This window comes from Amborella trichopoda, chromosome 7 (assembly GCF_054954075.1).
Source record: "Amborella trichopoda isolate Santa Cruz 75 chromosome 7, AtrichopodaSantaCruz75HAP2 v2.0, whole genome shotgun sequence".
NCBI lineage: Eukaryota > Viridiplantae > Streptophyta > Magnoliopsida > Amborellales > Amborellaceae > Amborella > Amborella trichopoda.
In genome coordinates this window covers 14335235-14407323 of record NC_142342.1, presented here as the reverse complement: position 1 = coordinate 14407323, position 72089 = coordinate 14335235, and the positions used below count along the sequence as shown (strand labels likewise).

General features: G+C 37.8%; 1 protein-coding gene and 1 long non-coding RNA gene across 12 annotated transcripts; both read right to left on the bottom strand.

Moving 5' to 3' along the window:
• Positions 1-25542: 25542 nt before the first annotated feature.
• Positions 25543-26011, bottom strand: LOC148781273 (uncharacterized). The gene is made up of 2 exons (XR_016059819.1): positions 25948-26011; positions 25543-25824 (listed from the first exon to the last, which is right to left on the bottom strand). It is a non-coding gene; the product is annotated as an uncharacterized LOC148781273 (long non-coding RNA).
• A 10061-nt stretch (positions 26012-36072) lies between these two features.
• LOC18428562 (soluble inorganic pyrophosphatase 1) lies at positions 36073-71432 on the bottom strand. 11 transcript variants are annotated; one of them, XM_088872218.1, is made up of 10 exons: positions 70877-71432; positions 67988-68237; positions 67787-67818; positions 66853-66918; positions 66597-66704; positions 65040-65105; positions 64796-64916; positions 64434-64515; positions 48050-48115; positions 36073-36300 (listed from the first exon to the last, which is right to left on the bottom strand). In XM_088872218.1, the coding sequence occupies exons 2-9, from the start codon at positions 68121-68123 to the stop codon at positions 48073-48075; spliced, it is 654 nt and encodes a 217-aa protein (XP_088728344.1). In that variant the 5' UTR covers positions 68124-68237; positions 70877-71432; the 3' UTR covers positions 36073-36300; positions 48050-48072. The 11 variants fall into 11 exon arrangements, with proteins under 11 accessions (XP_088728344.1, XP_088728350.1, XP_088728346.1 ...); XM_088872224.1 differs by having other exon boundaries at positions 67787-67815; XM_088872219.1 differs by lacking the exon at positions 36073-36300 and adding an exon at positions 47849-47926.
• Positions 71433-72089: the final 657 nt, after the last annotated feature.

Here is a 72089-nt window from a genome sequence, read left to right as displayed (position 1 = left end):
TTTTTTTTTTAAGAAGAAGAAGAAGGAAACACGGACAAAGGAAGAGGCGGATGAGGAAGAAGTGTCAAACATGCCCTCTTTTTTTTCGCAATTTGCCTTAAAATCATGTAAGAATTCGATCATCTTTCCCTCCTCCAAATAGCAGGGAGGTTCTAATAATGGTTTTCCTCTGATTTCCCTTGACCCAGGTTGGCATCCAAAATCTCTTGGACAATGGTTGTTGAATCTACATTGAACTTTTCCTTTAAGCAGCTCCACTTGAACCTTGATTTTGGGACTAATAAACACTCTCAGTTTCACAATCCCTCAGTCTTCTGTATGGACGAATAGGCTCATCAGGGTTTTTCTGTTAATGGAGTACTTGAAGTGTGAGGCATGAATGCCTCATTCGGTTATTTGTAAAAAGACGAGTGATCACCTAACTCCTTTTCTACAATCCTTTTCATTGCAAATCTTGAATTGCTTTTCAAAGGTTAACTCCTTGGTAGGCTCCTTTTTAGTGCTCGAGCTTAGGGGAGACTCTCGCACAAGAAGAGTGATTGAGTTGGTATTAGATGGCCTTACTACATGTTGGGAGTCAATGAAGAAGGGTTCAATCTCGTTAGTTGCCCCTGTTGTATTAAACGGCCTTATGACGAGTTGGGAACCAACAAATAAGAGTTCAATCTCATTACTTGCCCCTATTGTATCCTCTTCATGAGAGGAGTTTGCCCCTATTGAATATTTTGATGAGGTTGCCCCTGCAGGGCTTTCTATTCCATTGGGAACTTGTTCTTCACAGGATGAATTCTCTTGCTATGGTGGTGCTCCGGTTATCGGAGTTGTGCTCATGTCGTTAATGACTTTTAGAGAGCCGGCCTCTTGAGGAGGTAACAAGATCAAATTTTTAATATCCAATTCTTAATCTCAGATTGTTGGATTATTCAAGAAATCTTGTGAAGGTGGCCCAGGTGGGCCCCTTAGAATTTCCAAAGGTTCGATCTCTATCAACTCTAGTGAAGATGCCAAAGTTTTTGGAATAGTCAAATTTGGGCTCTTTGCTTCTCCATCATCTATAATTGGCTTCACCTCGAGAGGTGACTCGGTTAAATCTTCTAAGCTTGGCTCCTCATCCCATATACGTGTGTAGGCGAAGAAGTCTGGTGAAGGTGGCCCAGGTAGGCCCCTTAGAATTTTCAAAGGTTCGACTTCTTTTGATATTTGAGGTGTTTGCCTCTTGTTTAGAAGAGTAATGGGAGACTTTGGGGTGTTGACCCCTTTTCAGAAGATGATCCTTTCTCGTTGATCTGGATCACATCAATATCTAACACGTCGTCCTCATCATATTGATCCCACTTAGGTAGGTTGTCAAGGTTTTGAGTGAAGAGCTTCCATTTAAGACTTGCTCATTTGCCCCCTCACGAGTTATTGTCCCAGAATTAAGGTTTTTCTTGTCGTCATGTGCTTGAGAATCCATAGCTTCAAAACCTTAGTTGAGCTTATGCTTGAGTCCATATTGCTCTTGATAGTTTGATTCGCTGTCACACACATATGAAGCATTTATTGTGTTAACTTGAAAGTACAGTTTGAAGGGTTCATATGCGTTAGTGTGACTCTTGATGATGGGAATTTCTTGTGCCACTTTTGGGAGTGCATCTTGAAGTGAAATTTCATATGCGATACCCCTTTCTTTTCCCCTTTCTTCGGTTATGGGCTTGGAGCTAAGATCATCCTCACTGCTTGCAACTTGAGTATCCTTAATCATTATCTCCTGGGTGAGGTTATTCTCATTTGGTTCTTGATCTACTGGACTTTCCAGTTGATTTCGTGTTGTGCTTCAAGTCCTCTGTCGATGCTCTTCAAATTTGGGCATAGATTGTGATTCTCCTGAGTTAATCAGGCTGACATTAGTATTCTTTGTCAAGACATCTAGAGTTTCTTATTCTTCTTTGCCGTCAACGTCTTCCTTTTTGACACCTATCATGTCGTTATCGATAAGATCTTGAACTCTAAGTCTTAAAGCTCGACATTCCTCAGTGCTATGGGCATAGTTTTGATTCCAAACACGCCATCGAGATGTATCGCCTTCATGGAAAAGATCAATCTTGGCTTATATCGGTACTTCAATGAACCTTGCCTTAAGCAGCTTCTTCATGACATTGGTCATAGGCTCATCAATGGTAGTGAATTCCCTTTGTGTGAAAGTCTGCATTCTCCGTGTGGTAGAATAAATTTTAATCTTTCCTTGTGAATGGTTTGCAAAAAGGTTGCTTTTCTTGATCATGTTCACCTCTCCTTCTTGAGAGGACTCTCCACCAATTGAATTATCAAAGACTACGGTCTCATCTTCCTTGGCTCGCTCATATTGCGATACTCTTTCAAGCATAACACCAAATGAGAAGGGACTGCACCCATACGGAAGAACGTGACATATTCTGAGTCATGTTCTCTAATGTCACTCTTACCTTCGCGGCTTCAGGGAGTGGAGTTTTACTGACTCGTATAGTGGCCTCTCTGAATCTGGTTATAAACAAGGATGGAGACTCACCCGACTTCTGTTTGATGGAACTTAACTCACAAAGGGTGGCGGGTCTTAGCCTTCCTCCACTGTAGAGGGAGGTAAATTACCTGAACATTTCGTCAGGAGTTCCGTGTGGGTCATCCTTCATGAATCTTTGGTGCCACATCAAAGGTTCTTTTGATAAGCTTGCGAGAACATGACCTTAAGTTGGTTGGGTCGGTCTCGCAGTGTGTGGACCATCAATAAGTAGGCTTTGATGTGTGCCTCAGGATGCTCTTTCTCTCAAAATCGTTTTCTGAACTGTGGTATGAAAAACCTCACTGGAAAATCTTCTAGATGTCCTAGAATTTCTTATACATAAGCTTTAGGAGCTGAGAAATCCCATATTCCTATTTTCTCTAGAGAGTCTTGAAGGTGTTTCATGCTAAGAAATTGAGTCGTCATTATAGTTGTGAGCTGGCTCGATTGTATGGTTTGTTGAACCTGACTTTCTAGTATGTGGCTCATATAAACTGGCTGTTGGGCCCATGTAGCAACTTGCCCCAAGGACAGAGCCTAAGGAATGTGTTGAACTTGAAGTGCTGGTTATCGGCTTGTTTACTCACCCGAGTTGAATTGGGTCAGAGCATACCCATTACTTGGAGGTCTCACAACTTAGCCATATAAGGAGGCCTGCAGGATAGGACCACCACTTAACTGGGATGGACGACTCAAGCTACTGTGAGGACTAGACCTCTGACCTTGGGTGGCTAAGTCTACCTGACCCTGACCTTGATTGATCGATATGTCCCTAAGGATAGGTTATTCTTGTGCCCTAGCATTGGACTGAAAGAGTGAAGGAAGGTCATAACTACTGCCAGAGGGAGTCTTCCCTCTAGGTAGTCTTGGGCTCGAGTGATGATTAAAAATAGACCCCTGGCCCGTTGTCGCCTGGATTGGTAGGCTAACAGCCATTATTCTGGTTTGAGCCGAAATGTTGAACTTGGCCCATGGCTTGAACTTCCGACCTGACTTTCCCTGATTGAGTACGCTGGATGGTGTATACTCTATTGACCAGGTCTTGAAAGTAAGCATGCACCTTAGCATTGTCTTTATATCAAGTAAGGTCAAAACCCTGATCTTTACTGGTGATGGGTTGCATCGGTAGACTTTCCCTAGTTGTATATGAACCCACTCGCCCACTAACTGGTTGATTGTCAAGACTGGAATGTTGGACTGTTAATTGACCATCGAGGTTCACACGGCTGAGATAGGCTGACTCAAAGATTTGTACCGGGGCCTTATTCTTGTTGTGCCAACTGGATTTGAGGTTAACCCCTATGTCTTGGAGGATTGCCCCCGGCCTGACCTTTGACTATTCAAAGTGTAACGAAGCTTATTAACCTGTTGACTCGCGACTTCCAAATGATGGCCCTAAAGGCGGCTTGGACGATTAGGTTTGGCTCCATGCAGGTCGAGAGTCGGCTCACTGACACAAGTGCTATGGATGATTTGTGAGGGTCTGGATCTAGACTGAGCTGGGGCCATAGGGTTGGATCTTGCATTGATATGATTCTGGGTCACGATTCTTAGACTCGGTGAGATCTAGACTCGATGCCTCAGGGTAGATCTAGTCTGACTCTTGGGGAGAAACCCTGAATAAGATCTAAGGTAGGACTAGACTGGATGTAACCTGCGAGACTCAATGGGTTTTTGTTCAGACCTTAAACTTGGGTAAGCCTACTTTAGCTCTAGAGGCAACTCTATGCTTAAACCTATGCTAGAACCTAGACTAAGATCTAAACTAGATGGGGACGAGTCTCGGCTCAGACAAAGAGTGGGTCTAGGTCGGACCTAGGTGTGATCTTGGTTCGGACCAGGACTGAGCCGGGTGCAAGCTTGGGACTTGACCAAGAGAATTTTGAAGATCAGATCGGGTGTGAACCGGGACTGGATCAAGGTTAGGCATGGTACGAGCCCTAGGCTCTGATCAAAAGGCCTAGGTTCGGACCTGGGTGCGAACCTGGTTCTCTGACGACCCCTCGTTCGACCGCCTTACCGTACATGACGGAGTGTGACCGAATGCGGGTTCGTGATCCCGAAGTAGCATTTGTCAATTAGGTCAGGGGAATTCAAAGCCATTATTTGGTCAAGTAAACCATGGAAAGATAAATACATCGATAATATTAAAATATTGGGCAACCAATTGATTAAAGCTCCATACAATAACAAAAGGGCTTTACATAACATTCTTCCAAAATATTAGATTGGAGTCTAAGGCAACTGGGCCCAAATTTAACAAATTCATACAATAAACAAAATCCAAGGCTAGACCTCCCGATCACATACAACATTTAGATCCTGCCTCCCAAAAAGTCGGGCTTCAATCTCCTTTAGTAATGCTCGTTGTTCCAACCTTTGACTTGTAGTAATCAGTCTGCAAGAGGGAAGGGAGAAATGGAATGAGCTATACAGCCCAATAGGTAGGTCTAGGCGAATCAATAAAGGGCCTACTCAAGAATCATAAACAATCTATTTAACTCTAAAGAATTTCAATGCAGCAGTCATGAAAATTTGTGATCAAATCAATACTTCAATTATAAGCATTCTATCCATATAGCAATTATCATTCAATAGATTCAATCATCAGTATTCACAATCAATAATCAATCATTACCCACTCACTCCCTAGTTCACCTACTCTTGCAATAGAGGCCCTATCCATCAAGCTAAGCCAATCCCATTACTTATGACCTCTACCAACACCCAGGAGGGAGGGCAATGACATGTAGGGAAATCCTCTTCGTAATGCCTCGTACTCACATACCAGGCCCCCAGCGTGCATTAGGGGTTCGATAGGCACTTACCTTGCATGGCGTCACTCGTTAGTAACAGCTTAGTAAATTTCGGGGGATGCGACCCTCCCATTTCACCTTACTCCTAACTGCATTCTATCATCCAGCAAGCTAAGGGATATAGCCTGCATCACTCTCCTCAGTATAACAATCCTCACTACCAATGGGTGCCCCATTGCGAGGAGAGCAGTCCCAGCACAACAGTATCCACTACCGATGGGTGCCCCATCACGTAGTGGCCAGTACCACGGTATCATATCATGCTCAATTATTTAACTCATTCATGCTAAATCAGTATGTTATGACAGATAATTTCCATTTTCATCATGCAAAGTCTGAGTCTCGTTCAGGAGTATACAACTTTCATGTACACTATGCCACTAAGCACGAAACATCCATCATAAGAGGGTTATCACAAGGCACGTACGCTTACCAAGAAGTATTCGTAACACTTTATCACGTTCTCACTACGGCACTCAACACGTGGCAATCATTTTATGAAAACTATCACATGACTGAATTTCCAGATGACGAGTGACAGTAACGTACCCTTCTTTTCAGAGGTAAAACACCCAATCTAGGGAGAGTTTCGATATGGTTTAAACATGCAACCAGAAGCTAACACATAGAACGTAAAAACGGCAATAGTTTGAAGGTGTTCAGGCATCGTTTGATAGGCCAAAAGTGCGGCACAAAAAGAGTCATAGTTGCTGGAATTCTTGATACAGTGATCAACGACAGGCCCCCACATTTTGGGGTGTAACTCACAATTCATTGGAAATTTCAAAATCCTCAAAACATGTAACTCCAAGCTCGCTCAGAGATCTTCCAAACTTCGGAGATTTGGAAACATTTGCACATCATTTAGTGGGCCAAAATCTCGACGTAAAATGGGTAACAGTTGCCGTGATTCCTGCAACTGTGGCAATGACATACCCTTATATTTTGGGGAATAACTCTCAGTCCATGCAGAATTTTGAAATGGTATAAATAGTACGATTAAATAAGACAAGCATATCTTTTATTCGAAACCCATTTCAGCTCGTTTGTAAATCGTTTGGATATTAAAAAGTGCAGTAAAATAAAAATCACAGTTCTGGAAATTCACAACCTCAAGTTTCACATATATTCAAGAGCATTCAATACATCATAAGTCAAAGAAAATCTTGTTGCAAAACCAAGTTCATATAAAACTAATCCCACAAGAGAACTACTTCGCACACTTCCACCACAAATAAAACCATATACAGGGTTCGTTGATCATGGCATTTGAGATTTGAAACTCTTCACAATGCATTCTCACACACACATCTCATTCTGTTATCTTCCTTTTCATACCTACAAAATTTAAATCTTTATGTGGTTGAGTGACGCATGCCACTAGACCCACTTCCCTGGCTTCTCCCACCTTCACCTGTTGGCTGTCTTCAAGGGGCGGCAGTGGGTTTCCAAGAGAGAGAGAGACTTTAAGGTGGAAGAAAGAGGGAAAAATGGGTTGCCTAAAGAGGGCAGGCTATAAAAAAACACGGAAGGGTGGTTGGAAAATATTGTGGCTAACGGCACTCACACGCAGCTCTAACATGTACGGAGCAAAACTGACACGTACGGTGACCGTACGTTTGACCGACACACTCACGGCATTGCTCTTAGTTCACAAATGGCGCTGCTCTATTCATTTCATAGATGGCGCTGGGTCACAGCCGGCGCAACGTGTTCTTATACAACTGGCGTTGGATCTCTTACACAATCGGTTCTACTTCTTCTTACACAGCTGACAATGGTTTACAGGTGCCGCTACGCCCTTCGCTTCACATCCAGCGCTAGGCTTGAATTCAAAGACTGCAATGGGTCACTTTACACAGCCGGCACTGCGTCTTCTTCCTGTCTCCGCTGCTGCTTCACCATAGACGACGCTAAGCTCTTCTCCACTGCTTCTTCATCATTGACGGCCCTAAGCCCTTATGCATGCGCGGCGGTGCTCCAACCGACACTAGGCCTTTGCATCTCCCTCCATCACTGTGCGTGTCGCTGAATTATGGTCCTTACAGGTTCGAACCTGGGCTAAGCTGGGTATAAGCTGAACTTTGACCCAGAGAGTCTTGATGATCAGACTAGGTATGGACCCGGACTGGATCAAAGATGAACTAGGAACGAGCCTTCAACTCGAACCGAGAGGGGGCCTAAGTTCGGACCACGGCAAAACCTGGTTCGGACCTGGGCTAAGCTTGGTATAATCCTGAACTTGGGCACAGAGAATTTTGATGATATGACCAGATATGGACCCAACTTGGATTAAAGATGAGCTAGGAACGAGCCTTAGGCTCAGACCGAGAGGGGGCCTAAGATCGAATCAAGGAGAAACCTGGTTCAGACCTAGGCTAAGCTGGGTACAAGCCTAGACTTGGACGCAAAAGGTTGAGCTCAGACCAAAAGCGGGTTTGAACTGAGTTCTAAAATTAACCAACAAAAATAAGAAACCACAACACATGAAAAATTTTGACCTGGATTATAGATAGGCTTGGCTTAGGAGTGGGTTCCTAACTATTGAAATGCAGCTAGGCTGATATAGGTCCCCACATAGGTCCTGGCCTCCTGTTTTAGAACTTTCAATAAGTCCTAGCGGGTTCGAACTGAGTTCTAAAATTAACCAACAAAAATAAGAAACCACAGCACATGAAAAATTTTGACCTGGATTATAGATAGGCTTGGCTTAGGACTGGGTTCCTAACTATTGAAATGCGGCTAGGCTGATATAGGTCCCTACATAGGTCCTGGCCTCCTGTTTTAGGACTTTCACTAGGTCCTAGTATACGGGGAGTTGCTTTGAGGCAAAGGATTATGGGGGGGCGCTCACATTTAACGTTACAGGAATCCCAACTGCCTCGACTCTCAAAGCTAGGTTCCTCTCACGCCGTTAACACGGATTTTGGGAGTTTTCGAAATATTTTTTTTTTTAGTTTCACGGGCATTGCCGGTCCAGTGTGTGCTGAAGTGTGTAAAGAAGCATGCAATCAAAAAATAATTGTCAAGCACACAATGCAATGCAGAAATAAAGTGAGCACTTACCACTAGTTAAGACGAGAGATGCGCACTTCGAGGTAAAGCTCGCTCAAAGCACAGTATAGATGGAGGGTTAAGCAACCCCTAAGAAGGTACAGTCAAAACAGTGAGACCAAGCACAGTCCGTGCTAAGTCGAGCACGGCCCGAGTCGAGGGTGACTCGAATGGGACACGGTTCATGGAGGGTGCAACCAACGCTCAATGTTTTTTTTTTTTTTGTTATCATTTTAAATTTAAGGAAATATAGTTAAACTAAGCATGGTGAAAGTAGGGAAAACATGTTTTCAATTAAAATTAACAAATGAAAATATAGTCAGAAAGGCAAGAACATAACAGACCTATTTTAAGCAAAAAAAATTTTATATTTTTTAAAATTTTATTTTTATCCAAAAATTGGTGCACAGGAAGCCAACAGCCCCTGGAAGAGGCCTGTGGAGTCCCAGGAGTTTCTGGGACCTTTGAAACTAGGCGACACGAGTCGTGTGGTGTCGCCCATACATTCGGGCAACATGGGTTTTGTCACCCAAAAAAAAAAAATTATGTTTTTTCATTTTTATTTCGTATGATGACATAAGGTTACAGTAAACATTCAGAAGCAACGAAAAAGATATTTCTGATAAATAAATTAAAATAAAGTGAATTATAAAAGTGCAGAAATAACTGACCAACTTTAAGAAAAATATTTTTTTGTACTTTTAAAAACTTTATTTTGATATAAAACTTTTTGAGCAGCCACAAGAGAGTCCTTGGAACAAGACTGCAAAGTTTCAAAACAATCTCAGATATTTTGATTTGGGCGACAGGGGGGAAATGTCGCTCAGGACCAGGGCAGCACTAGTGGTGTTACCTACGAAAGACAGGGTTTCGCAACACCAAAACCCTGGGTCCTGGTCACAACCAATTTTTGAGAGCTTTTTGTAAAAAAAAATAGTAAAAACAGTGAATAAAACTTCGTGTTTAGGAGCTCGGATCAAGCTCGAAATGCCCCATGGTAGGCGCCAAACTGTTTACGATGAAAATCAGATAGATCTTCTGACAAAGATCTCTTGGATCTTGACACCTTAAACTGATGAAAATATTGTGGTAGAGAAAGTGGGACATATCGAATTCAAATCTAAGGCAAGATCTGTCAAAAAATGAGAAGATCCACTCTCAGATCCGTGGCACTAGTATGATCCAAAATACTAAAACACGATATAAAGAAATGAACAAATCAAAATAATCAAAATAAGATCAAAACAGTAAGAAAGGGAAAGAAAATAATACCAAACTGGACCGGATGGCCCGGGACTACTAAGCCTTCAAGGGCTCGCTTGTATTAGAACCGGCGTCCTCATTGCCTCTCTAATTCATATGTTGACCAGACAATCTGTGGTTGAAAAGATTTGTTGTGCCCTAGAGATGACAGAAAATGGTCAGGATTTCTTGGGATTAGGGTTGTTGTGCCCTAGAGATCTAAGGTTTTCAGACTTAGGGTTAGGGTTTTCAAATTAGGGTCCCTTTTCTCTCTAAAGAAGTTATCTCTCTAAATGGCCACAAAAAAGGGTTTATAAAGGCCATGGATATGTAGTGAAGGGCATCTTTCCATAACCAACAGATCCTTCAACCAAAACTATCCTTTTTGAGGATTTAGATCTTGGTGTCGTGGTGTCGCCGGGGCGACAAGCTTAGAGTCGCCCACATAAAAAAGGGTCAAAATTGCACAAAAAGAAAGGAAATCAACCCCGGAAGAAAATTTCTATTTTGGGCCACAAAGGGTTGGGTGACACTAGTGGTGTCGTCCTAACCCAAGTCTGGGCGACACCACTCGTGTCGTCCTGTCGAGGCTGAGCGACACTCCTAGTGTCGCCCAAACCAAAAATAGTCCAAGTTCAAAGTTCCACTTCATGTTAGTTCCTCCGCCTCTTGTGAAGTTCTCAGAGACACATTGGGTCAAAAAGAATTTTTCTACTTTTTTTAATGATTTTTATGGTCAAATAGAGAATCTGCAAGATTCTGGGTCAAAACAAAGTATCTGTAAGGTTCTGGGTTGGCAAATTGGTTCTGGGTCACAGGGTAGGCTGTGTCGACTATGGATTTGGGTTTACTAAAATAGGTGTGGTCTTAAAGATTCAGGAGACCACAAAATTTGCCAAATTTAAAATGGGGTGTCTACAACGGTGGCATTTCAATCCCTATGTGGTTTTATTTCACAGTTTCTAATTGTTCCATGCATGACCTTTGTATTTTGGGGACCATTTTATATTGGTCCAAAAATTTTGCATGGAACTTTATATACATGTATGATTAATCCGAATGATTAGTATCAAACCTTCTATTTTTCTTATATATGTTTAGTCCAAACATTCTGCACTGAACATTTTGATACATATATGAATTTTGCATCGAACATTTTGATACATTTATGTTCACTAATTTGGATTTTTCACCTTATTTCAATTCTTCTGAATCTTGATTACTGAGTTCAATCTCTCTCTCTCTCTCTCTCTCTCTCTCTCTCTCTCTCTCTCTCTCTCTCTCTCTCTCTCTCTCTCTCTCTCTCTCTCTCTCTCTCTCTCTCTCTCTCTCTCTCTCTCTCTCTCTCTCTCTCTCTTTCTCTCTCTCTCTCTCTCACTCTATATATATATATATATATATGGAAGATTATTGTTATAGTGATAGTGACTTTTGTCGGCAGCGGTGGCTCTTTTGTCAGTAGTGGTAATGGCTGGGACACGTGTCCAAGATAGTTTGGAGTCATTCTGTTAAAAAATGTTGGCTTAGTAGTTTTAGAGAGGAAAATAAATCTATGCCAGACAAAAATTAGATTTTTAGGGCACAATAATTTCCAAGGAAGAATTATCTCCATCGATAGAGCAATAGAATTTGCAACCAAATTTCCAGATATAATCACAGGAAAAACAGAATTACAAAGGTTCTTTGCTTGTTTAAATTATATTTCGGATTTTTATAAAGATTTGACTTTAGAAGCAAAGCCCCTATTCCGAAGGTTAAAAAAGAATCCTCCATAATGGATTGAAGGACATACCAAGGCAATCAGAAAAATTAAAACAAAAACTAAGGAATTGCCATGCCTAGCTCTATCAAGTGCAGCAGCATTTAGAATAGTAGAAACAGATGCCTCAGAACTAGGACTTGGTGCTGTGTTGAATCAAAAGGTAAATGATCAAGAGCAATTGGTCCGTTCTACTTTCTTCAGAGTATAAATCTTTTCTGATCCATTCTTTGTCAATTTTAAATTCTTCTTTTTGAATAACATTTACATCAAAGTCTAGATCAGAGGGTGTTGGTTCTTGTTCTTCTATTTCCGAGGATCCTGGAGTATCTACTCTATAGACTGGTTGTTGAACCTGATTTGGAGTTCTATTAAGTCTTTCGATAATAGTTCTCCTATGTGTAGATAATCTTTCATATTCTGACTGTGGGATTGAAGAGGTAGAGCTTCTGGGAGGATCCCTAATGCTAGGTTCAACAATTCTTAATGTAGTCCTTCTAGAGGATAGAAATCTGATTTCTATTTTGTCGATAAGGTCTATGATCAAGTCTTCTTCTTTTGTGAAAGTATTGATGCTTAACCCATTCATATCCATTATTGCCTTGTAAAAATCACATTGGCAATTTTCTTTTTCTTTCTTTGGACTATTTTCATTATCGGAGTCTGAATCAGAACTACTGATATGATATCCTCATCATTTCTTTCCCCAATCAGTATTTCCTCTTCTGTTTCCGAGGAATCAGAGGTTTTATTCTCAATTTGGAGTATTTCAAATAATGGCTTCTTAATATTATCATCTATCTCTAAAGAGTTAATTTTTCTTTGAACCCTACATTTGTTTTTGTAATGGCCGACTTTGCCACAATTATAACAGACAAAGATTATCCTTTTTCCCCTATGTTTAAAAGATGGTTTATCTTGTAAGAATTTTTTGGAAAATTTTTCTTTTGCCTTTGAATAATGTTTAAATTTTTTTTTTCTGAATTTTTCATGTTTTCTTTTATAAAAAAGCTTTGAAGGGGGTAGAGTATTGGATCCAAATTGCTCGCAGAAGTCATGTAATTCCTTCCTCCCCATTATTCTCTATTTTTCTAATTGCCTTCGAAGTTTCAAGTCTATACGTAAAGCCAGACCCTCAGCACAAATCTCCACTGATAATTCTCCTAATGTATACAAAGAATAAGGACTAATTCCATCATGCTTATTTTTAAGCCTTTGTTTTACCTTTTCTGCAAAAAGGTGTGGTAGACCAGATATGAATTCTTATTTCCAATGGTCTGACTTACTATCTTCTCTTGATAGTAGTCTTGAGAAAAACACAACTTTGTACCATCTTTATATATATATGGAAGATACTACAAAACGCCTATAGGACAAAATGAAAAATGATTTTGCTTACGCTCATCACCATCCAAAGTTCATCATACGGTCACGATTATCCGATAGTGTTTTATTTTTAATTTGTTTTCTACAAATCGAAAAGACCTGAAATTTGGAGAGTATGTTCATAAAAAATATACAAATCTACGAAAAATTTTCAGATGAATTTTGATAAATTATTTTTTGGGAATTATTTGTTTTATATTTTCCTTAAGTACGCCTCACTAAGATGTATACACATGCCAAATTTTAGGTTATTTCAATTTGTAGAAAAAGAAATGAAAAAATGAAACACTACCGAACAATCGTGACAGTGCGATGAACTTTGGACGGTGATGAGGTTAAGCGAAATCACTTTTCATTTTCGCCTATAGGTGTTTGGAAGACTTTTTCATATATATATATATATATATATATATATGCGTTGGAGATTATATTTGTTGAGGAAATCTATTAATTGATATGAATTCATTTTGTTTACACAGTTAGTTGCTTGTGTTTTTGTGTTTTTTTTTTTTTTTTTTTTTTGCAAACTATTTTTAATGAGTAATGACCCTATGAGACCCTCTCCTACCCAAGTGTATGAGACCCCACATCACTCACACACAGCTCTGACATGTACGGAGCGACGCTAAAACGTACGGTGACCGTACGTTTGACCGACACACTCTCCCCATTGCTCTCAATTCACACATGGCGCTGCTCTTTTCGTTTCGCCAATGGCATTGGGTCACAACCGGCGGTACGTGTTCTTACACAACCGACGTTGAGTCTCTTACACAACCGGTTCTACCTCTTCTTTCACAGCCGGCAATGATTTACAGGTGCCGCTACACCCTTCGCTTCACATTTGGCGCTAGGCTAGAATTCACATATTGCAATGGGTCACTTTACACAACCGGCGTTGCGTCTTCTTCCTCTTTCCGCTGCTGCTTCACCATAGACGACGCTACGCTCTTCTCCATTGCTTCTTCACCATAGACGGCACTAAGCTCTTATGCATGCGTGGCGGTGCTCCAACCGTCGTTAGGCCTCTACCTCTCCCTCCATTTTTGTGCGTGTCGCTGAATTATGGTCCTTATAGGTTCGAACCTGGGCTAAGCTGGGTATAAACCTGAACTTGGACCCAGAGAGTTTTGATGATCAGACTACGTATGGACCCGGACCGGATCAAAGATGAACTAGAAACGAGCCTTTAGCTCGATCCGAGAGGGGGTCTAAGTTTGGACCAAGGCAAAATTTGGTTCGGACCTCGGTTAAGCTGAGTATAAGCCTGAACTTGGGCCCATAGAATTTTGATGATATGACCAGGTATGGACCCGAACTGGATCAAAGATGAGCTAGGAATGAGCCTTCGGCTCGGATCGAAAGGGGGCCTAAGATCGAACCATGAAGAAACCTGGTTCGAACCTAGGCTAAGCTGGGTACAAGCTTGGACTTGGACCTTGGACCCAAAGGGTTGACCTCGGACCAAAAGCGGGTTCGGATTGAGATCTAAGATTAACCAACAGAAATAAGCAAGCACAGCACACGAAAAATTTTGACCAGGATTATAGATAGGCTTGGCCTAGGAGTGGGTTCCTAACTATTGAAATGCGGCTAGGCTGATATTGGTCCCCACATAGGTCCTGGCCTCTTGTTATAGGATTTTCACTAGGTTCGACTCTCAAAGCTAGGTTCCTCTCATGTCGTTAACAAGGATTTTGGGGGTTTTCGAAATATTTGTTTTTTTGGTTTCTCGGGCATTGCCGGTCCGGTGTGTGCTGGAGTGTGAAAAGAAGCATGCAATCAAAACATAATTGTCATACACACAATGCAATGCAGAAATAAAGCGAGCGCTTGGCACTAGTTAAGTCTAGTGATGTGCACTTCGAGGCAATGCTCACTCAAAGCACAGTATAGATGGAGGTTTAAGCAACCCATAAAAACGTATAGTCAAAATAGTGAGATCAAGCACAGTCCGTGCTAAGTTGAGCACGGCCTGAGTCGAGAGTGACTCGAATAGGACACGGTTCATGGAGGGTGCAAGCAACCCTCAATGTTTTTTTTTTTTTTTTTTTTTTTCATTTTAAATTGAAGGAAACACAGTTAAACTAAGCAAGGTTAAAGCAAGGAAAACATTATTTCCATAAAAATTGACAAACTAAAATAAAGTCAGAAAGGCAAGAACATAATAGACCTATTTGAAGCAAAACATTTTTTTATATTTTTTAAAATTTAATTTTTACTCAAAAATTGGTGCACTGGAAGCCAACAGCCCCTGGAAGAGGTCTGTGGGGTCCAAGGAGTTTCTGGGACCTTTGAAACTGGGCGACACAGGTCGTGTGTGGTCGCCCAAACATTTTGGCGACATGGGTTTGTCACCCAAAAAAAAAAATTAAGTTTTTTCCTTTTTTATTAGTTATGATGAAATAAGGTTACAGTAAAATTTCAGAACCAGGGAAAAAGATATTTCGTATGAAATAAATTAAAATAATGTGAAATAGAAAAGTACAGATATAACTGACCAACATCAAGAAAAATATTTTTTTGTACTTTTAAAAACTTTATTTTGATCTAAAATTTTTTGAGCAGCCACAAGAAAGTTCTTGGAACAAGGTTGCGAAGCTTCACAAAAATCTTAGATATTTTGATTTGGGCGACAAGGGGACGTGTCGCCCTGGACCTGGGCTGCACTAGTGGTGTCGCCCAGGAAAGACAGATTTTTGTAGCACCGAAACCCTAAGTCCTGGTCCCAGTCAATTTTTGGGACATTTTTTGGAATAAAACTTCGTGTTTAGGAGCTCGGATCAATCTTGAAATGCCCCATGGTAGGTGTCAAACTATTTACGATGAAATCGGATAGATCTTCTGACAAAGATCTCTTGGATCTTGACACCTTTACAGATGAAAATATTGTGGTAGAGAAAGTGGGACATATCGAATTCAGATCTAAGGCAAGATCTGTCAAAAAATAAGCAGACCCGCTCTCAGATCTGTGGCAGAACCAGTATGATCCAAAATACTAAAACAGGATTTAAAGAAATGAACAGATCAAAATAATCAAAATAAGATCAAAACAGTAAGAAGAAGAATCAAGAAAGGGAAAGAAAATAATACCAAACTGGACCGGATGGCCGGGGACTCCTAAGTCTTCAAGGGCTAGCTTGTATTAGAACCGGCATCCTCTTTGCCTCTCTAATTCATATGTTAACCATACAATCAGTGGTTAAAAAGATTTTTTGGGCCCTAGAGATGATAAAAAATGGTCTGGATTTCTTAGGATTAGGGTTGTTGTGCCCTAAAGAGCTAAGGTTTTCAAGCTTAGGGTTACGGTTTTCAAATTAGGGTCCCTTTTCTCTTTAAAGAAGTCATCTCTCTAAATGGCCACAAAAAGGGTTTATAACTGCCAAGGATCTATTGTGAAGGGCATCTTTCCATAACCAACAGATCCTTCAACCAAAACTACCTTTTTTGGGGATTCGGATCTAGGTGTCGTGGTGTAGCTCGGGCGACACGCCTAGAGCCGCCCACATAAAACAGGGTCGAAATTGTACAACAAGGAAGGAAATCAATCCCGGAAGAAAATTTCTGTTTTGGGCCACAAAGGGTTGGGTGACACTAGTGGTGTCGTCCGAGCCCAAGTCTAGGCGACACCACTCGTGTCGCCCAGTGGAGGCTGGGCGACACTCCTAGTGTCGCCGAAACCAAAAATAGTCCGAATTCAAAAGTTCCATTTCATATTAGTTCTTCAGCCTCTTGTGAAGCTCTTAGAGAAACTTTGGGTGAAGAAGAATTTTTCTACTTTTTTTAATGATTTTTTAGGTAAAATAGGGCGTCTGCAAGATTCTAGGTCAAAACAGAGTATCTACAAGGTTCTGGGTAGGCAGATTGGTTCTGGGTCATAGGGTAGGCTGTGTAGACTATGGATTTGGTTTTACTAGGATACGTATGGTCCTAAGGGTTCAAAAAACCACAGAATTTGCCAAATTTAAAATGGGGTGTCTACAATGGTGGCCTTTCAATCCCTATGTGGTTTTAATTCACAGTTTCTAATTGTTCCATGCATGAACTTTGTATTTTGGGGACCATTTTATATTGGACAAAAATTTTTGCATTGAACTTTTTAAACATATATGATTAATCTGAATGATTAGTATCAAACCTTCTTTTTTTCTTATATATGTTTAGTCCAAACATTCTGCACTGAACATTTTGATGCATATATGAATTTTGCAATGAACATTTTCATACATTTATGTTCACTAATTTTGATTTTTCACCGTATTTCAATTCTTCTGACTCTTGATTACTGGGTTCAATCTCTCTCTCTCTCTCTCTCTCACTCTCTCTCTCTCTCTCTCTCTCTCTATATATATATATATATATATATATATATATATATATATATATATATATATATATATATATATATATATATATATATGGAAGATAATGGTTATAGTGATTGTGACTTTTGTCGACAGTGGTGGCTCTTTTGCAGGAAGTATTAATGGCTGGGACACGTGTCCTAGATAGTTTGGAGTCGTTCTGTTAAAAAATGCTGGCTTAGTAGTTTTGGTGAGGAAAATAAATCCATGCCAGAAAAAAATTAGATTTTTAGGGCACAATATTTTCCAAGGAAGAATTATTCCCATTGATAGAGCAATAGAATTTTCATCCAAATTTCCAGATATAATCACAAGAAAATAAGAATTACAAAGGTTCCTTGGTTGTTTAAATTATATTTCGGATTTTTATAAAGATTTGGCTTTAGATGCAAAGCCCCAATTTCAAAGATTAAAAAAGAATCCTCCAGAATGGATTGAAAAACACACCAAGGCAGTCAGAAAAATTAAAATAAAAGCTAAGGAATTGCCATGCCTAGCTCTATCAAGTCCTGCAGCATTTAAAATGGTAGAAACAGATGCCTCAGAACTATGACTTGGTGCTGTGTTGAAACAAAAGGTAAATGATCAAGAGAAATTGGTCCGTTCTTTTTTCTTCAGAGTAGAAATCTTTTCTGATCCATTCTCTGTCTATTTTAAATTCTTCTTTTTGAATAACATTTACATCAAAGTCTATATCAGAGGGTGTTGGTTCTTGTTCTTCTATTTCCGAGGATCCTTGAGTATCTACTCTATAGACCGGTAGTTGAACCTGATTTGGAGTTATATTAAGTCTTTCGATAATAGTTCTCCTATGAGTGGATAATCTTTCATATTCTAACTGTGGGATTGAAGAGGTAGAGCTTTTGGGAGGATCCCTAAGCCTAGGTTCAGCAATTCTTAATGTAGTTCTTCTGGAGGATGGAAATCTGATTTCTATTTTGTCGATGAGGTCTATGATCAAGTCTTCTTCTTTTGTGAGGGTATTGATGCTTAAGCCATTCATATCCATTATTGCCTTATAAAAATCACGTTGGCAATTTTCTTTTTTTTTCTCTGGACTACTTTCATTATCAGAGTTTGAATCAGAACTACTGATAATGATATCCTCATCATATATTTCGCCAATCAGCATTTCCTCTTCTGTTTCAGAGAAATCAGAAGTTTCATCCTCAATTTGGAGAATTTCGAATAATGCCTTTATAATATTATCATCTATCTCCAAAGAGTTTATTTTTCTTTGAACCCTACATTCGTTTTTGTAATGGCCAACTTTGCCACAATTATAACAGACAGAGATTTTCCTTTTTCCCCTATGTTTAAAAGATGGTTTATCTCATAAGAATTTTTTGGAAAATTTATCTTTTGCCTTTGATTAATGTTTAAATTTCCTTTTTTTGAATTTTTCATGTTTTCTTTTATGGAAAGGCTTTGAAAGGGGGTAGAGTATTGAATCCAAATTACTCGCAAAAGTCCTCTAATCCCTTCCTGTACATAAAGCAAGACCCTCAGCACAAATCTCAGCTGATAATTCTCCTAATGTATACAGCGAATAAGGACTAATTCCACCATGCTTATTTTTAAGCCTTGCTTTTACCTTTTCTGTAAAAAGGTGTGCTAGACCAGCTATGAATTTTTCTTTCCAATGGTCTGACTTACTATCTTCGCTTTATAGTAGTCTTGAGAAAAATACATCGTTGTACCATTTATATATATATATGGAAGATACTACAAAACACATATAGGCTAAAATAAACAATGATTTCGCTTAACCTCATCACCATCCAAAGTTCATCGTATGGTCACGATTATCCGATAGTGTTTTATTTTTAATTTGTCTTCAACAAATCCAAAAGACCTGATATTTGGCAAGTATGTTCATAAAAAATATACGAATCTACGAAAAATGTCAAAAAATATTTTAAATGAAAAAAGACGAAAATACTCCCAAAACTTTTAGGGCGTATTTTGATCAATTGTTTTCAGGGAATTAGTTGTTTTATATTTTCCTTAAGTGCACCTCACTAAGATGTACACACACTCCAAATTTTAGGTTATTTCAAATTGTAGAAAAAGAAATGAAAAAATGAAACACTACCGGACAATCGTGAACGTGCGATGAACTTTGGACGGTGATGAGCGTAAGCGAAATCACTGTTCATTTTCGCCTATAGGCGTTGGAGATTATAATTGTTGACATAATCTATTGATTGATATGAATTCATTTTGTTGACACAGTGAGTTGCTTGTGTTTTTGTGTTTGTTTGTTTTTTTTTTTTTTTTGCAAACTATTTTTAATGAGTAATGACCCTATGAGACCCTCTCCTACCCAAGTGCATGAGACCTCACCTCATGACTGTAAGATCCACATCCACATCTCAAGAAAATAAGATGGCAGTAATCACCCGGTTAACCCACGGAGAGAAGCTTTCTCTTGAAGGAGGCGCATAGTTTTTTAACCAGATAGTAGCCCTCCTTCTCTCTTGCTAAACCCTTTCCTTTCTAAACCTATTCAACTTTCCATCCTTGTCTTTGGTTTTCTTTCTACATCCCCTCGAATCTCTCGCTCAATCTTATCTGTAGACTGATTTCGCTTTCTAAAAAACCCACCAAAACAAAATCCTATATGTTTTAGAGAGAGAAACTACGATAAAGACAACAGTGACAGTGTTCCATGGCCCAAAATCTTGACAAGGAGCAAGAATACGAGGCACCCCTTCTAAAATAAACAGAAAAATCCCAAAACTTCAATAAAGCTTCATTTTTAGTTGCCCTTTTCAATCGCTCAACAAGTGCAAATAGTGTTGGAATCATGTTCATTCCTACAATTCTGAAGGAATTTTCTTGGTGATTTTGGTTGCGATTTTGACGAATATTTCAGAGCAATTCGTGCTGAAATTTATGAGTGCAGTATTTCTATGACTTGTAGTGGATTAATGGGGAATCATTTAAAAATATTGGGTCAGTTCTTTTACAAAGTTGTATGATAATCAGTAAATTGGGGCTGAGATGGTATACATGATCATCATAGGTACTTCGTTTTCGTAAATTTCCTGGTCAAATATAGAGGCTCTCTCTCTCGCAGCTGCCTCTCTCCCCCATTCTCTCTCTAAGAGTGATTCCATGACAACTTCAGTTTCTTCTCAAACATTTGACATACCCAAATTGTTTTACATCTGACACCATTTGGATCTCTCTCATCATCATCTTCTTTTTACTGTTTGTGCTGCCCTTCCAATTTTTATATTTTTTCTCATTTTGCTAAAGAAGCTGATACCATTTGGATCTCTCTCACACCATTTGGATCTCTCTCAAGCGGACACCATTTGGATCTCTCCCTCTCTTTCATCATCTGCTTACCATTTGTGCAACTCTATTTTATTACATCTAGTCTCATATTGCCGCTCTAAAATCCATTCAAAATTTCAGTTCTCCCCCCCTCTCTCTCTAAAACCTTATATTATATGGGTAAGGTGCACCCATAAAACCCACTAGTGAAGGTTCTTCCTATGCTAAAAAACTCTCAAATAAACCATCTCGACATCAAGATTCATAGAGATGAAAAAATAAGAGATTGAGTACTCCTAAAAATAGTTCATCTTCTAACGCATTATCTGGACCGTCCATTTTCAAGATTTTAGAGTTTTTATAAATTTTCCCGTTCATCACCATTTCTAGAACTTTGAATTTTATAATTGATGGAATTTTATAGTGAATAGGATATAGAATCCTAAAAATTAGAGCGAGATCCCAAAAAGATGGGAACAGGTTCCAGTCAAGATCCCGGCTCCGGAACCCCGGAGTGAGATTTCGGAGCGGGAGCTCCCAGTAACTATGATTGAAACACTAAATCACACAGTAAAACCCATACATCAAATTGATTATCTGAATTACATAATGAATCTCAAAGTAAAGAGTACATAACCAATTAATTCACATAAATAAGAAAAACCATCCATCAATCTACAGTGAAATAAAGTCGAAAGAAATTTTTCATCGATTACGTAAAGACCATGTTACCACAATCGATTGATCTAACCATCAAAAAATCGATAAAACAGGCCTCTTTTCGAGACGCTTTATCTCCCTATTCATCTGATTAGTGAGTTGTATGTTATGAAATACAGTTTTCCCTTAATTGATATTTTTTGTCTCTTATTTAGGGAAAGGGTTTATATAGAGTCGAGGCTCTAAAAAATCAAATTAGATCCTACCTCAAAATTCTCACTAAGAGAGGTTGTTTTGATGCCCAAATATCCTCAAATTGATCATCTCGACATCAAGATGCATGGACATGAGAAAAAAATGGATTTCAAGTTTTGAAAATAGTGTATTTTGTAATACGTTTATGGACCTTCAATTTTCAATATTTTCAAGTTTTCATAGATTTGTTGATCTACACTATTTTTTATGCTTGAAACTTTATAAATAAAGATGAAAATATGTTCCAAGTCTATAACAAAGATTTCCAGTATTGAGATTGCATTTCTCGACACTATTTGAAGATAGGCTCTAATTTGATTGTTTACGGCCTAGGCACTATACAAACCGCACCCATTATTTAGCCGCTTGAGAGAGCCATCAGAGAGTACCATGAAGATACGTCTTCATACTTGAAGATAGAAAACCTCAAATGCATTCTCTATAAATCTACACGCCCTGAAGATGGAAAATCACAATTGCATTCTCTTGGGCATCTACTGCAAGAAGGAGAGAGCGCCTAGAATCAAGAGAGAGAGAAAGATGGTCTACTCTCCTTGGCATCTATTGCAGAGAGAAAAGATGGGCAGAGCCAGGAATCTACTATCACTGGAATCTTTCTCACAGCGAAAGAGAGAGCGAGCACCATGACTATCCAGCAGAAATACCAAAAACAACTATCTTCTTTATCTCCTTTCAAAGAACGAAAATTAAAGATTTCTAAATCCTTGTTTGTCTCCATTTTCAGGAAACTCCATTGTCAAGGCTGCCTAGCTCGCGGGAAACGCACTTCAAGCAGGAAGAACTTTGGCAATGATTCCAACCAGTTGATGATCTCTGACAATAGGTGGGATTCATCGCGTAGTGGCACTCGTTTTGTCAAGACAAGGCTTCAAAGAATGGGTGATCCTTACCAGGGGAAGCCCCACGACAACCATCATTCAGGCAAGATCACCTATCGGTTCTTTTCTGGTAACCACTTTGAAAGTTCAGTCAAGAACTACTCTGACAAGGTTTCCTATGAAACAAACTTCTCCGACGAGGATTCCAGCAACGATTCCGACGAGTTGACTGGATCTGACTACAAGTCATCGTCAAATGGGGTTCCTTCTGTCAAGAGAGACTTTCAAAAAAACTCTGATCATTTCGTGTGGAAGCCCCACCCCACCCATGGTTCAGGCAAGAACCAACCCTGCTTCTTTCCCACGCATCGTTCACGCAAGAACTACTTCTTTGAAGACTTTTCCGGCCATATGAAATTTTCCGTTGAAGATTTCGAAAAAGATTCCGGCGAGTCAATCAACTCACACTGTGAGTTCGCTCTGTCACCTAATCACGCTCCACGTGTCAAGACGGAGGTTCAAGATATCGCCGATCATTTGGGGAGTAAGCCAGAACTAACCACGTGGGACGTGAGGAATCTAACGGCGTTGAGACCACTTGAGACCCAAGAGGTTAATGGCGTCGAGTCGGACGGCGATTTGTTCTTTAGCTGCGATGAGTCGTTGCCGAGTCCCAGTCCGAGTCCAAGTCATGGGACTACACCTTCAAGTTGCTTGTTATTTTCTATGTCTCTTTCTGACGTATAATCTTTATGTGCTTATTATTAGGGGGTTTGTTTTCTAGGACGACTCCTTGAGGTTACTATAAATTGTAGTTCTGTCATCTTTCTCTGTTTATGTGAACTATTTAAGGTTTTGGCTACTTTTGAGAAAAATTGAGAATCTCAAATTTCCTAATATTATGAACTTATTTATCCGCAATGAAATATTGGGCTATTCTAAATTGGGTGTATGTGTGTGTGTTTTTTTTCCTATTTTTTATTGTAAGGCAGCTTCCTAATTTTGAAGAGATTTTGGAGCTCTAAAATGATGCGAATTAGATGACCCATTTTTTACCTTCAAGGTTTGAGACCCAATTCATATCTCATATCAGCGGAAATTCATTTCCTCTACAAGCCAATCACCAGGGGCTCAAAAACTGTTGATATTTAACAAGAAAAAATGTTTATATATATGGTTGCAACCTTAAAATGTAAAATTAGCATAGCACATCAAAAATTCATCAGAAAAAGTAGTTTTCAGGTAAAACCCCTCTATTTGATCATTTCAGTATCGAGATATATGGATATGAAAAAATAAATAAAATGTTTTTTGACTTCCAGAAATAATGCATCTTGCCACAAATTACCTACACCGTCCACTTTCAAGATTTTTATAAGTATATAGATCTCCTTGACTTTAACCATTTTTGGACTTTAAAATTTTATAATTAGAAATAAAAATAGATTTTCAAACAATTCTAATAATGTTTTACACCAAAACTACATATTATGATAAAATTTGGAGGTGCAACTTAATTGGATTGTTCAACCTTATACATGCCAGTCCCTTTTAAAAATAGTCAACATTCAATGGGAACATTCAACATGGTCATATTTTTTATACCTCTTTCGGCCAAATTGAGATTTAATAATATTCTTTTCCAAACCCATTATTCCACTTCTATAATGTACTTTTTTTACTTGATCTATATTATCTTTACAAAAATTTTATAGAATGAAATAATTTATGCAATTTTTCTCTCCCTATTTTATCAATTTTAATCTTAGGGAAAAGTTTATACAGAGCCGAGGCTTTAAACAATCAAATTTGAGCCTACCTCAAATATCTTACTAGAAGAGGTTGTTTTGATGCTCAAATATCTTCAAATTGATCATCTCGACATCAAGATGCCTGAGCATGAGAAAAAAAATTGATTTCAAGTTTTGGAAATAGTGCATTTTGTATACATTTTTTGACCATCAACTTTCAAGATTTTCAAGTTTTCATAGATATGTCGAACTAAACTATTTTTTAAGCTTTAAACTTTATAAACAAATATGAAAATATATTTTAAGGCTATCACAAAGATTTCCAATATTAAAACCACATTGCTCGATACTATTTGAAGGTAGTCTCTAATGTGATTGCTTAGTGCCTAGACTCTATACAAACGACACCCTTAATTTTACTTTCACATAGACCGCCTTTGGCCAACCAATCTGATACAAAGGAGGACCGAGATAAGTTCAAGGAGTGCCGAACCAAGCAGCCGATCCATGTTTTAATACCTTTTTTACCCTCTGTTTTTCATTTTATCTCCCTTTGGTGTGTAGGAAAATCCCTGCTCAAAGGGCATTTCGATTAGCTTGCTCCACAATTGCTAGGGAAGGAATTATCTCATCCATGTGACCATATAAATCATGTGGTCACATGTGCATGTCTCATCCGGTCCTATTTATGGGTATGAAGGTGATGAAGAGATAGGGCTAGCAATGTCCAAACCTAATCCAGGCCAGCCTTGGCCCGAGCTTAGCCCATGTTCCCATAGGGCCTGCTCCAGCCTTTATCAGGCAAAAGAAGCCCTAGACAGGGCCCAACACCTCACCCTCTATCAAGGTTGGGCCAGTCTGGGCTATGCCAAATAAAATTTAAAGATAAAAAAAGAATACAACAAGGAATAAGAAGGCAGATCGAGCTAAACCAGGCCAGCCTTGGCCCAAACGCTACCTAGCCCTACCCTAGGGGCCATAGTTGCCCATCCGTAGCCTGGCCCATAGACCACATTATGTGGCCCAAGCTCTAGTGTTTTAGGGCTGAGCCCAGCCAGTCCACTCGGCCCATTGTCATCCCTATGACGAGACTATAGGATGGAAACTTATGCATAGAAGAGAGTAATAAAAGAAACATTCGATGAATCCTAACTATGTTTCCAGGTTCCAACAAATGGAAAGCCAAGAATGGAATCTCAATCACGAAAAAAGTATTTATAATTATCAATATTTATATGTAGCCCAAGGCCCAACAACAATAGTTGTTTTTGTTGCCATATATATTTGCCATAACTATCTGGTTCCAAGTACTGAATTGATAAGCCAAAAAGACTTGTACATGGCAAAGCGAATACAAATTCTGAACCTCTTCTAAGGATAGAGGTCCATGAATTTAGCCAAACAAGAAATATAACGTGACAAATGTATTGTAGAGCGAATATTAAGCGACAAATTTGAAATAAATAAAAAATGAAAAGACAATAGCTGGATGGATTTATTCAACTATTGGGACATCAAACGGATATATAGTCCAAGTGATTTCATGAAGTAAAGAACATGAATTATTATATATTAGCTTTTGATAATCAATAGATATCCAATCGTAGGGTCCATTAACGTCTCAAGCTTTGCAAGATGTAGGTTGCATAAAGAGCCATGTACCACAGACCACATGTGAAACCCACTTAAATAAGTAGAGATATAAACCCCCTCTTATCACATACCATACATTTGTAAAGAATTACTGTAATTTCAAACTATGAGAGAGGAGCAGTTTCTTCTTCAAATAATTGCCTAATTTCTTTTAGACGGTGTGGGAGTTCTTTGATGTCAGTGTAGGGTCGATATTCTGGATCATCCGCACACACTGCAATTATCTTATCATCCTTGTCACCCTTTTTGCCATGCCCAGAAACAACAAAATACATTCAGATAATAGTTGATAACTAAATAAATTTGGAAAAGTGAAAAAGACCAAGAGTTTGAATTCCGCATGTTCTCCTCTGGTAATCTAATACCTGATCAATCATTGGTCAGTCCTATAGCTCGAGCTCGAAGAAAGCAACCCGGAAGAATTGGTTCCTAGTAATCATTAAATTAAAATAAGTACCAATGTTATATAACAGATATACTTTGCAGACAATAATTAGTTGCAAAGTCACCACATAAACTAGAAGGAATTTCATATTGTGTTTTTGATATAGCAAACTAGCTATCTCAAAATATCATGACCTTAGAAATATTTAAGCAGTGAATGAGGGCAGAAATTAACTAAAGCTAAAAGTTAAACAATTATCAGAAAAATAAAAGGAAAAGGACATAATATCAATGCCAACTTATTTTATTAAAAGCATGCTAGGCAATGAATTGGTTATTTCTAGCCAGATTATCAAATAAGTTGATTTATTTTAATTCAATGACAATGGAGCTGATATATTAGGTTATATTGAGTAGTATGCATTAAACATGTTGCACGTGATCCTATTCTCTAGGCGGTTTCCTGACCCAATAATTCGTTCCTGATGTTCTTCAAACCCATATCAATTTAAAAAAGATTGGAAAGATCTTGACACATGTTAACTAGAAACATAGTACTCAGTATACAAAATTCAAGAAGTGGCTTTGGGTTAATTATTGCTTACTCTAATACTATTGTTACATTTATTATAATAAAAGATCTTTATGACTAAAACTAGAGCCAAAAGTCTGAACATGTCAATTCAGAGCAGGTTGAACAAGCCCATCTAATCCAATTCAATGTTTGGTTACAGTCAGTGACTTAATAATTGCCAAGTCAGCACAGACTCGGGCGAGCTGACATGGGAATCGGTTCACCCGATTCTAGAAGAGAATCAACAGTTCACCCAGTTGCCTATTCTCTATAGTGAACCGCCCTGAGAATCAACGATTCACCCTGTTCTAGAAGAGAATCGACAGTTCACCTAGTTCTAGAAGAGAATCGCCCATTCGCTATAGGGAACCACTCTGAACGGCCAATTCTCTTTTAGAGAACTGCCCCGTGTCAGTTCGAGTTGACACTAGAATCCACGGGAATCGGTCAGATAAAACCACCACTCACAATCACTTGCCCCATGTCCCATTCATTCACGAGCTGGTCGTACTCATCCTCACATCTTTTATAAACGTGAAAGCCCCTTGATATTTTGGGGGTGGGACAATTCCCACTGTTGCAGCTTCAGCAGCGTGCAAGCCATCGTCCGTATTGAACACATGAGAACAAATCTAATAGCCATGCAAACCATACGCTTAGAATCGGTGGTTGATCGAAATCTAAATTTCGACGGCCATAATTTAGAACAACTTTATTACCATCGCATGTGAAATACGTCTGTTCATCACATAAGATGTTCGGCCCAGACATAATTTCCTACCTTACGCACATGATGGAACTGGTTTCGTGTCGATCGGGTATGCGAGCGTCATAATACGGCCACTCAAGCGAAACATGTCAGTGCTGAAATTCCTACAACTTTTTCCGCGAATTACCAACTTCTCTCTAGCTTTTCTCCCTGCTCGGGCATCATTACAGGGCTTGCCACATATCAAACGCTCATCTTGGCAAGACGAACACGCTCATAAAATTTGAGCTTGACCGGACTTGGGACGAAATAGATATGGCTCTCGAAATTCACTGCTCAAAACTGTGAAAACCAATCTCCATAATGGAGACTGGTGCAGGGAGGGCGCATGGAAATAGCTAGTGGCCTACTCGTTTTTAGTCTTTTACCCATAACTTTGTCTTGGAATGTCTGTTTAAGCCGAAACCTGGCCCCTAGTGGTTTCCGACCGTGCTGGATCCAAAGGCAGTGATTCGATAGCTATTTGACACTCCGATAATGGGGTTCCAATTGTAGGGTCCATTTCAGGGTGTAGAGGCTAATTTTTTCGAAACTGTTTCTTTGTCTGCACTATCGTAGACATGTCGGATTGCGACGAAACTTGGTAGGTGGCCTTTTAAAATCCTTAGAAACATTTTCACCAGCTCTGGGGAAATTCATAGACTGTCGGGAATTCCACTATAAACCAAGGCTTTATTGCCCGGCTTCTTCTTTATTTTGCATTAGGGATCCAAGGTGCTGAAAAATGACTTCAAACAATTCCAAGTATCAAGATATCGTGAATTGACACCTATAGCTATAATATTTCAAAGTTGGAGACCTTGTTACCGTGTATCTTAGGCAATAATGAATTCCCGTTAATACCTATGGCAAAATCAAAGCAGAGAAGATTAGCCCATGTAAAATCAAAACATAAATGATAATGTCAATGAAGTAGAGCTACTTAGAGGATGGAATATCTCCTCGATCTAAAACGTGCAAGACCTATACGTGTATCATGGTGATGACTACCGATGGAGTCCAATCTTCTCCAACCCGGGGAGGATGATGCAAATCAGATCTAGGAGTATTTGGCTCAGGGATGAGTTTGTCTTTTTCAAGTTTTTTTGGTCACCAGGATCAAATTTTTAGTTTTAGAATCATATTTTGTCACCAGGATGTATTTGTCATTGTCATTTTATTTTTCAGCTCCAAGATGACTTTGTCATTTTCTCTTTATTAGTTGGTCATTTTGGGATTTGTTGAGGTTTAGGAAATTTGGTGTAGTGACAAGTAATTTTTTGTGTAAAAGTTTACATGACTCCAAAAGTCAAAATTGTGTAGTTTCATTACATAGAAATTTGGCTTCATGTTTGGGAACTTGGGTGCAAGAAGCCGCATGCAAGTATGAGAGATAAGGCACAGGGGTAATCTAGTCAATTTCACACCTTGTTAGGGGTATTTTGATTATTTTTTAGTTCCAACAAACTAGGAACATTAGGGGTCTTGGGAATTCGAGGAAGAAGAGTGTTATGATATGATTATTGGGGGATTCCAAACGCACAACTTGCTTCTTCTAGAATCTCTCTTGTCTTCCCCTGATGTGATGCATTTGTGGAGTTCTTTTTCCTTCGTTTGGTGCCTGGTGGTTTTTACGGTCGTTTAATATTAAAATCAAATAGATCTTCTGACGAAGATCTGTCGGATCTTGACACCTTAAACTAATGAAAATATTGTGGTAGAGAAAGTGGGACGAATCGAAATCAGATCTGAGGCTTGATCTGCCCAGAAATGAGCAGATCCGCTCTCAGATAGGTGACAGAGACAGCATGATCCCAAATACTAAAAAATGAATTCAAATCAATGAATAGATCAAAATAATCAAAATAAGATCAAAACAATAAGAAGAAGAATAAAGAAAGGGGAAGAAAACATTACCAAACTGGGACGGATGGCCTGGGACTCTTGAGCCTTCGAGAGCTTGGCCGTATCAGAATCGGTGTCCTATTTGCCTCACTGATTGAGATGTTGACCAGACAATCTATGGTTGAAAAGGGTTGTTGTGCCCTAGAGATGATTGAAATCGGTCAGGGTTTCTTAGGATTAGGGTTGTTGTGCCCTAGAGATCTAAGGTTTTCTAGCTTAGGGTTACGGTTTTCAGATTTGGGTTTCTTTTCTTGTTGAACAAGTTCTCTGGCTAAATGGCCAGCAAAAGGGTTTATAAATTCCAAGGATCTGTTGAGAAGGGCATATTTCCATAACCAATAGATCCTTCAGTCAAAATACCCTTTTTGGGGATCAGGATCAGGGAGACACGGGCAACATGCCTAGAGTCGTCCAAATAAAAAAAGGTAAAAATTGCACAAAAAGGGAAGAAATCAACCCAGAAAGGAAATTTCTGTTTTGGGTCAAAAAGGGTTGGGCGACACTAGTGGTGTCGCCCCGGCCCAAGTCTGGGGGACACCACTTGCCTCGCCCAGTCTAGGTTGCACGACACTCGTAGTATCGACCAAACCAAATTTTGGTCAAAAAGGATTTTTTTACTATTTTTAATGTTTTTTTTATAAATTAGGGCGTCTATAGGATTCAAGGTCAAAACAAGGTATTTGAAGGGTTCTGGGTAAGCAGATTGGTTCCAAGTCACAGGGTAGGCTGTGTGGACTATGAATAGGTGTTGTCCTAAAGGTTCCAGGTCACAGGGTAGGCTGTGTGGACTAGGATAGGTGTGGTCCTAAAGGTTCAAGAAATAATAAAATTTGTTAGATTTAAAATGGGGTATCCACAGTTGCCCCTCATTGGCATTCTCTGTCCTTCGAGGGACAAGTGAGTGGCTAAGAAGTAGATACTTTGGCATTCCCTGTTCTTCGAGAGGCAGGCGCATGTCAAAGATAATGCAAACATTTTAAATTTCTTCCTGATATCATGTGGTCAGAGGGCACACCAACTAATCCCTCCAAGTCATTGCGATTACCGAGCTCACCCACCTAGGGCATTTTCCATCCTAGAGTTTTCGGCGTGAGATGTCGATGAGTTACAAAAGCTTGAAACTCGAGTTGGATTTTCTGGTCATGCCACTTAACTTCAAGGGTTTCACAGTTTGAATTTTTAATCCTCACATTTTCTTTTATTTCCTCAAGATTTCCTAAGGATTTTTGTAGGAGACAACTTTCTATGGGAAGAGGCTTATCTGGCCGATCCCGTAGAGGGAGACGAGGTAGCAACGCGATAATCATTATATACAGGTGTCCAAGCTCCTTCGTTTTGAATGTCTTTTTTAGAAATTTTTAAAACAAGGGGGAATTTAAAAAAAAAAACAAAACCCAAAGCTTGGACAGGTCACAATTTTAACAAAGAAATTAAAATTTTTGAAAACACAAGAAATACATTGAAAATTTTTAGAAGAGAGATATTTCGAAAAACAACAAGGTTGGTTAGCAGTTTTAACGCCTGCAACCATAGAGCCCTCTAAGAAGTTTAACGTCATGCAGTGATGGACGGTGTAGTCGGCAGTTATACTCATACGACCGAGGAGTTTTATTATTATTATTATTATTATTATTATTATTTATTTTGTTGCCCCTGTTGGGGGGTGGTTTTCTTTTAATGTGGGTCTTACAGTTTAACCACTTGGGACCCCTTTGGTGGACCCTATGTCAGCGTATCGGGTCCTCGCTTCAATCTTCGAGACAAGGAATCATCAAGTATTTATTTATCTTCCAACCTTAGCTTTTATGTCGCAATTCAAGGAGAGTTCTGTGGAGTTTTGAGTGAAACAAAGTCTTGAAAATACAGGATACCGCCCTTAGACGTTCATAATCTCTTTGGATTTTTTATTTCATTCCTCCGCCACTCACCTTTCGAAGTTACAGACGATCTAGGTCCTTAACAATGTTCCATCAGGCTAATGCTTATTGATTTTCTTTTAACACCACTTTGACTCAGGGAGAGGAAGAGAAGATGTTTAAAGAGAAAATACTTTGGAGAGTAAAAGGAAGGAGATAACTTCTTCTTTTCATCTCTCTGAGGTTTTTTTCGGGTGTTCAGCCTAGTAGCTTTTTCTCCAACGCTTAGGGTTCCTTTCAGATTTCCAGCATATAAGAATTTTGTTATTTTTTTTTTTTTTTTTTTCCACTTTGGGGTCCTTTTCGGGTGTTCAGGCCAATAGCCTTTTTTCAATGCTTGGGATTCCTTTCAGATTTTTAGCAGAGCGGATTTTTTTGTTTTTTTTATTAAGAAGAAGAAGAAGGAAACAAGGACAAAGGAAAAGGGGGATGAGAAAGAGGAGTCAAACTTGCCCACTTTTTTTTCGCAATTTGCCTTAAAATCATGTAAGAATTCGATCATCTTTCCCTCCTCCAAGTGGCAGGGAGGTTCTAATAATGGTCTTCCTCTGATTTCCCTTGACCCAGGTTGGCATCCAAAATCTCTTGGACAATGGTTGTTGAATCTATATTGAACTTTTCCTTTAAGCTGCTCTACTTGAACCTTGATTTTGGGACTAAAAAACACTCTCAATTTCACAATCCCTCAGTCTTCTGTATGGACGAATAGGCTCCTCAGGGTTTTTCTGTTAATGAAGTACTTGAAGTGTGACGTATGAATGCCTCATTCGGTTATTTGTAAAAAGACGAGTGATCACCTAACTCCTTTTCTATAATCCTTTTCATTGCAAATTTTGAATTGCTTTTCAGAGGTTAACTCCATGGTAGGCTCCTTTTTAGTGCTCGAGCTTAGGGGAGACTCTCGCACAAGAAGAGTGATTGAGTTGGTATTAGATGGCCTTACTACATGTTGAGAGTCAATGAAGAAGGGTTCAATCTCGTTAGTTGCCCCTGTTGTATTAAACGGCCTTATGACGAGTTGGGAATCAACAAATAAGAGTTCAATCTCATTACTTGCCCCTATTGTATCCTCTTCATGAGAGGAGTTTGCCCCTATTGAATATTTTGATGGGGTTGCCCCTGCAGGGCTTTCTATTCCATTGGGAACTTGTTCTTCACAGGATGAATTCTCTTGCTATGGTGGTGCTCCGATTATCAGAGTTGTGCTCATGTCGTTAATGACTTTTAGAGAGCCGGCCTCTTGAGGAGGTAACAAGATCAGATTTTTAATATCCAATTCTTGATCTCAGATTGTTGGATTATTCAAGAAATCTTGTGAAGGTGGCCCAGGTGGGCCCCTTAGAATTTCCAAAGGTTCGAGCTCTATCAACTCTAGTGAAGATGCCAAAGTTTTTTGAATTGTCAAATTTGGGCTCTTTGCTTCTCCATCATCTATAATTGGGTTCACCTCGAGAGGTGACTCCGTTAAATCTTCTAAGCTTGGCTCATCATCCTATATACGTGCGTTGGCGAAGAAGTCTGGTGAAGGTGGCCTAGGTAGGCCCCTTAGAATTTCCAAAGGTTCGACTTCTTTTGATATTTGAGGTGTTTGCCTCTTGTTTAGAAGAGTAATGGGAGACTTTGGGGTGTTGATCCCTTGTTTGGAAGATGATCTTTTCTCGTTGATCTGGATCACATCAATATCTAACACGTCGTCCTCATCATATTGATCCCACTTAGGTAGGTTGTCAAGGTTTTGAGGTGAAGAGCTTCTATTTAATACTTGCTCATTTGCCCCCTCATGAGTTATTGTCCCAGAATTAAGGTTTTTCTTGTCGTCATGTGCTTGAGAATCTATAGCTTCAAAACCTTAGTTGAGCTTATGGTTGAGTCCATATTGTTCTTGATAGTTTGATTCGCTGTCGCACACATATGAACCATTTATTGTGTTAACTTGGAAGTACATCATGGAGTGGAATTTCACATGCGATACCCCTTTCTTTTCCCCTTTCTTCGGTTATGAGCTTGGAGCTAAGATCATCCTCACTGCTTTGACCTTGAGTATCCATAGTCATTATCTCCTGGGTGAGGTTATGCTCATTTGGTTCTTGATCTACTGGACTTTCCAGTTGATTTCTTCTTGTGCTTCAAGTCCTCTATCGATGCTCTTCAAATTTGGGCATAGATTGTGATTCTCCTGACTTAATCACGCTGACATCAGTATTCTTTGTCGAGACATCTAGAGTTTCTTATTCTTCTTTACCGTCAACATCTTCCTTTTTGACACTTATCATGTCGTTATCGATGAGATCTTGAACTCTATGTCTTAAAGCTCGACATTCCTCAGTGCCATCGAGATGTATTGCCTTCATGGAAAGGAGCAATCTTGGCTTATATCGGTACTTCTATGAACCTTGCCTTAAGCAGCTTCTTCATGACATCGGTCATCGGCTCATCAATGGTAGTGAATTCCATTTGTGTGAAAGTCTGCAATCTCCGTGTGGTAGAATAGATTTTAATCTTACCTTGTGAATGGTTTGCAAAAGGGTTGCTTTTCTTGATCATGTTCACCTCTCCTTCTTGATAGGACTCTCCACCAATCGAATTATCAAAGACTACGGTCTCATCTTCCTTGGCTTGCCCATGTCGCGATACTCTTTCAAGCATAACACCAAATGAGTAAGGGACTACACCAATACGGAAGAACGTGACATATTCTGAGTCATGTTCTCTAATTTCATTCTTACCTTCGCGGCTTCAGGGAGTGGAGTTTTAATTACTCGCATAGTGGCCTCTCTGAATCTGGTTATAAACAAGGACGGAGACTCACCCGACTTCTATTTGATGGAACTTAATTCACAAAGGGTGGGGGGTCTTAGCCTTCCTCCACTATAGAGGGAGGCAAATTACCTGAACACTTCGTTAGGAGTTCCGTGTGGGTCATCCTTCATGAATCTTTGGTGCCACATCAAAGGTTCTTTTAATAAGCTTGTGAGAACATGACCTTAAGTTGGTTGGGTCGGTCTCGCAGTGTGTGGAGCATCAATACGTAGGCTTTGACGTGTACCTCAGGATGCTCTTCTCTCAAAATCGTTTTTTGAACTGTGGCATGAAAAACCCCACTAGAAAATCTTCTAGGTGTCCTAGAATTTATTGTATAGAAGCTTTAGGAGTTGAGAAATCCCATATTCCCATTTTCTCTAGAGAGTCTTGAAGGTGTTTCATGCGAAGAAATTGAGTCGTCGTTATAGTTGTGAGCTGGCTCGATTGTATGGTTTGTTAAACCTGACTTTCTAGTATGTGGCTCATATAAACTGGCTGTTGGGCCCATGTAGCAACTTGCCCCGAGGACAGATCCCGAGGAATGTGTTGAACATGAAATGCTAGTTATCGGATTGTTTACTCACCCGAGTTGAATTGGGTCAGAGCATACCCATTACTTGGAGGTCTTACAACTTAGCCATGTAAGGAGGCCTGCAGGATACGATCACCACTTAACTGGGATGGACGACTCAAGCTACTGTGACGTCTAGACCTCTGACCTTGGGTGGCTAAGTCTACCTGACCCTGACCTTGATTGGGCGATAGATTCGTAGGGTTAAGTTATTCTCTTGCCCCAGCATTGGACTAAAAGAGTGAAGGAAGGTCATAACTACTGCCAGAGGGAGTCTTTCCTCTAGGTAGTCTTGGGCTCGAGTGATGATTAGAAATAGACCCCTAGCCCGTAGTCGGTTGGATTGGTAGGCTAACCGCCATTATTCTGGTTTGAGCCGAAATGTTGAACTTGGCCCATGGCTTGAGCTTCCGACCTGACTTTCCCGGATTGAGTACGCTGGATGGTGTATACTCTATTGAGCAGGTCTTGAAAGTAAGCACGCACCTTAGCATTGTCTTTATATCAAGTAAGGTCAAAACCCTGATCTTTACTGGTGATGGGTTGCATGGGTAGACTTTCCCTAGTTGTATCTGAACCCACTCGCCCACTAACTGGCTGATTGCCAAGACTGGAATGTTGGGCTGTTAATTGACCATCAGGGTTCACACGGCTGAGATAGGCTGACTCAAAGATTTGTGTCGGGGCCTTATTCTTGTTGTGCCAACTGGATTTGAGGTTAACCCCTATGTCTTGGAGGATTTCCCCCGGCCTGACCTTTGACTATTCAAAGCGTAACGAACCTTATTAACCTGTTGACTCACGACTTCCAAATGATGGCCCTAAAGGCGGCTTAGACGATTAGGTTTGGCTCCATGCAGGTCGAGAGTCGGCTCACTGACACAAGTGCTATGGATGATTTGTGAGGGTCTGGATCTAGACTAAGCTGGTTGGATCTTGCATTGATATGATTCTGGGTCACGATTCTTAGACTCGATGAGATCTAGACTCGACGCCTCATGGTAGATCTAGTCTGACTCTTGGGGAAAAACCAAGAATAAGATCTAGGGTAGGACTAGACTGGATGAAACCTGCTAGACTCAATGGCTTTTGGTTCAGACCTTGAACTTGGGTAAGCCTACTTTAGCTCTAGAGGCAACTCTATGTTTAAACCTATGCTAGAACCTACACTAAGATCTAGACTAGATGGGGACGAGTCTCGGCTCTGACCAAGAGTGGGTCTGGGTTCGAACCTAGGTGTGATCTTGGTTCGGACCTGGACTGAGCTGGGTGCAAGCTTAGGATTTGACCAAGAGAATTTTGAAGATCAGACAGGGTGTGAACCGGGACTGGATCAAGGTTAGGCAAGGTACGAGCCCTAGGCTCAGATTAAAAGGGGGCCTAGGTTCGGACCTGGGTGCGAACCTGGTTCTTTGACGACCCCTCATTCGACCGCCTTACCGTACGTGACGGAGAGTGACCGAATGCGTGTTCGTGATTCCGAAGTAGCATTTGTCAATTAGGTCAGGGGAATTCAAAGCCATTATTTGGTAATCAAGTAAACCAAGGAAAGATAAATACGATAATATTAAAATATTGGGCAACCAATTGATTAAAGCTCCATACAATAACAAAAGGGCTTTACATAACATTCTTCCAAAATATTACATTGGAGTCTAAGGCAACTGAGCCCAAATTTAACAAATTCATACAATAAACAAAATCCAAGGCTAGACCTCCCAATCACATACAATATTTAGATCCTGCCTCCCAAAAATTCGGGCTCCAATCTCCTTCAAGAATGCTCGTTGTTCCAACCTTTGACTTGTAGTAATCAGTCTGCAAGAGGGAAGAGAGAAATGGAATGAGCTATACAGCCCAAAAGGTAGGTCTAGGCGAATCAATAAAGGGCCTATTCAAGAATCATAAACAATCTATTTAACTATAAAGAATTTCAATGCAACTGTCATGAAAATTTGTGCTCAAATCAGTACATCAGTTATAAGCATTCTATCTATATAGCAATTATCATTCAATCATCAGCATTCACAATCACTAATCAATCATTACCCACTCACTCCCTAGTTCACCTACTCTTGCAATAGAGGCCCTATCCATCAAGCTGAGCCAATCCAATTACTTATGACCTCTACCAACTCCCAAGAGGGAGGGCAATGACATGTAGGGAAATCCTCTTTGTAATGCCTCGTACTCACATACCAGGCCCCCAGCGTGCATTAGGGGTTCGATAGGTACTTACCTTGCATGGCGTCAGTCGTTAGTAACACTTAGTAAATTTCGGGGGATGCGACCCTCCCATTTTACCTTTCCCCTAACTGCATTCTATCATCCAGCAAGCTAAGGGATATAGCCTGCATCACTCTCCTCAGTATAACAATCCTCACTACCAATGGGTGCCCCATTGCGAAGAGAGCAGTCCCAGAACAACAGTATCCACTACCGATGGGTGCCCCATCGCGTAGTGGCCAGTACCACGGTATCATATCATGCTCAATCATTTAACTCGTTCATGCTAAATCAGTATGTTATGACAGATAACTTCCATTTTCAGCATGCAAAGTCTGAGTCTCGTTCAGGAGTATACAACTATCATGTACACTATGCCACTAAGCACGAAACATCCATCATAAGAGGGTTATCACAAGGCACATACGCTTACAAAGAAGTATTCGTAACACTTTATCACATTCTCACTACGGAACTCAACACGTGGCACTCATTATATGAAAACTATCACATGACTGAATTTCCAGATGACGAGTGACAATAACGTACCCTTCTTTCCAGAGGTAAAACACCCAATCTAGGGAGAGTTTCGATATGGTTTAAACATGCAACCAGAAGCTTACACATAGAACTTAAAAACGGCAATAGTTTGAAGGTTTTCAGGCATCGTTTGATAGGCCAAAAGTGCGGCACAAAAAGAGTCATAGTTGCTGGAATTTCTTGCAACAGTGATCAACGACAGGCCCCCACATTTCGGGGTGTAACTCACAATTCATTGGAAATTTCAAAATCCTCAAAAGATGTAACTCCAAGCTCGCTCAGAGATCTTCCAAACTTCGGATATTTGGAAACATTTGGACATCTTTTAGTGGGCCAAAATCTCGACGTAAAATGGGTAACAGTTGCTGTGATTCCTACAACTGTAGCAATGACATACCCTTATATTTTGGGGAATAACTCTCAGTCCATGCAGAATTTCGAAATGGTATAAATAGTACGATTAAATAAGACAAGCATATCTTTCATTCGAAACCAATTTCGGCTCGTTTGTACATCGTTTGGATATTAAAAAGTACGGTACAATAAAAATCACAGTTCTGGAAATTCACAATCTGAAGTTTCACATATATTCAAGAGCATTCAATACATCATAAGTCAAAGAAAATCTTGATGCAAAACCAAGTTCATCTATAATTAATCCCACAAGAGAACTACTTCGCACACTTCCACCACAAATAAAACCATATACAGGGTTCATTGATCATGGCATCTGAGATTTCAACCTCTTCACAATGCATTCTCACACACACATCTCATTCTGTTATCTTCCTTTTCATACCTACAAAATTTAAATCTTTATGTGGTTGAGTGACGCATGCCACTAGACCCACTTCCCTGGCTTCTCCTACCTTCACCTGTTGGCTGTCTTCAAGGGGCGGCAGTGGGTTTCCAAGAGAGAGAGAGACTTTAAGGTGGAAGAATGAGGGAAAAACGGGTTGCCTAAAGAGGGGAAGGCTATAAAAAAAAACCGAAGGGTGGTTGGAAAATATTGTGGCTAACGGCACTCACACGCAGCTCTAACATGTACGAAGCGACGCTGACACGTACGGTGACCGTACGTTTGACCGACACACTCACAGCATTGCTCTTAGTTCACAAATGGCGCTGCTCTTTTCATTTCACAGATGGTGCTAGGTCACAGCCGACGCTACGTGTTCTTACACAATCGGCGTTGGGTCTCTTACACAACCGGTTCTACTTCTTCCAACACAGCCGACAATGGTTTACAGGTGCCGCTACGCCCTTCGCTTCACATCCAGTGCTAGGCTTGAATTCACAGACTGCAATGGGTCACCTTACACAGCCGACGCTGCGTCTTCTTCCCTTCTCCGCTGCTGCTTCACCATAGACGACGCTAAGCTCTTCTCCACTGCTTCTTCATCATTGACGGCCCTAAGCTCTTATGCATGCGCAGCGGTGCTCCAACCGGCGCTAGGCCTCTTCCTCTCCCTCCATCACTGTGCGTGTCGCTGAATTATGGTCCTTACAGGTTCGAACCTGGGCTAAGCTGGGTATAAGCCTGAACTTGGACCCAGAGAGTTTTGATGATCAGACTAGGTATGGACCCGGACTAGATCAAAGACGAACTAAGAACGAGCCTTCATCTCGAACCGAGAGGGAGCCTATGTTCGGACCAAGGCAAAACCTGGTTCGGACCTGGGCTAAGCTAGGTATAATCCTGAACTTGGGCCCAGAGAATTTTGATGATATGACCAGGTATGGACCCGAACTGGATCAAAGATGAGCTAGGAACGAGCCTTAGGCTCAGACCGAGAGGGGGCCTAAGATCGAACCAAGGAGAAACCTGGTTTGGACCTGGGCTAAGCTGGGTACAAGCCTGGAATTGGACGCAAAAGGTTGAGCTCGGACCAAAAGCGGGTTCGAACTGAGTTCTAAAATTAACCAACAAAAATAAGAAACCACAGCACATGAAAAATTTTGACCTGGATTATAGATAGGCTTGGCTTAAGAGTGGGTTCCTAACTATTGAAATGCGGCTAGGCTGATATAGGTCCCCACATAGGTCCTAGCCTCCTGTTATAGAACTTTCACTAGGTTCTAGTATACGGGGAGTTCCTGTGGGGTCGCGGGAGTTTCTGGGACCTTTGAAACTGGGTGACACGAGTCGTGTGGTGTCGCCCATACATTTGGGCAACATGGGTGTTGTCATCCAAAAAAAAAAAAAATTTATGTTTTTTCATTTTTACTACGTATGATGACATAAGGTTACAGTAAACATTTAGAAGCAGGGAAAAAGGTATTTTTGATAAATAAATTAAAATAAAGTGAATTACAAAAGTGCAGAAATAAGTGACCTACATTAAGAAAAATATTTTTTTGTACTTTTAAAAACTTTATTTTGATCTAAATCTTTTTGAACAGCCACAAGAGAGTCCTTGGAACAAGACTACAAAGTTTCAAAAAAATCTTAGATATTTTGATTTGGGCGACAGGGGGGCATGTCCCCTTGGACCTGAGCAGCACTAGTTGTGTCACCCAAGACAGACAGGGTTTCGCAACATCAAAACCCTGGGTCCTGGTCACAACCAATTTTTGGGACTTTTTTGTAAAAAAAAATAGTAAAAACAGTGAATAAAACTTCGTGTTTAGGAGCTCGGATCAAGCTCGAAATGCCCCATGGTAGGCGCCAAACTATTTACGATTAAAATATATCTTCTGACAAAGATCTCTTGGATCTTGACACCTTAAACTGATGAAAATATTGTGGTAGAGAAAGTGGGACATATCGAATTCAAATCTAAGGCAAGATCTGTCAAAAAATGAGCAGATCCACACTCAGATCTGTGGCAGAGCTAGTATGATCCAAAATACGAAAACATGATTTAAAGAAACGAACAGATCAAAATAATCAAAATAAGATCAAAACAGTAAGAAGAAGAATCAAGAAAGGGAAAGAAAATAATACCAAACTGGACCGGATGGCCCGGGACTCCTGAGCCTTCAAGGGCTCGCTTGTATTAGAATTGGCGTCCTCATTGCCTCTCTAATTCATATGTTGATAAGACAATCTATGGTTGAAAAGATTTGTTGTGCCCTAGAGATGACAGAAAATGGTCAGGATTTCTTTGGATTAGGGTTGTTGTGCCCTAGAGATCTAAGGTTTTCAGGCTTAGGGTTAGAGTTTTCAAATTAGGGTCCCTTTTCTCTCTAAAGAAGTTATCTCTCTAAATGGCCACAAAAAAGGATTTATAAAGGCCATGGAACTGTTGTGAAGGGCATCTTTCCATAACCAACAGATCCTTCAACCAAAACTATACTTTTTGGGGATTCAGATCTTGGTGTCGTGGTGTCGCCTGGGCGACACGCCTCGAGTCGCCCACATAAAAAAGGGTCAAAATTGCACAAAAAGGAAGGAAATCAACCCCGAAAGAAAATTCTGTTTTGGGCCACTAAGGGTTGGGTGACACTAGTGGTGTCCTCCTAGCCCAAGTCTGGGCGACACCACTCATGTCATCCTGTCGAGGCTGAGCGACACTCCTAGTGTCGCCCAAACCAAAAATAGTCCAAGTTCAAAGTTCCACTTCATGTTCGTTCCTCCACCTCTTGTGAAGTTCTCAGAGACACATTGGGTCAAACAGAATTTTTCTACTTTTTTTAATGATTTTTATGGTCAAATAGGGCATCTCCAAGATTCTGGGTCAAAACAAAGTATCTGTAAGGTTCTGGGTAGGCAGATTGGTTCTGGGTCACAGGGTAGGCTGTGTAGACTATGGATTTGGGTTTACTAAAATAGGTGTGGTCTTAAAGGTTCAAGAGACCACAAAATTTGCCAAATTTAAAATGGGGTGTCTACAACGGTGGCCTTTCAATCCCTATGTGGTTTTATTTCACAGTTTCTAATTGTTCCATGCATGACCTTTGCATTTTGGGGACCATTTTATATTGGTCCAAAAATTTTGCATGGAACTTTATATACATATATGATTAATCTGAATGATTAGTATCAAACCTTCTATTTTTCTTATATATGTTTAGTCCAAACATTTTGCACAGAACATTTTGATACATATATGAATTTTGCATCGAACATTTTGATACATTTATGTTCACTAATTTGGATTTTTCACCTTTTTTCAATTCTTCTTAATCTTGATTACTAGGTTCAATCTCTATATATATATATATATATATATATATATGGAAGATAATGGTTATAGTGATAGTGACTTTTGTCGGCAGTGGTGGCTCTTTTGTCAGTAGTGGTAATGGCTGGGACATGTGTCCAAGATAGTTTGGAGTCATTCGGTTAAAAAATGCTAGCTTAGTAGTTTCAGAGAGGAAAATAAATCTATGCCAGAAAAAAATTAGATTTTTAGGGCACAATAATTTCCAAGGAAGAATTATTTCCATCAATAGAGCAATAGAATTTGCATCCAAATTTCCAGATATAATCACAGAAAAAACAGAATTACAAAGGTTCTTTGGTTGTTTAAATTATATTTCGAATTTTTATAAAGATTTGGCTTTAGAAGCAAAGCCCCCATTCCGAAGGTTAAAAAATAATCCTTCAGATTGGATTGAAGGACATACCAAGGTAATCAGAAAAATTAAAACAAAAGCTAAGGAATTGCCATGCCTAGCTCTATCAAGTCCTGCAGCATTTAAAATACTAGAAACAGATGCCTCAGAACTAGGACTTGGTGCTGTGTTGAATCAAAAGGTAAATGATCAAGGGCAATTGGTCCGTCCTATTTTCTTCAAAGTATAAATCTTTTCTGATCCATTTTTTGTCAATTTTAAATTCTTCTTTTTGAATAACATTTACATCAAAGTCTACATCAGAGGGTGTTGGTTCTTGTTCTTCTATTTTAGACGATTCTGGAGTATCTACTCTATAGACTGGTTGTTGAACCTGATTTGGAGTTCTATTAAGTCTTTCGATAATAGTTCTCCTATGAGTAGATAATCTTTCATATTCTAACTGTGGGATTGAAGAGGTAGAGCTTCTGGGAGGATCCCTAATGCTAGGTTCAGCAATTCATAATGTAGTTCTTCTGGAGGATAGAAATCAAATTTCTATTTTGTCGATAAGATCTATGATCAAGCCTTCTTCTTTTGTGAAAGTATTGATGTTTAACCCATTCATATCCATTATTGCCTTGTAAAAATCACATTGGCAATTTTCTTTTTCTTTCTCTTGATTATTTTCATTATCGGAGTCTGAATCAGAACTACTGATATGATATCCTCATCATTTATTTCCCCAATCAGTATTTCCTCTTCTGTTTCCGAGGAATCATAGGTTTCATCCTCAATTTGGAGTATTTCAAATAATGGCTTCTTAATATTATCATCTATCTCTAAAGAGTTAATTTTTCTTTGAACCCTACATTTGTTTTTGTAATGGCCAACTTTGCCACAATTATAACAGACAGGGAGTATCCTTTTTCCCCTATGTTTAAAAAATTGTTTATCTTGTAAGATTTTTTTTGAAAATTTTTCTTTTGCCTTTGAATAATGTTTAAATTTTCTTTTTCTGAATTTTTCATGTTTTCTTTTATGAAAAGGCTTTGAAGGGGGTAGAGTATTGGATCAAAATTGCTCGCAACAGTCCCCTAATTCCTTCCTCCCCGTTATTCTCTGTTTTTCTAATTGCCTTCGAAGTTTCAAGTCTATACATAATGTCAGGCCCTCAGCACAAATTTCAGCTGATAATTCTCGTTATGTATACAAAGAATAAGGACTAATTCCACCATGCTTATTTTTAAGCCTTTGTTTTTACCTTTTCTGCAAAACGCTGTGGTAGACCAGCTATGAATTTTTCTTTCCAATGGTCTGACTTACTATCTTCTCTTGATAGTAGTCTTGAAAAAAACACAACTTTGTACCATCTTTATATATATATGGAAGATACTACAAAACGCCTATAGGTAAAAATGAACAATGATTTCGCTTACGCTCATCACCATCCAAAGTTCATCATACAGTCACGATTATCTAATAGTGTTTTATTTTTAATTTGTTTTTTAGAAATCGAAAAGACCTGAAATTTGAAGAGTATGTTCATAAAAAATATACGAATCAACAAAAAACTTTCAGACGAATTTTGAGACATTGTTTTTTTGGAATTATTTGTTTTATATTTTCCTTAAGTACGCGTCACTAAGATGTATACACATGCCAAATTTTAGGTTATTTCAATTTGTAGAAAAAGAAATGAAAAAATGAAACACTACCAGACAATCGTGACAGTGCGATGAACTTTGGACGGTGATGAGGGTAGGCGAAATCACTGTTCATTTTCACCTATAGGTGTTTGGAAGACTTTTCCATATATATATATATATATATATATATATATATATATATGCGTTGGAGATTATATTTGTCAAGGAAATCTATTGATTGATATGAATTCATTTTGTTGACACAGTTAGTTGCTTGTGTTTTTGTGTTTGTTTTTTTTTTTTTTTTCTTGCAAACTTTTTAATGAGTAATGACCCTATGAGACCCTCTCCTACCCAAGTGTATGAGACCCTCTCCTACCCAAGTGTATGAGACCCCACCTCATGACTGTAGGATCCACATCCACATCTCGAGAAAATGGGATGGCAGTAATCACCCTGTTAACCCATGGAGAGAAGCTTTCTCTTGGAGGAGGCGCATACTTTTTTAACCAGATAGTAACCCGCCTTCTCTCTTGCTAAACACTTTCCTTTCTAAACCTCCTCAACTTTCCATCCTTGTCTTTTGTTTTTTGTCTACATCCCCTCGAATCTCTCGCTCAATCTTATCAGTAGACTGATTTCGCTTTCTAAAAAACCCACCAAAACAAAATCCTATATGTTTTAGAGAGAGAAACTCCGATAAAGACAACACTGACAATGTTCCATGGCCCAAAATCTTGACAAGGAGCAAGAATACGAGGCACCCCTTCTAAATTCAATAGAAAAATCCCAAAACTTCAATAAAGCTTCATTTTCAGTTGCCCTTTTCAATTGCTCAACAAGTGCAATTAGTGTTGGAATCATGTTCATTCCTACAATTCTAAAGGAATTTTCTTGGTGATTTTCGTTGCGATTTTGACAAATTTTTCAGAGCAATTCGTGCTGAAATTATGAGTGCAGTATTTCTATGACTTGTAATGGATTAATGGGGAATCATTTGAAAATATTGGGTCAGTTCTTTTACAAAATTGTGTGATAATCAGTAAATTGGGGCTGAGATGGTCTACATGATCATCGTAGGTATTTCGTTTTCATAAATTTCCTGGTAAAATATAGAGAGCCTCTCTCTCTAGCAGCTGCCTCTCTCCCCCATTCTCTCTCTAAGAGTGATTCCATGAGCACTTCAGTTTCTTCTCAAACTTTTGACATACCCAAATGGTTTTACATCTGACACCATTTGGATCTCGCTCATCATCATCTTCTTTTTACTGTTTGTGCTGCTCTTCCAATTTTTATGTTTTTTCTCATATTGTTAAACAAGCTGATACCATTTGGATCTCTCTCAAGCTGACACCATTTGGATCTCTCCCTCTTTCTCATCATCTGCTTACCATTTGTGCAACTCTATTTTTTTACATCTAGTCTCATATTGCCTCTCTAAAATCCATTCAAAGTTTCAGCTCTCTCTCTCTCCCTAAAACCTTATACTATATGGGTAAGGTGCACCTATAAAGCCCACTAGTGAAGGTTCTTCCTATGCTAAAAAACTCTCAAATCAATCATCTCTACATAAAGATTCATAGAGATGAAAAAAGAAGAGATTGAGCACTCCTAAAAATAGTTCATCTTCTAACGCATTATCTGGACCGTCCATTTTCAAGATTTTAGAGTGTTTGTAAATTTTCTCGATCGTCACTATTTCTAGAACTTTGAATTTTATAATTGAAGGAAAAAATAGATTTTCATATTATTGCAAGGCTTTGTGGCATCGAAACTACATTTTGGCCATAGTTTTGAGGCACACCTTACTCAACAGTATAAGGTTGACACCTTATACAAACCTCACCCCTTTTTTATTGAACTAGAAATCTTTATGAGGTTATCTTTCCAAACGGTTCTTACCTTCTATCTTAATCATTTTTTCTTGGCATCTGAGAATATTACAATTTTGGGTACATCGAAACTGGCACTTAGTCTTTCTAAGTCTTGTCTTCTTCACTCTCTATATCTGACTCATTCAATCTCCAAGGAAAACCTCTAATTTTCGTGGTTGCACTAACATACATGCCACAAAGTTTTTTGATAGAAAAGCCTATTGCTAGACTATTAATCTTTAGGAAAATATTTAATGACTAGTAACATCCTCAATCGTACGAAGAATTTTGCATCTTGTAACACATTAGTTAGACCGTCCATTTTCAAGATTTTCATAGGTTTATAGATCTACTTGATTTTAACCCTTTTGGAGTTTAAAATTTTATAATTGAAAATGAAAATAGATTTTAGCTAATCTTTAAAAAAAAAAAAAAAATTTACACCAAAATTCCATATTATGATAAACTGTAGAGGTGCACCTTAATTGGATTGTTTAAGGTTGTAAAGTTATGGAAACCACACTCTATACAAAATTAAGCCTTTTTTTTTGGAATTACTATAGGCACAATTAAATGCATATTGCAAGTATGAAGCATCGACTACAACGAATAAATAAATAGACATGGAGTTAACGTCCGAGTTTCTAGGGGTCGCATTCCTGGATTTAGTAAATCTAAAACCTTATACTTTCGGGATCTGGATCCACTTTCCTCATGAGCGAGCTCCATAGATTAGAGGATCGAGGTCACAACCTTGGTAGGATCTAATTCCGAGAACGTCGCGATCGCGATCTTAAAATTCTGGGAGCGGGGAACTAATTTGTTCGGGAAGCACATCTACAGTGTTACGCAACGCGTTCCGTGAGACAATCGGAGTAAGATCCGTGATGGAGAAAACTACATTGAGAATGTGATCGAGATCCATAAATTATCAGAAGCAAGCTCCGTTGTGAATGACAGCGAGATCTATGAAGTAGACGAAGCGAGCTCCATTGTGAATGGGAGCAAGATCCCTGAAGTAGATGGAGTGAGCTCCGTTTTGAAGAGGATCTAGAATCCTAAAATTTAGAGCGAGATCCCAAAAAGATGGGAACAGGTTCCGGGCAAGATCCCGGCTCCGGAATGCCGGAGTAAGATTCCGGAGCTGGAGCTCCCAATAACTATGATTGAAACACTAAATCACACAGTAAAACCCATACATCAAATTGATTATCTGAATTACATATTGAATTTCAAAGTAAAGCGTACATAACCGATAAATTCACACAAATATGCAAAACCATCCATCAAGCTACAGTGAAATAAAGTCGAAAGAAATTTTCCATCAATTACGTAAAGACCATGTTACCACAATCGATTGATTGAACCATCAAAAAACCAATAAAACGGGCCTCTTTTCGAGATGCTTTATCTCCCTATTCATCTGAACAATGAGTTGTATGTTATGAAATACAGTTTTCCCTTAATTGATATTTTTTCTGTCTAGGGAAACAGTTTATATAGAGCCGAGGCTCTAAACAATCAAATTAGATCCTACCTCAAAAATTTCACTAGAAGAGGTTATTTGGATGCCCAAATATCCTCAAATTGGTCATCTCGACATCAAGATGCATGGACAAGAGGAAAAAATGGATTTTAAGTTTTGAAAATAGTGTATTTTGTAATACGTTTTTGGACCGTCAAAAACTCCGTTGTCAAGGCTGCCTGGCTCGAGGGAAACGCACTTCAAGCAGGAAGAACTTTGGCAATGATTCCAACCAGTTGATGAACTCTGACAATAAGTGGGCTTCATTGCGTAGTGGCACTCTTTGTGTCAAGACAAGGCTTCAAAGAATGGGTGATCCTTACCAGGGGAAGCCCCACGACAACCATCGTTCAGGCAATAAAAGAAACATTCGAAGAATCCTAACTATGTTTCCAGGTTCCAACAAATGAAAAGCCAAGAATGGAATCTCAATCACGAAAAAATTATTTACAATTATCAATATTTATATGTTGCCCAAGGCCCAACAACAATAGATTTTTTTGTTGCCATATATATTTGCCATAACTATCTGGTTCGAAGTACTGAATTGATAAGCCAAAAAGACTTGTACATGGCAAAGTGAATACAAATTCTGAACCTCTTCTAAGGATAGAGGTCCATGAATTTAGCCAAACAAGAAATATAACGCCACAAATGTATTTTAGAGCAAAGATCAAGAGACAAATTTGAAATAAATAAAAAATGAAAAAGCAATAGCTGGATGGATTTATTCAACTTTTGGCACATCAAACGGATATATAGTCCAAGTGATTTCATGAAGTAAAGAATATGAATTGTTATATATTAGCTTTTGATAATCGATAGATATCCAATCGTAGGGTCCATTAACGTCTCAAGCTTTGCAAGATGTAGGTTGCATAAAGAGCCATGTACCACAGACCACATGTTAAACCTACTTAAATAAGTAGAGAAATAAACCCCCCCCTATCACATACCATAAATTTTTAATGAATTACTGTAATTTCAAACTATGTGAGAGGAGTAGTTTGTTCTTCAAAGAATTGCCTAATTTCTTGTAGACGGTGTGGAGGGAGTTCTTTGATGTTAGTGTAGGGTCGATATTCTGGATCATGCGCACACACTGCAATTATCTTATCATTCTTCTCACCCTTTTTGCCATGCCCAGAAACAACAAAATACATTCAGATAATAGTTGATAACTAAATAAATTTGGAAAAGTGAGAAAGACCAAGAGTTTGAATTCCGCATGTTCTCCTCTAGTAATCAAATACCTGGTCAATCATGGGCATCAGTCCTATAGCTCGAGCTCGAAGAAAGCAACCTGGAAGAATTGGTTCCTAGTAATCATTAAATTAATATAAGTACCAATGTTATATAACAGATATACTTTGCAAACAATAATTAGTTGCAAAGTCACCACAGAAAGTAGAAAGAAAGTCATTCATTTTGTGTTTTTGATATAGCAAACTAGCTATCTCAAAATATCATGACCTTTGAAATATTTAAGCAGTGAATGAGGGCAGAAATTAACTAAAGCTAAAAGTTAAACCATTATCAGAAAAATAAAAGGAAAAGGATATCAATGCCAACTAATTCTATTAAAAGCATGCTAGGCAACAAATTGGTTATTTCTAGCCAGATTATCAAATAAGTTGATTTATTTTAATTCAATGATAATGGAGCTGATATATTAGGTAATATTGAGTAGTATGCATTAAACATGTTGCATGTGATCCCATTCTCTAGGGGTTTCTTGACCCAACAATTCATTCCTGATATTCTTCAAACCCGTATCAATTTAAAAAAGATTAGAAAGATCTTAGGTGACATGTTTGACACATGTTAGCTAGAAACATAGTACTCAGGATACAAAATTCAAGAAGTGGCTTTGGGTTAATTATTGCTTACTCTAATACTATTGTTACATTTATTATAATAAAAGATGTTTATGGATAAAACTTGAGCCAAAAGTCTCAAAAAGCCCATCTAATCCAACTCAAACTATGGTTAAGGTCAGTGATTTAAAAATCGCCACGTTAACACGGACTCGGGCTAGTTAACACGGGAATCGGTCACCCCATGTCAATTCGAGTTGACATGGGAATCAGTTCACCCAATTCTAGAAGAAAATTGGCAGTTCACTCGGGCGATCCTCTACAGTGGTTCAAATCGGCAGTTCACCCTGGCGATCCTCTACAGTGGTTCAAATCGGCAGTTCACCCTGGCGATCCTCTACAGTGGTTCACCCGGTTCTAGAAGAGAATCGGCGGTTCACCTTGGTTCTAGAAGAGGAGAGATCCTCTACTGTGGTTCACCCGGTTCTAGAACAGAATCGGCGGTTCACCTGGTTCTAGAAGAGAATCAGAGATCCCTCTACAATGAACCGCCCTGAACTGCCAATTCTCTTCCCTATTCTCTTCTAGAGAACCGCCCCGTGTCAATTTGAATTGACGCGGGAATCCACGGGAATTGGTCAGATAACAACACCACTCACAATCACTTACCCCTTGTCCCATTCATTCACGAGCAGGTCATGTACTCGTCCTCACGTCTTTTATAAACGTGAAAGCCCCTTGATATCTTGGATGTGGGACAATTCCCACTGTTGCAGCTTCAGCAGCGTGCAAGCCATTATATATAACGAACACATGAGAACAAACCTAATAGCCACGCAAACCATACGCTTAGCGTCCATATGAAAATGAGCACGTCATGTTTCCAAATTAACATGTCAAGCCTTATCAACATATTTTTTTTAATTAAAGAAATTAATTAGCATATCAAATTAAAAAAAATGGCCATTAGTAGTAAAATGGTTTTTTGATAGGTTATTACAATATTTTATTTTTATTTTTATTTTTTTTGTAGCTATTGTGCATATTGCTAATAGCATTTTTTTAAAAATTTTTGACATCTTTATTTTTTTCTTTTTTTTGGATAAATTGTTTTTGAATTTTTTAATATAATAACATTAGAATTTATTGGTGGTTTTATTTTTAATTTTAATCATATGATATGGAAGCCTTTTCTAATAATTTTCTAATCGTGTCTGCTATAATATTATAATTAATAGTTATATATTGATAACCAAATCTTGTATTTTATTTATTTACGTTATAAATTATATAATGTATTATTTTTTCTTATAGTTGTAAATAAGATTTTTTAAATTTGATGATATTATAAGATATTTAAATTTTTTATAGTAAAATAATTATAAAATATAAATAACAATTTCATTTTCATTACATAATTTCAATTTCATTACATAGTATTTTTAATATCATAACATTGTGAATTATATTCAATTGATTATAAATTTATAATTATCATGTGGAAATAACTTGTATTGTTCAACTTTATTGTCAATTATTTAATGCAAATACATATTGTAAAATTTTAGGGCTCTTTGACTAATTATTTTTAAAACAATTTGCTGATTAAAACTGTGAGTTAATCTCAGATGCCCACTAATTTAGATGATTTGTTCATAGATCAAGTCAATGAATTATCACGAGAATTCAATCATTGGTACAAATGTAACCATGATGAAAAACAACAGCGTCTTTTATTATGGTATTAAGTCATATTTTACAAATTATATTCTTTATTGTAGTCCATATATGATTATATAGTCCATATATGTTTTATGGTCTGTACTCGCTTATTTTGTTTTTGATATGTTGAGTTCACAATCCTAGTGGGATTCTGATATTGCAAGTTCATGATTCTAGCATTTAAAAGGGTATTTAGAACCTAACAAGTGGCACTAGAGTATTTGGTTACTTGAAGGGCTGAGTTGTGCATTCAATAAAAGCATAAGGTGAAATATGCGAATGTATTGATTAAGGTGGATAAATATGATGGTGATTACAATTTTTCCCAGCAAGGACAACAAAGATAAATATTGTGAAAATGGGTAAGTGAGCTTCTTAGAGAGCAACTGGTTTCTTGTAAAGAAGTAATTAAGAGGGTGATTTTTGGTGGTATCCTTTATAATGAGAGAAAGTCTCAGTCGCTCTTAAACATTTTTTAACGGACTATGGTTAGCTATGTAATACAAATAGGATGATCGACAGGTGATTTGGATCTGGAAGGTTGATTTAAAAGGGATTCTAAACAAGGAGTTTAGAGAAGGAACCCCATGTCCCAAAATATGTGATGCAACTCTCATCAGTGTAGTGGATTTCAATTTGTCTCCCCCTTAGAAGTAGCATCTATACTTTCTAGTGCCAGTTTTGCACCATATGGTATCAGAGCTACAATTGGTGGGCTTTGTCAATCGCGATGGGTGCTCGAGGTAGGGGTCATTGTCGAAGAAAACTAGGCCAAGAACGCGATAGGTTCGCAGAGACTGTGCACAATCTAACAGAGTAGATGGTTGTACTTTTGCAAGATAGAAAGTACCATAATGCAAGAAAATTCGAGGTTTCTCATTTATTTTATGCTGATGACGCTTTAATGATTTGCAAAGGATCTATTACCTATGCCATTATGATGAAATGGATTATTTCAATCTTTGAACTCACTACTGGTCAGAAGCTTTATACTGTAAAAAAGCAAAGTGTTTTCCTTTAATCCAACACAGAGTGCTCGATCCACTATTTTAGGAAGTTGGACTTTGGAGAAGGTTACTTTCCGATTAGATACTTGGGTCTACTTCTGTCCTATGGTCATTAAAGCACATAAATTACCACAGTTTGGTGGCAAGATAGGTACATGGCAAGCATTTTGTTTATCCTATCCAGGTCAATTGCCGTTTTGAAATCAGTACTAAGGACATCTCCTATCTTACGGATTTTATCTTTTATTCTACCAAAACGAACTTGCATTATGATTGACAGGTTACAAAGGAATTTTTTATGGGAAGGTGTGGCAGTAAAAACGGGGGTTCACCTTGTGAAATGGAAGACAGTTTGCATGCCTCAGGAAGAGTGGGGGATAAGGATACATAATATTACAGATTTTAATATTGCAAGAATGATGAAGGTGGCATGGAGAATCTTGGTAGGTCCCTCGTCTCTCTTCGCTCAATTTTTCAAGCATAGATATTTCAGGAATAATTCTATTTGGGAGGTCAAGGAGAAATCGTGGGGCTTCTATGCTTGGAAGGGTATTCTATTGGGTTTATCTCACCTAAGGGATAAGGTCCATTGGATTATTGGTGATGGCTAGCTCGTGAATTTTTGGGCAAATGGCAGTCTATATAGGACTTCGATGGTGGCAATGTACATGAGGATTTGAAGGACTTTGTTAGGCGGAAAGTCTCTGATTATAACGGACTTTGTTATCAGAGCAGTCTTCCTTCACCCACTTCTGCTCCTCTTGTCAATTTATGGGGTAAGGTAAAGAATTACATTATACCTTTACAACCTAAAATGGTTTTCTTCGTATGGATTCACTCCACTAATCATTTGTTTTCAATTAAAGAGGCTTGAGATTTTATTCGAGATAAGGTTCATTGTAGCATATTTTCCGAGCTCTTTGGTCTTCCAATGTTATTCTAGAGTCAAATGGTTCTCCAAATGTTATCCTAAAGCCAAATGGTTCTCCAAATGTTATCCTAGAGCCAAATGGTTCTCTCGGTTGGACCTCCATAATCATTTACCCTTTGTATTTTTTTATCGATGTAGTACTAATTAGGATTCACTATGCCTTTTTTGTAGTACCAATGATGATAGTATTTGTCTTTTATTGTTTCACTATGTATTCTCGTAGTGTATAGAGATCAATCGCATGGCGGTGTGGTAAGCAGTTTAGCCCAGGTATTTTGGCTCCTGTCATGTTGAGAAGTGAGTTAGCCTTTAGATTTAAATCAGATGGTCTTCTTAATATTTGGACTTCTATTTTCTTTACAACAATTTGGTTCTTGTGGGATTAGCAAAATAGGAGAATCTTTCAGTTAAAGTCTACAAGAAGGGAACATATTGTTAAGCCAATTTTATCTCATATTAAGGAGTTGGCGATGCAAAAAAAGTGGATTTTTCATTTATGGAAGAGATTAATTATTGATAATTTCTAAATTACATGGTGTCAGCAGAAACCTAGATCTAACTCTCAGTCCATGCATAATTTTGAAATGGTATAAATAGCATGATTAAATTAGACTAGCATCTCTTTCATTTGAAACCAATTTGTGCACGTTTGGATATTGAAAAGTGCGGTGCCATAAAAATCACTGTTCTAGAAATTCACAACCTCAAGTTTCACATATATTCAAGAGCATTCAATACATCATAAGTCAAAGAAAATCTTGATGCAAAACCAAGTTCATATAAAACTAATCCCACAAGAGAACTACTTCGCACACTTCCACCGCAAATAAAACCATATACAGGGTTCATCGATCATGGCATATGAGATTTCAAACTCATAACAATGCATTCTCACTCACACATCTCATTCTATTATTTATTAAATACAAATTATCAAATACAAATTATCAAATGGCATGGTATGCAATAACGGACACTGTTTTCCAACACCTTTTATTATGGTAAAAAACTTAAGTCAGACAGTCATACTTGGAATTCCATTCCTAACCTTACTATATCCCATAATCTAGCTAATTGTAATGCTTTCAAAATTATAGAATTTGACGCTTCTGAATTAGGCTTAAGAGGTATTTTAAAACAACGAATAAACTCTAATGAGCAATTAGTCCGCTATACTTCGAAAGCTTGGAATTCTACTCAACAAAATTATTCTACCGTGAAAAAAGAAATACTTTCCATAGTTCATTGTGTTACTAAATTTCAGAGTGATATTCTTAATACGCATTTTCTTGTTAGAACAGATTGCAAAGCCGCCACTGATATTCTTACTAAGGATGTGCAAAACCTTGTCTCTAAGAAAATCTTTGCTCGATGGCAAGTGATATTATCATCTTTTGATTTTTCTTTCGAACACTTAAAAGGTATTACTAACCATCTCCCTGATTTCTTAATCGTAAATTTTTGTAGGGAGGGCAACACTGATCATTTTGATCCACCAGCTTTATCTTTTCCACTAACTTTGTTTTATGCAAATATGAATAAGAATAATAATACTTCCACTCCTGAACAAAGGGGAAAAGCCCCTATGAAAACCTCACTGGATATCATTCCAGTAAATATTACCCAGTCACCAATAAGAATGGAACCTCCTAATAGTCCTATTTCCTATTCCTCAAATATCAATTATCCAGCTTATTCAAGCCAACCTTCAGCTTCTCCTCCAGCTCCAGTTTTCCAAACCTCTACACCAAATAAACCAACTTTACCCAACAAATCTCCATATCTTGAAACCTATTTTGTTGCTGATGCAATCATAGAATCCAGACATGCGAATGACAACCCAAATAATGTTGCTAAGTACTACTTATGCAATAATCTTTGACCATCTGTAGGTACCAAAACAAGAGAATGGTACGAAATGATTCTGCTAGAAACAGAGTCTATTTCCTTGGTTCATTATAATCAAAAGAATTCGAAAATAGTAGCATATTCAAAATTACAAATAAGGAAAGTATTATCTTTTGAAGATTGGGGATCAGACCCTTCCAAAGCCAAGAAATTATATTCCCCAGATTTCCCAAATAAATATTACAGACATGCTGATTACATTGATGCTTGGCATAAGATACTGACACTTCAAAACCCATATAATTCTCACACTTGGTTCTTACAGTTTAAAATGCCTGTAAACACTCCATTTTCAAATTGGTTTCGTAACTGGTTTGCAACATGAGGATCTTTAACCCAAATACTTCCTGAACCTCTGCAACTCTCTCAAAACCGTTTTATTGAATTCAATGGTAGTGATCCCAATATAGATTACCACTTATATTTTATTGCTATGTATCAAGTACCATGGATCGTTAAATGGAACTTTGTGATATCCCCAAATAATACAAATAATTTTGAATATATGCCATGTTTAGACAAACAAATTGCCATAAAATGGTGGGACGTCTTTGTCTACCATAATATTGAATCAGACAATATACAACTCAAACAAATCCCATTAGCATAAGGCTCTCATTCATACTCCAACCCAAATAGTCTGGCAGAATATATTACCATTATGAAAAAGCAAAATCCTAGAGCCACCAAGGAAGAGCTAGAAAAACAACTAATGAAAATATTTGAAGAAGAGGCAGAAACTGCCCAAATTCATGATGAATCCAGCACACCAAGTACTCTCGAAATAGAAGTACCACCTGATACACCAGACCCATCAGAACATGGAATGTCCCAGAAACATACCCTGTATTAACCAATCAAACCAAGATGTACATACCGTCAATAGTAGATGTGATATAAAGCAAGAAAAGCAAAATAGATATGACTAAAGCAAGACAGATAAAGGAAGATGTGACAAAAGCAACTTAAAGCAAAAACAGACGGGACTAAAAGATAACTGATGCGACAGCCATTATCTGATGCGACAGTCACTACCTAATAAGACAGCCACCACTTGTACTAAACGACAAATGATGTGACAACCACTACCTGATAAGACAGCCACCACTTGTACTAAACGACAAATGCCAGCTGCAAAACACCACCGACAAAGTCCATAAGCCATCTCATCAAGCTTCTACGGAAAGATTCCCAAATAAAGGCCGACTACTTGGCATCCATCCAGCCACTAGCATCCCATCAAGTCATCTTTTCTCAATAAAGAAATATTCCTTCATCATGAACTAGGTGGCATCCACTAAGGCTTTTCCCTTCTATAAATAGAGGGAACCACTCCAATCGAAGGGGCAGGAAAGCAAGCATTCCCCTTATCCTCAGAGCATTCTTTGGAGAACTCCGAGCAACCTCTTTCCTCTTACCTCTTTCCTCTTTTCCCCTTTGAAAAAACTACTATCTATGTGTGATTGTAACCACTCTGTATTACCAAGTTACTATCCACCAGAGTGGAAGGATTTCTGCAGTTATTGTTTGTGTGTACTATAAGTACATGTGTGTACTGTAAGTATTCTCTATTTCCATAAAGTTTGTTTAAGTCTGTAACAGTTTGTTAGTTTATTTCAAGTTTGTTTCAATTTGTTTAAGTCTGTAACAGTTTGTTAGTTTATTTCAAGTTTGTTTCAGTTTGTTTAAGTCTGTAATAGTTTGTTAGTTTATTTTAAGCTTGTTTCAGTTTGCTTCAGTCAGTAATAGTTTGTAAAAATTGTTTAAATCTTTATAACAATTAACAGTTTACAGTTGTTATAATAATACGTGTTGTATGTAGTATAAAAATATATCAAACTACTTATAATACATGGATTACTATTGATATTACTCCTGTATCTCTCATAATTATCATAGTATTAAGTCTCTATTTCGGTTATCTAAGATTGATAGTATAAAAATATTATTAGAATATTTATTTCTAGATCTTTATATATATATATATATATGCCTTAGAGATTATATTTGTTGAGGTGATATGCCCTAGAGATTATATTTATTGAGGTGATCTATTGATTGATATGAATTCATTTTGTTGACACAGTGAGTTGCTTGTGTTTTTGTGTTTGTTTTTTTTTTTTTTGGCAAACTATTTTTAATGATCCTATGTGACCCTTTCCTACCCAAGTGTATGAGACCTCACCTCATGACTGTAGGATCCACATCCACGTCTCGAGAAAATGGGATGGCAATAATCACTCAGTTAACCCACGAAAAGAAGCTTTTTCTTGGAGGAGGCGCATACTTTTTTAAGCGGATAGTAGCCCGCCTTCTTTCTTACTACACCTTTTCCTTTCTAAACCTCCTCTACTTTCCGTTCTTGTCTTTGGTTTTCTGTATACATCCCCTCAAATCTATCGCTCACTCTTATCTGTCGACAGATTTGGTTTTCTGAAAAATCCACCAAAACAAAATCATATCTGTTTTAGATAGAGAAACTTTGATAAAGAGAACACCAACGATGTTCCATGGCCCAAAATCTTGATGAGGAGCAAGAATACAAGGCACCCCTTCTAAAATCAACAGAAAATTCCCAAAACTTCAATGAAGCTTCATTTTCAGTCACCCTTTTCAATTGCTCAACAAGTGCAATTAGTGTTGGAATCATGTTCATTCTTACAACTCTGAAGGAATTTTCTTAGCGATTTCGGTTGCAATTTTGTTGAATTTTTTGGAGCAATTCATGCTGAAATTTATGAGTGCAGTATTTTTACAACTTGTAATGTATTAATGGGGAATCATTTGAAACGATTGAGTCAGTTCTTTTACAAAATTGTGTGATAATCAGTAAATTGGGGCTGATATGGTCTATATGATCATCGTAGGTACTTCGTTTTATTAAATTTGCTGGTCAAATATAGGGAGCCTCTATCTCTAGTTGCTGCCTCTCTCCTCCATTCTCTTTCTAAGAGTGAGTTCATGAGAATTTCAATTTCTTCTCAAACTTTTGACATACCCAAATGGTTTTACATCGGACACCATTCGGATCTCTCCCATCATCATCTTCTGCTTACTATTTATGTTGTTCTTCCGATTTTTATGTTTGTTCTCATATTGCTAAACAAGCTGACACCATTTGGATCTCTCCCTCTCTCTCATCATCTGCTTACCATTTGTGTAACTCCTCTGCTTTTTACATCTAGTCTCATATTGCCTCTCTAAAATCCATTCAGAATTTCAGCTCTCTCACTCTCTCTAAAACCTTATACTGTACGGGTAAGGTGCACTTATAAAACCCACTAGTGAAGGTTATTCCTATGCTAAAAAACTCTCAAATCGATCATCTCGGCATCAAGATTCATAAACATGAAAAAAGAAGAGATTGAGCACTCCTAAATGATTCATCTTCTAACGCATTATTTGGACCGTCTATTTTCAAGATTTTAGAGCGTTTATAAATTTTCTCGATCATCACCATTTCTAGAACTCTGAATTTCATAATTGAAGGAAAAAGTAGATTTCATATTATTGTAAGGCTTTGTGGCACCGAAACTACATTTTTGTCATAGTTTTGAGGCACACTTTACGTCAATAGTATAAGGTTGACACCTTATATAAACCTCACCCCTCTTTTAATGAACTAGAATCTTTATGAGGTTATCCTTCCAAACGGTTCTTACCTTCTACCTTAATCATTTTTTCTTGGCATCTGAGAATATTGTAATTTTGGGTACATCCAAACTAGCACTTAGTCTTTCTATGTCTTGTCTTCTTCACTCTCTATGTTTGAGTCTTTCTTAGCTTTGTCTTGTTCACTCGATATCTTAGTCTTTCTATCTTCAAGGAAAACCGCTAATTTTCTTGGGTGCACTAACATACGTACAACAAATTTTTTTGATAGAAAAGTCTATTACTAGACTATTGAATCTAATAACATCCTCAATTGTACGAAGAATTTTTCATCTTGCAACACATTATCTAGACAGTCCATTTTCAAGATTTTCATAGGTTTATAGATCTACATGATGTTAACCTTTTTGGAGTTTAAAATTTTATAATTGAAAAAAAAAATAGATTTTAGATAATCTTAAAAAAAAAAATTGCACCAAAATTCAATATTATGATAAAATTTAGAGGTGCACCTTAATTGGATTGTTTAAGGTTGTAACCTTATAGAAACCGCACCCTATACAAAATTAAGCCTTTTTCTTGGAATTACTATAGGCACAATTAAATGCCTATTGCAAGTATGAAGCACCGGCTACAATAAATAAATAAATAGACATGGAGTGAACATCCGAGTTCCTAGGGTCGCAATCTCAGATTTCATAAATCGAGAACCTTATACTTTTGGGATCGGGATCAACTTTCCTCATGAGCGAGCTCCATAGATTATAGGATCGGGGTGGGTCACAACCTTGTTAGGATCTAATTTCGAGTACGTCGGGATCGCGATCTTAAAATTCTGGGAGCAGGGATCTAATTTGTTCGGGAACTACATCTACCATGTTATAGAACGTGTTCCGTGAGACAATGGGAACGAGATCTGTGAAGTAGATGGAGCGAACTCCGTTGAGAATGTAATCGAGATCCGTGAATTATAGGGAGCGAGATCCGTTGTGAATGACAGCGAGATCCATGAAGTAGACGGAGCAAGCTCCATTCTGAATCGGAGCGAGATCCCTAACGTAGATGGAGTGAGCTCCGTTGTGAATAGGATCTAGAATCCTAAAAATTAAAGCGAGATCCCAAAAAGATGGGAACGGGTCCCGGGCGAGATTTCGGCTCCGAAACGCCGGAGTGAAATTCTGAAGCTGGAGCTCTCGGTAACTATGATTGGAACACTAAATCACACAGTAAAACCCATACATCAAATTGAATATTTGAATTACATAATGAATGTCAAAGTTAAGCATACATAACCAATTAATTCACATAAATAAGCAAAACCATCCATCAAATTATACTGAAATAAAGTCGAAAGAAATTTTCCATCGATTACTTGAAGACCATGTTACCACAATCGATTGATTGAACCATCAAAAAACCAATAAGACAAGCCTCTTTTCGAGATGATTTATCTCCCTATTCATCTTAACAGTGAGTTGTATGTTATGAAATACAGTTTTCCCTTAATTGATATTTTTCCTGCCTATTATTTAGGGGAAAAGTTTATATAGAGTTGAGGCTCTAAACAATCAAATTAGATCCTACCTCAAAAATTTTACTAGAAAAGGTTGTTTTGATGCCCAAATATCTTCAAATTGATCATCTCGACATCAAGATGCATGGACATGAGGAAAAAATGGATTTCAAGTTTTGAAAATAGTGTATTTTGTAACACATTTTTTTACCGTCAATTTTTAAAATTTTCAAGTTTTCATAGATTTGTTGATCTACACTATTTTTTAAGCTTTAAACTTTATAAATAAAGATGAAAATATATTCCAAGTCTATAACAAATATTTCCAGTATTGAAACTGTATTTCTCGAACTATTTGAAGGTAGGCTCTAATTTGACTGTTTAGAGCCTAGGTAGGCTCTATTCAAACCGCAGCCATTATTTAGCCGCTCGAGAGAGCCATTAGAGAGTACCATGAAGATACATCTTCATACTTAAAGATAGAAAACCTCAAATGCATTCTCCATAAATCTACGCGCCACGCGCCATGAAGATGGAAATCACAAATGCATTCCTTAATAGAAAAAACCCTAAATGCATTCAATTAGGCATCTACTGCAAGAAGGAGAGAGTGCCTAGAATCAAGAGAGAGAGAGAAAGAGAAAGACAATCTACTCTCTTTGGCATCTATTGCAGAGAGAAAAGAAGGGCAGAGCCTGGAATCTACTATCATTGGAATCTTTCTCACAGCGAAATAGAGAGAGAGCACCATGACTACCCAGCAGAAATACCAAAAACAACCATCTTCTTTATCTCCTTTCAAAGAACGAAAATCAAAGAATTCTAAATCCTTGTTTGTCTCCATTTTCAGGAAACTCCGCTGTCAAGGCTGCCTGGCTCGGGAAACGCACTTCAACCTGGAAGAACTCCGGCAATGATTCCAACTAGCTGATGATCTCTGACAATAGGTGGGCTTCATCGCCTAGTGGTGCTCTTTGTGTCAAGACAGGGCTTCAAAGAATGGGTGATCCTTACCAGGGGAAGCCCCACGGCAACCATCGTTCAGGTAAGATCACCGATCGATTCTTTCCGGGTAACCACTCTGAAAGTTCAGTCAAGACTTACTCTGGCAAGGTTTCCTATGAAACCCACTTCTCCGACGAGGATTCCAGCAACGATTCTGGTGAGTTGACTGGATCCGACAACAAGTGGGCTTCATCGCTTAATGGGGTTCCTTCTGTCAAGAAAGACGTTCAAAGAAACTCCGATCGTTTCGTGTGGAGGCCCCACCCCACCCATGGTTCAGGCAAGAACCAACCCTGCTTCTTCCCACGCATCGTTCACGCAAGAACTACTTCTTTGGCGACTTTTCCAGCCATATGAAATTTTCCGTTGACTATTTCGGAAAAGATTCAGGCGAATCAATAGGCTCAAACTGTGAGTGGGCTCCATCGCCTAAGCACGTTCCATGTGTCAAGACATATCGCCGATCATTTGGGGAGTAAGTCGGAACTAGCCACGATTAATCTAACGGTGTTGATGCCACTTGAGACCCACCAAGTTAACGGTGCCGAGTCAGACGGGGATTTGTTCTTTAGCTGCGTTGGGTCTTCTCCGAGTCCGAGTCCGATTCATGGGACTGCGCCTTCAAGTCTCTTGTTATTTTCTCTGAGGAAATCCATTTCCTCTTCAAGCCAATCATCAGAGCTCAAATTAAGTGATCTATATTGTTGATTAAAAAAAAACACAAACGCACCATTTTTAGTTCTCAAAACTTTTTTTTTTTTTTGGTATATGATCATAGTAAACTTTTTTATATTTAAAATCCATCCCCAAAATAATGAATTTTGGAAGGGTGGACTCAATCTAATTGCGGCATGTTTCGAAGCACCTAATAAAATTTCACTAATTTATTTCCATTAAATTTTAAAAAAATTCAAATTTTATTAATAAAGGAAAACGCTCATGTCAGCCCATGGCCCATGGGCTCTAGCATCTTCCTAAAATAAATATTCATAAATTTATTTGCATTAAAGTTTGTGATTTTTCAGTATAACTATTCCTATTTTTGGGATAAGATGCGGATGAGTGAGAATCGTAAGGATATGTCATATGGTACAATCGTGGTCCAATTAAAAATGGTTTGAACTTTATTTTTTTTAGGGTGCCATTTGTATAAGGTATCAACCTTAAACAATCTAGTGCGCATTTAAATTATACTAAAAGACATAGTTTTGGTGCTAGAAACGAAAATAACAGTGTCAAAACAGAAGAAATGGTCTGATAGAGATAGAGAGGACTACTATTACTTTCTATTTGCATAAAGCAATAATTTAGGGTACACGCATGCAACATTCATATAGAAGATGGAAGAGCCCTATATCTTAAAAGAGTTTATGAATGGATATGGTTTTGCCACGGGATTGAAAAGTTGTTGATATTTAAAAAGAAAAAAGTTTATATATGTGGTTGCAACCTTAAAATATAGAATTAGAGATGCATATCAAAAATCCATCAGAAAATGTTGTATTGATAATTTTAGTATCGAGATGTATTGATATGAAAAAATAAATAAAATATTTTTTGACTCCAAAAAATACTGCATCTTGCAACATATTATCTAGACCGTCCACTTTCAAGATTTTTATATGTTTATATATCTCCTTGATTTTAACCATTTTTTTACTTTAAAATTTTATAATTAGAAATAAAAATAAATTTCAAATAATCCTAAGAATGTTTTACACCAAAATTACATATTACGATAAAATTTGGAGGTGCGCCTTAATTGGATTGTTCAACCTTATACAAACCACACCCTTTTAAAAATAGTCAACACTCATTGGGAACATTCGATTTGGTCATATTTTTTATACTTCTTTGGGCCGAATTGAGAATCAATAATATTCTTTCCCAAACCCACTATTCCCTTTCTATAATATACGTTTTGTTGATCTATGTTATCGAACAAAAATTTTATAGAATGAAATAATTTATGCAATTTTTCTCTCCCTGTTTTATCAATTTTAATTTTAAGGAAAAGTTTATATAGAGTTGTGGCTCTAAACAATCAAATTTGAGCCTACCTCAAAAATCTCATTACAAAAAGTTGTTTTGATACCCAAATACCTTCAAATTGATCATCTCGACCTCAAGATGTATGGACATGAGAAAAAAATGGATTTCAAAGTTTTAGAAATAGTGTATTTTGTATCGCATTTTTGGACCGTCAATTTTCAAAATTTTCAAGTTTTCATAGATATGTCTTTCTACACTATTTTTGAAACTTTAAACATTATAAACAAATATAAAAATATATTTTAAGGCTATCACAAAAATTTCCAATATTAAAACCACATTGTTCGACACTATTTAAAAGTAGGCTCTAATTTGATTGTTAGAGCGTAAGCTCAATACAAACCACACTCCAATTTGGATCGTACAATTCGACCAATCTGGATTAGTACAAAGGAGGACCGGACCAAGCAGCCGATCCACGTTTTAATACCCTTTTTACCCTATCTTTTTTTCATTTTATCTCCCTTTGGTGTGTAGGAAAACACCTACCCAAAAAGGCATTTCGACAAGCTTGCTCTATAGTTGCTACGGAAGGAATTATGTAATCCATGTGACCATATAAATCATGTGGTCACATGTGCATGGCTCTTCAGGTCCTATTTATGGGTATGAAGGTAATGAAGAGATAGAGCTAGCAACGACCAAACCTACGCCAGGCCAGCCTTGGCCCTAGCTCAGCCCATGTCCCCATAGGGCCTGCTCAAGCCCTGACCGAGCAAAAGAGGCCCTGGACCCTACCCCTCGCCCTCTATCAAGGTTGGGCCACGCTTGGCTATGCCAAATAAAATCTAAAGATAAAAAAAGAATACAACAAGGAATAAGAGAGCGGACCAAGCTAAACCAGGCCAGCCTTGGCCCAGACCTAACCTAGCCCTACCCTAAGGGCCATAATTGCCCATCCCTAGCCTAGCCCGCAGACCACATTATGTCACCCAAGCCCTAGTTTTTAGGGCCAAGCCCGGCCGCGCCACTCAGCCCATTATCATCCCTATGACGAGACAATATAATGGATACTTATGCATAGAAGAGAGAAATAAAAGAAACATTCGATGAATCCTAATTATGTTTCCAGGTTCAACAAATGGAAAGCCATGAATGGAATCTCAATCACTATTGTGAAAAAAGCATTTACAATCATCAGTATTTATATGTAGCCCAAGGCCCAACAACAATAGTTGTTTTTGTGGCCATATATGCCATAACTATCTGGTTCGAAGTACTGAATTGATGAGCCAAAAAGACTTGTACATGGCAAAGCAAATACAAAATCTGAACCTCTTCTAAGGATAGAGGTCCATGACTTTCGCCAAACAAGAAATACAACGCCACAAATGTACTGTAGAGCAAAGATCAAGAGACAAATTTGAAATAAATAAAAAACGAAAAAACAATAGCTCGATAGATTTATTCAACTATTGGCACATCAAACGAATATATAGTCCAAGTGATTTCATGAAGTAAAGAATACGAATCATTATATATTAGCTTTTGATAATCTATAGATATCCAATCGTAGTGTCCATTAACGTCTCAAGCTTTGCAAGATGTAGGTTGCATAAAGATCCCTGCACCACAGACCACATGTTAAACCTACTTAAATAAGAAGAGAAATAAACCCCTCCGATCACATACCATACTTTTAATGAATTACAGTAATTTCAAACTATGTGAGAGGAGCAGTTTGTTCTCTAGGCATTTTAATACATGCATATGAAAATGATCACGAAATATCAGTGATAAACGGGTGTACCTGCCCCTTCTATTACGTATCATACATTTTAATGAATTACAGTAGTTCAAACTATGTAAGGTGAGGAGTCTGTTCTCTATGCATTTTTATACATGTATATGAACGATCGCGATATGTCAGTGATAAGCAAATGTAAATGTGATTACGAGAGATTAATTTATTTGGAGTTTATCTTGACAGTTCAAGTTCTATGCATATGCATATTTGTATTCGATGCGAGGCAGCTCATTCATAAACCTTTCTTATTATCCAGAATTTAAATTTTGGTAAATTCTATAACATTTGATGTGCCATGAAATGTGAAAAGAGAAAAGACTTACATGGAGTATTGGATGGCTTCACATGCAGCTGTGGAAGGGAGAAAGTCATTCACTGCAACTTCCTTGTTCTCGTTCTTCTTGTCTAAGTTACATTATGGTAAAGGAAACCCAAGTACTAAGTAATAATTGAGAAAGACTGCTAATAATTGAAGGCAGAGTATAACATAGGTGGATCGCCTGTCTGTTTCCAGTGATGGAGAGGAAAGATAAACTATAAGCACTCTAATGCTTATTCCCATGTCCATCATCAATAATGGATCATGGATGCCACTGTGGTGTACAATATACCATAAAGGGCCAGATATATGGTGTACTTCACCTCAATAGAAACCATTATATATGAGAAAAGATAAAAAGGATACAATCTTCAAAGAATCGCCTAATCTCTTGTAGACGGTGAGGAGGGAGTTCTTTGATGTCAGTGTAGTGTCGATATTCTGGATCATCCGCACACACTGCAATTATCTTATCATCCTTCTCACCCTTTTTTCCACGCCCAGAAACAACAAAATACATTCAGATAATAGTTGATAACTAAATGAAATTGGAAAAATGAAAAAGACCAAGAGTTCGAATTCTGCATGTTCTCCTCTAGTAATCAAATACCTGGTCAATCATGGGCATCAGTCCTATAGCTCGAGCTCGAAGAAAGCAACCTGGAAGAACTGGTTCCTGATAATCATTAAATTAATATAAGTACCAATGTTATATAACAGATATACTTTGCAGACAATAATTAGTTGCGAAGTCACCACAGAAACTAGAAGGAAAGTCGTATTGTGTTTTTGATATAGCAAACTAGCTATCTCAAAATATCATGACCTTAGAAATATTTAAGCAGTAAATGAGGGCAGAAATTAACTAAAGCTAAAAATTAAACAATTATCAGAAAAGGAAAAGGAAAAGGACATAATATCAATGCCAACTAAGTTTATTAAAAGCATGCTAGGCAATGAATTGGTTATTTCTGGCCAGCTTATCTAATGAGTTGATTTATTTTAATTCAATGATAATGGAGCTGATATATTAGGTCATATTTGAGTAGTATACATTAAACAAGTTGCCTGTGATCCCATTATCTAATGGGTTCCCTGACCTCTTCCTGATATTCTTCAGACCCATATCAATTTAAAAAAGATGAGAAAGATCTTGGGTGACATGCTTGACACATGTTAGCCAGAAACACAGTACTCAGTATACAAAATTCAAGAAGTGCCTTTGGGTTAATTATTGCTTACTCTAATACTATTGTTACATTTATTATAATGAAATATCTTTATGGCTAAAACTTGAGCCGAAACCCTGAAAATGTCAATTCAAAGCAGGTTGAACAAGCCTGTCTAATCCAATTCAAACTATGGTTACGGTATTTGGGAAAAATCAGGTCGGAAATAAATTTTTCCAAATAAGATTTGAATAAACTTTCCCAATTTCAAACCACCAAGAATGGCCATGGGCCAGCTCCAGCCACACTTGGGTCTAAATTGTCATGACCAGGAGGACCGGGCCTGGCTGTGAAGGTTCTGGCTGGCCCCAGGGCAAGCTTGGCCTGGCCCGGACTCATTTTATTGGCAGCCTTACGTCTTGTCTGCAGGCTTCAGCTAGGCCTATTTTCATACGAGCTTTGGGCCACCATGGTTGGCCCATAGGCAGTTCCTTAGGCTGGGGCCTTTTACATATAGTTCAGGCCCAGGTCAAGCTCAAGCCACACCAAGTCTGTCAGCAAGGCCAGTTGGAAGTGCCCAGGTTTCTAAAGTGTAAGGCACACATATCACATTCTTGGAGTGACAAAACTCGCAAGAACTATGAACACGTATGTCCAACTTATATATCCACCAATCCATTCTAAATGTATTTGTCAAAACTTGCAAAGAACATGTTGGCTTGACCAATTTTGTTTAATTGTCCCAAAGTTATCAGTGTTGTATAGTTATTATCTGAAGTCACCTAGATACTCTTGGAATTGATTCCAGAGGATGGTTTAGAGTTTGTTTTACATGCATTAGAACCAAGACATCCATAGGCTTGCCATGAACATGTTGGTTGCATGTGACCAATTCTGTTTAATTGTCCCAAAGTTATCAATGTTGTATAGTTATTTATCTGAAGTAACCTAGATACTCTTGGAATTGATTCCAGAGGATCGTTTAGAGTTTGTTTTACCTGCATTAGAACCAAGACATCCATAGGGTCATTGTCTTCACAAAGTGTTCGAGGGATGAAACCGTAGTTGTGAGGATAAACCACCGAAGAATACAATATACGATCAACCTGAGCATGTGTCAATTATTCATTAAGTTTTCATTCGAAGAGCAAAAATAGAAAAGAAATAATGAGTAATTTGTCAAAGACAAAGGGCGAAAATGTTGAAAAAATCAATGAAGAAATGTTATTCTCACTAGTAGAACAAGCGTAATACCTTAATGAGCCCAGTTTTCTTGTCCAGCTCGTACTTGACCTTGCTTCCTTTTCCTATCTCCACAACCTATATATGACACAATGTAGGCTTGTTAGGAATAGGAATTAATTATGCCCCATAACATATTTTCTGCTAGTGATACAATCATATCTCTATTTTTCCTCTCCTCGTTGTTCCTTTATAAATGAACAACAAAAGTTCACACAGTGACACCTCTGCAGACCAATATCCTTGGTGGACCAACTCTAAATCGATTTTGAGAGGATAGGGCTTTGAAGATTGGGAATTTTTACTAATCCTTTTTAAAAATTAAAAATAAATTAAGATTGCATGAAGATGTTATTTATCTTAATAATTAAAATGAGGATGTGCAGCTCAATCTTTTAAAAGATGACAATCCAAGCTAATCATTTTGCTTTAGTTACTATAATTTCATGATAATATTGGAAAAAAATTTGATACATTTATTGTTTTATCTATTTTTAATACAAATTTCTCTCTGAAAAGTATGTAATATGTATACGTTTCCTCTCAAGACCACTCAACATGTTGTATATTTTATGAGACTTGAAAGGTTACCAAGATGGGAGCCAAGTCGTTGACAAGGTTTGGCATTTGAGAGGATAACAGTTTTGAGAGGCACTACAAATTACTAAAAGTAAATTATAGTCCTCATGATTATGGTCATAAGAGTCATCTCCTCCTAATCAATGAGTTGGTGGGTGAGATAGAGTGGGATCCACTAATAACGTTCTTTTATGCTCTGGCGGGTCCCACTTTCTCCCCTCACTTTCCAACTTATTGATTTGATGATGATGATCCTCATAACCCCATATTTCGTGTGGTAATAAAGATCAACTGCCTCTCTTCCGCAATTATCAAATCCTCATGACCCCATACACAATTATCAAATGCCATGGTAAAGAATACTTACGCAATTGACAACCGAGGGAGCCCCAGGTCCTACTTGCAAGGCATAAAGACGTAGTCAGTTTAGGAGAGAGAGTTTGTGTGGAAGGGAGGGAGTGAGAAGATTGGGAGACAGAGAAAATGTGGATGAGTATGTGAGAAAGAAGGAGTGATAATAAGAGTGAAGAGGGACGGAAATTGTTGTTTTGGTGGGGTACAAGGGTACCTATATCGAGATCATGCCATGGGTGCGCGGCTACCGATCTCCTCGACAAGGAAGAAAGGATCCTCTCGTTCAATCGCGGAGTAGGACGTTTCTCTGATTCCATAGCTGATAATCCATTTTTGCTACCTTCACTCATTTTTTTTCTCTTCTTCTTTCTTACCACTTAACAATCCAATTCAATCCAAGATTTTGATCCTAATCAAACAAGCAAACATGCACTAGCACTTCTCTTAAAGAAACTAGCTTATGCCTGCAATCCAAGATGAGTCATGGTTCATTATTAGGCTTACTAACTAATAAATTTAGTAGCTGCAGTGCACTTCAAACCACAGTCACATTAATGTTCACTCGTTACTTGGTAGCATAAGAACATTAAAGTTTATAATTTTTGATGGAATAAATTTGGCCACCAATTAGAAGCCCAATCACCCGCAGCACATGATCATCCTCCACTCACCCCATTCAAAGGAAAAAAAGAAAAAGAAAAAGTGCAGTCAAGGAGAATATTTTTATCCATGAAGTTTTCAATCACATGCCTCATATTAATAATTAAGAAATTCGTCAAATCACAGTAAGTGTTGAACTATTTAATGTCTAACTCGTACCGATTCATCTAATTCAAATAGCTTAATCATTCTTTTGATCAAATTTCAAATAGCCCATCAAATGATACACACTTAGGGGTTTAGAAATTTATCAAATCACACCAATGTGAAGAGTCAAATGGTTTAATTTTTTATGTGATTTGATAAATTTCCCTAATTACTTACAAAAATAAAGATATTAGGAACTCAAAAGTGTTGTAAATCTAACCCTGCACACTCAAAATGGACTTCATCAATTTGAGGGGGACAATAGATCTAGACTTTCAAAAACGCAAAAACGTTATTTTCTAATGTGTATTCGAAAGACGAATCAACTTAAGACCACAAAAATCTTCTAACCACATTTCTAGCAGGCTAAATAACTTAATCACGTCATTGGACTAGGCTGTATAATCAATTTTTAATTAATTTTGAAAAGAGCAGATTGCACTTTCAACACCATCAATTGTAAAAACTTCAAAATTACCGCCCTTCTTTACAATATTTAAAATCTTCCATTCAAGTTTCTCAAAATTTTCATAGATCCCACTTGTTTATTTTGTTCATCTTTTACTTCCACAAAATTCCCTCAAATAATTCAAAAGTTGGACTTTGAAACTGCTCAAATACATCCAATTTTGTGGTTACATACTTAAATTTTCGAACCAAAGGTACAATGGGAAATAAAAAAACTAAAAGAAGGTAATATGATCTAAAATATGGATTGTATGAAATGATAATACCAAAAAAAATTTCTGGATTTTTCAGCATTTGTAGTTAAATTTCTTTTTTAAAAATAAGTCATCATATTTTTTCTCACTACTTTCATCCATGTCAATTTAAGTCTACTTTTCCGCATTTTAATTGCTATTAGAGCTACCCCTAAATTTTCTTGAATTTGTTCATTCCAAATTTTTTCCTTCTTGGTCTTGCCAGTCATCCATCTCAACTTCCTCATTTTAGCTACAGTCATCCTCATTTCAAGCAAACACATTAGACCAAAAAAAATAAAAATAAAAAACTTATACAAATATGAATAATGGATTGTAACTCCTATATTATTTTTAGAGCTACCTACCCAAATAACCAGCAAAAGGGGAAAAGAAAAAGAAAAAGAAACAAAAACACATATTGAAACAAAAAAAAACAGAATCACTAATAAAGATGTGAATCAAATGAACCAACTCATGGATTATACCTCCCAATTATATCTAGAGCAACGCACCCAAATACAAGCTACATACCCACATAACCAGCAAAATAATCAAATCCAAATGGGCCAACACATAAATCCTAACCGCTATACTCTTTTTAGATTCAAAACTAGAACATCACCCAAAAATCATCACAAATACATATTATATTGCTACGAACATACAATAGCAGTGATAAAACTGATAATAATTGATGATCATGGGATAAAACAAAGCAACCATTTATATGATCACAAGAAAAAAGAAAGAAAACAAAAAACATGGTTAAAATGTTTCTCCTAAAGTTTTTCAACAAAGGACTCATTAAATGGTTAGAGGGAAAAAAAACATTGCATCCATGATTAAAACAATCTATCCATAATATCTTCAAACATTTTAAGGAATTTTTTTTAACCAAAAAAATGAGAAAAAAAAATTCATCCAAGTAGAGACATAACAGAGAAAAATGATTGAATACCAATTACAGGACTGTAGGATTGATGAATCAGTAATCGATCCATAAAACAAGAGTGGAGATCAATTACAAGTATCAATTAAAGATCGATTAGAGAAGTTAGACAAAAAAAAAACTCTGTTGAACCAAATTTCCAAATAAATAATAACAATAACCAGCAATCCCCCTTTCAAAAGATTTTGGAATATATGATGGAGAGACAGGTTCTCTTTTTCCAAATAAATATTCTTATTGTAGACCAAATGACCCATCAACACGAAATTAATTTCGGCAGAAAAAGAAGAAACCATAGGCTGCAGAGTGACAAAAAGATGAGTAAAAAAATTCTTAGTAGCCAAATAACTTGGGGTTAAAATTGATTTATAATTTAGGAAACCCAAATCAAAATGGTTTGAACAAGATTTGAGAAGGAAACACGGCTAAATCCCAAATGACTATCCAGCAATAAAGTATTATCTGCAAATATACACAACTACATAACAACCAAATATATATAAAAAAAAAAAATCTAACACATGATTTTATACCTATTAGGACAGAGAAACAAATGGTACAGGCATAAAAAAAATAGTGGAGCCAGAAAAGCAGAGTCTCCACCAAAAAAGCATGTCTGAGAAGAAACCAAAAAAAGAAATACCTTTTTCAACTGATATCTGAGATGTTAAGACTCTCTCGCATAACGAGGGTGTTGGAGAGGACGAAAGAGATATATTATGTATATATATGCAGAGAAGCAGCGTGCGGAGCGCACCTTCTCACAAGACCCGGTCGTCTTGGCTCGTGGAAGAGGGGGGGAATGCATGCACGTTGGGAGGGGAAATGTGCAATTTTTTAAGGAACGATGCGGTTTTATAGAACCTAGGCTCTGAACAATCAAATTAGAACCTACCTTCAATAGTGTCGATAAATGTTGTTTTAATATTGGAAATTTTTGTATAATTTTAAAATATATTTTCATATTTATTTAAAACTTCAAAAATAATATAAATTGACATATCTATAAAAACTTGAGAATCTTGAAAATAGAATGTCTTACAAAATACACTATTTTCAAAATTTGAAATCCATTTTTTTTCTCATATCCGTACATCTTGATGTCGAGATAATAGATTTGAAGATATTTGAACATGAAAACAACCTCTGCTAGTGAAATTTTTGAGTGCGCTCAAATTTGATTGTTTAGAGCCTCGGCTCTATATAAACTTTTGCCCTTTAAAAAACCTTTTCCTGAATACGCTCTCTCTCTCTCCCTCTCCAAGAGAAAGAAACAGGTAGGTGCTGTTTATATAGAGCCGAGGCTCTAAACCATCAAAGTAGAGCCTACCTTCAAATGATATCAAAAAATATAGTTTCAATACTGGAAGGTTTTGTGATAGCTTTAAAATATATTTTTATCTTCAATTATATAATTTAAAGATTTAAAAATAGTGTAAATCGAGCAATGAAAATATTGAAAGTTGACGGTCTAAAAAGGCATTACAAGATGCACTATTTCCAAAATTTGAAATCAATTTTTTTTCCTCATAACAATGTATCTTAATGTCGAAATGACCAATTTGATGATATTTGAACATCAAAACAATCTCTTCTAGTGAAATTTTTGAGGTAGACTGTAATCTGATTGTTTAGAACCTAAACTCTATATAAACTTTCCTCCTAATGGGGTGGAGAATGTCTACAGCTCACACCTCATACGGGGTTTATCGACCTTTTGACTTGGCCTCCAAGTTAAACGTAACCCTTTTATTTGGGTTAACCTTCTATCGATGGCCGACGGTTTTTCGGGTCAACAGACTCACCTATTATCATGCGATCCCTTGTCTATCAAAAGTCCATCTCGCATGTCAAAA

Excerpts from the sequence above, each read along its gene's own strand:
- LOC18428562 (XM_088872218.1), bottom strand. The coding sequence starts at position 68,123 with ATGAGTGAAGGTAGCAAAAATGGATTATCAGCTATGGAATCAGAGAAA. Across the intron at positions 64,516-64,795 it reads TAGGCGATTCTTTGAAGATT|ACAAGAAGAACGAGAACAAG; the intron begins GTATCCTTTTTA and ends AATGTAACTTAG. Across the intron at positions 48,116-64,433 it reads GAAGCCATCCAATACTCCAT|GAACCAATTCTTCCAGGTTG; the intron begins GTAAGTCTTTTC and ends AATGATTACTAG.